Raw genomic sequence first — 60,948 nt, forward strand, 5'->3', positions numbered from 1 at the left:
GTTGTGACATTCTGTTTCCACCCCTGTGCACACACATACTCACACACAGTTACCACAGCTTGCTGAGACACCATTGCCTTCCATACTACTTTGCAAGTCTCTCTCCTAGTGGCCCAGGAGAGCTGACAGCAGGAAGAAAGCAGCATATACTTGAGATACAGGCAAGCTACTCCTATAGTATGTAGCATACACATGAGTCGCACCTTGGTTTTGCTTCCTTCCAAGGATAAAGTTTGGCTAAGAATTTCAGGAGCATAATATGGTTTAACAAGTCCCACAGTCTAATGAACTTGGATTTTTTCAGGCAGGAAACAAAACCTGCCAGGTGGTTTCACCATGCAGTAAGTGAACCAGAAATCTAGCACTGTTCTGTTGCCAGAGGGAAGGATTCCTCCCCAGCAGTCTGATCACCAATATGGCAATGAACTTTCAATCTGACCCAAGCTCTGCCACTGGGGAAACAGGCCACCAGACAACCTTGGACTGCCCAGATGATCAGGTTCTCTCTCTTGTCCTCTCCTTGAAGTCTGAAGATCTATGTAGCCTTCCTTGGCAGATGATATCTGAACACCATTAGGCTTCCACTCCGCATGTACAATTTTGTAATTCTGACCCTCATTATTGTCCCAGAAGGTATGTTCTCCACTTTGGTAAGAAATGCAAAACTCTATCTTCTCCTCAGAGGAAATGGCAGGAGGAAAATCAATGGCAAATGAGAAGGTATCATTTTCAAAATCACTGTAAACATTGTTCATGTACACACACTCAACATCTTTGTAGGTCTTCCATGTATCAAAAGTAATACGAACCTGAACCTTTTTTTCAAAGCTGACATTTTTTACTTTCACAGTGCCTGACAGGACCTTCTCTTGCAGGGTGCAGGTCTCCAGGCAGACCAGGCTCCTCTGCAGACGGTTCCTGAAGTCCAGGTAGTCAGCTGAGGGCTGAGGGAAACCCAGAATCAAGTTTTTCTCCTCATGGAGTTTTAAGTCAGATGTTATGTCCTCAATGCCCAAGAGGTCAAACTGCAGATCCCACACAGGGGGCTCCTGGAACTCAGAGAAGGTGTGGATCACTGTCAGGGACAGCCCCTTGGAGTCTGCAAACACAACGCGCTTCTTGGCTCGGGCTGGCGAGTGGTTCCAGTCGCTCTTCTGGTCTTCAGAGTCACATTTCACATGAAGGCACGGCCTGAGAGGTTTGAGTCTGTTCACAAAGCTGTTTCTTTGGCAGTCCTCGAGGGGGCTGAGAAAGCTCTTCAGTGGTGGAGAATGGGCTATGCAAATTCGCATGGCCATGTCCACAGGCATGCTGGAGCTGGGCAAGGGTCTCGGGTCCAAGATCTGGATCATTCTGAACGGAGAAGAAACACAGGATGTCATCATTTATTACATCAGATAAGAAGCTTCTCAAAAATGCAGGTTTTCTTCATCATTCTCTTAATTATGCATGGCCTCATCTCTGCACAGTTTTAAACAATGCAGCCTAAATCAAAATTGACTGTTCTACCTAAGGAACCAGGGTGAAACTAGTCAGTCATTTCTTGCCATTCAAATCTACTCTCCTTTCTTATCCAAACCTCTGAAAAACAAATTTTAGTGAAAGCTAATTGAACACATTTTCTTGAAAATAAGAAAAGAACATTCTACTAGCAAGTAAAACAGATCCAGTTAAAGTAGAAGTGCTCATCCATTTGAACTTCCCTCTTAGAGGCCCTGAGTGAGGTCTTAAAATTCCAATAAGCTGGATCAGCTGCTTCATCTTTGAGCACAGACAGCACTATATTAAGCAAGTTGCCTATCCCATCAGAGCATCAGATGGGATTCTGTATCAGATGGGATTCTACATATCTTTATGCAGAACCATCATTCTGTGGATCTGAACAACTGTCAGTTGATCTTTTTAGGAACTTGTTTCGTTGAATACAAATACTAAAGCACCTTCAGAAATATTTTTATAAGCTGTGAACCCAGGTCTAAGTAATAGGGCTCTTTGCACTGTTAATGTTAACTGCTGAGTGAAGCAGGGGGAAAAAGTGGGAGAAGGACATACTATTTTTCTGCCTGATTAGGCTTCAAGAATTGACTTTAAAACAACTTTTGATAATCCCTAAAGACTATGCTAAAAGTCTACTGCAAGGATTCAATAAGAATGCTACAGGTTTTTCTGTAAAGAGTTACTCATAACCCTCCCTCTCAGATGATGGATATCAAAATTACTGTGCAAGACCACGGCCCATGCAATACCAGATAGCTTGAATATTTCTAAAAGGGGGCTTCAACTGTAGCACATCCCTGAGATGGATGCAGTCCTTGCAGGAAACACATAGTTTTGTTGAGTCACGGAAAGGCATTTACTTTGTCACTTAAATAAATGGCTTTCTGCTTCCCAGAGTTCTCACTGGTATTCCAGAGCTCTGCCAAAACTAAAGCAGAAGCTGCGCTGGCCTGTTCTTGCTTTGGCTTTTTTTTTTTTTTTTTTTTTTTTTTTTCAATTGCGGAATATTTACCATAATAAGCAGTAGGAGGATAGTACCCGAATCAAATTAATCAACCTTTGCTTTGCTTTATTAGGAATAGAACTAAAGCGTCAGAAATACTCTCTCTGCAACTTTGGCGTCCCGAGCTTTTGCAGTGTCAGGTAAAAAAAAAAAAAGCCCACGCAACACCGAAATAGCAAAGAAGCGCCAAGCATGCAAAGCCCACGGCACCGCCGGAGCAGCCGCGGGCTGCCGGAGGGGCGGCGGGGGCAGCGCCCGGCGGGACCCGCGGAGCGCAGCGAGGGGGCTGCCGGCCGCGCACAGCCCCGGTGCCCCTGCCCTGCCCTGGCCGTGCCCGGAGCTGCCCCCGCTCCCTCGTGCTCCGGGAAGGGCGGCAGCAGCTGCGGGCTCGCTGCAGCACGCGGCTGTGCCGCGGGGCGGACGGGGATCCTCGGGACAGGGCACGCGTGCCCGGCTGCGGCGGCTTCGGGGCGCTGCTAAAGGACCTTGCCCAGGGGAACGAAAGTTAAATTATAGACTTCCCTGCTTCCTTGGAAAGGAGATGGGACACTAAGTTGTAAGGTGATGTTCCCAGGGCCAGAAATCCATCATCCTGGAACATAGCTGCCTTTGTCCTCAGTAAAAAATTATTTTTGAACTTTTAATGTGAATGGTACTGATAGCTCTTCACCTCGCACACCTGGTGATCTGTGCGCTGTCTGAGGATGACAGGCCCTGCTAGAGGTCCCACATTTATCTATTGCCTTTTTCCAGAGGAAAGGGACAGAAACTGGTGGAAGGCAGCCCCTGCAGCATTAGCCACAGCAATCCTGTGGCACTGCTGGTGTCCTGCCTCCCAGAGGCCCCGTGGCAGACAAGCCCTTGCAGAGGCTGTGGACAGCCGACAAGCAGCATGCTGTCTGCTGCAGGCTAGAGAAGGTTCATGTCTTCAGAGATGAAGGCTCTGCTCTTCAGGGACCATGTCCTTGTTGCTTTCTCCCTGGTTGTTCTGTGGATCAACAGTTCCACTGCCACCTTCTTGTGCAGTTGCAGTCAACCTACAAGATGTGATAGGGAGTCTGTGAACTGTGACCTGCCCAGCTGCTCTTCCCAAAGGGTGGTAGATGACTTGCAGTCAGCCTACAAGATGTGATAGGGAGTCTGTGAACTGTGACCTTCTGAGTTCACAGCTTTTACCAGTAGATGAGATCACATACAGATGAACAGCAGGGAGTCCTATGTTCTACATGAAGCAAAGGGGGCTTACAGTGATAAACCAACAGTAAAGGATTTTTCTGTTCTTGATTTGTGAGCAAAAGCTCTACTGCTTATTTGTAAGAATTTATTAGAAGATAGGGTGTGAGCATACCAGATGATGACAAGGACACTTCCATCTTGGATGCAAGCTACATATAAGCAGAGGGAGCAAACAGGAAAGGCTAGAGGCTTCTGCTGACAGATGCATGGCACATGGATCACTATCTGCCTCTGTACAAATAATGAGAGTATTCATAAGACAGTAACACTTCAGTTTCTTAGTTCTGCCCCTCGGTGACTGAAGTTCCTGCCTTTTGTGACAGTATATGACGTTAAGTGTCACCCAGATGAAGCCTGAAGCAGTAACTGGCAATGCAGACAAGGCTTTGGAAGATCCTGCTCTGTTCCCTGGAGCCAGTTACTCAGGACAACCTTCCCTGGTCCTCCATTTCTCAAGTTGCATCCCTGTTGCTCACACTGCTCCTCTTCTCCTTTCCCTTTTTTTATTTTTTCGTGACTGCTGGCTCCCTGTCAAAGGCAGATGATATTTTCTCATTGTTTGTCTACAGAAAGCGAGAGAAAACAGCATCGGTGTGTTGGAAGCCTTGCTAGTAGCCTTATTGGTCACAAGTTTATCTTTGTTTTGGAGGAGCTACAAAGACTTTCAGCCCCAGCCAATAAACTTGCAATAAACCAGGCCAAACATCCCCATGCGTATAAGGGAGGACTGGACACATGGCTGGCACTTACCAAATCTCTTAAACTTACCCATTACAAAAAATGAGTAAATAACTCTGGAGTTTGTTTGCCTGTGCTACTTGAATCTTTGTCCGTGGATCTTCCCCCACACACGGCTTAGCTGTGCTGCTGTGTTATCAGGGATCACGTGCAGCAGCTGGGGCTGCTCTATCACGCTATCTGCAGACACCGAATAAGAGCTGCTTGAATCCTGTAAAAAAGGAATTGCCTCAAGGCTTTCCTACACATATTTCTGTTGCTATGTGGTAGCTCATTGCACTGTTGGTGCTATAAAATATTTTGCTCTTACTGTGTAAAATACCTGTTTTGCCCAACTTGGCAAACATCTTGAAAGATTGTGTAAAGTGATATGTTTAGCAAAAAGCCAGTAGTGAGATCCAGAGCACATCATTGCCCAAGTCAGTAAATACAGATTGGATGCAGTAACTTTGTGCCTAATTGGTAATCTGGAGCACATTCATGGCCGTGGACTGGTGTCCCAGTTCCTGGTTGCCAATACAAGCAGAGAGCATTTTGCAGAGCCAGGGTAACTCTTTCCTCACCCAGGGAGGTGTCCCTGCATTGAGGCAAACTGACAGGGTTATCTGAGTTAGCACACCAGTTTGTCCTGTCAGTGATGGTTCCCTAGCTGTGCTTTTTATAGAGGACTCAGGTTTCCAGATACTTTGGTGTGGCATCTTAAAATGTAGATCTGTCTGTCTGTCTTACCTTTCAAATAGTGCTGCTAAAATGGGAGCACCAGAGGAAAAAAACTACTGTCTTACTGTGCATTTGACAGCACTTTGTGGCATATCAGCTTTTCTGACATTTGTAGGAGCATAATGGCAGAAATCTGTAACTGGAAAAAGCACAGCTGCTTATAAAATCAAGCTCCATCATAGGGGGTTGTACTTCCAACCACTTTTGTAAGAAGGAAACCCAAACTGATCACCCAGACTAGTTCTCTGTCTTTTCCTGGAAAAGCGGCACATCAGATCTAATAGATTAATTGCAACACACTAGCTATAGAAAACACAGTTTTATTATAGATACCATAGCTTCACTAAATCTTAAATGTACATTTTTACAATGGTTTGCAGCCTAGATGGTCCAGATGCAATGGAAGGCATAGGCTTGCTTTCAAGGAGTTCATTGAGGTTGCTCAAGGACAAACTGGCAATTGGGCTCACGCTGTTCTGTTCAAAGACAAATATATGGTATTAGCTCCACAGTGAATGCTTTTATATGCAGATGGTCCTCTGGGTCTTGCCATTCTTCACCTCACCTGAACTACCCACGACCTTTCAATCAGCAGTTCTGGGAACAGATAATGAGTGATTGTGCCTTCTGTCAGCTATCACACCGCAATGGGCTGCTCTGGTCATCTCTTTGCTGGCTCTTGTCATTTTATAAGAATGAAAGAACTGCTTTTTTTTCAGCCTCTGTTCTGAGACTGAGTAATTAAGCAAGGATTTTATGTTTACTCTGACTTTATTAATTTCAGGTCGCTCTGCTTCTTTGCTATCCTCCCCCACAACTTTAGGAGGGAAGAAAGGAAATACATTGCAGTGGAGGATATAGAAATAGTAGAGGAGCTATTAGCATTTAATTAAAGCCTTTTGAAGCAAAGATAGGCAAATATTTCCTCAGAGAAAAGTAAAGTCATGACCACATTTGTAGGTAAAAAAGTCCAGATAGAAAAACATATGTCCATTTCACTTGCATAGTAATGCATCTCTTGAGAAATCCTTTGTTTGCAAGGGAGAGCAATGCTAGCTTAATGCAGTTACAGTATGCAATTGAGCAGGGAAGCTTTTGATTTGGTTTTGGGCTTGAAACTAAAACCAATTGCTAGGCCAGGTGGCACTGTACTGCTGTTATTAGAAAACAGAGTATGTCCACCTTATTTTGGCTGGCACATTCCTGCAGTATCACACAACACCTGTGAAAGAGACAGAGCTTTAATAACTTTAAAGAACACCTGTGGTAATAGCCAGGGACAATTCTGTCACACAAGGTTGATAGCAGCCTTTTTTTTCCTTGTCTTGAGCTTTTCTGTTCAATATTTGTTCTCTGCTACTAAGGCTAATCTTTGTAAATGTGTATTATCTGTGAAGTTGGGTTGCTGTTTTCTATGAATGTGACTGTGAGGCAAATAGTGATTTTTCAGATACATAGAAAGTCAGTTGAGCCTGTAAGCATTTGAAAATTTAGAATTACTTTTAATGGTTTATCTGATGAAATACAGTAAGCAGTCTTAATAGAGGGCTATATTCTTTATTTGCTTCTCAGAAGCCTTTGGTGAACTTTGAAAATTACTAATGGTTGCAAATATATACTAAGGAAACTAGTCCTGGAAACTCTGTTATTGTTTTAGGAATTTCTTCAGCACTGGTACAGTCCATACAAGGAAGAAATAATTTTTTTTTTTTTTTTTCCCCCTAAAATTTTTTTTAGCCCATTTATAGTCCTGGAAACTCTGTTATTGTTTTAGGAATTTCTTCAGCACTGGTACAGTCCATACAAGGAAGAAATAATAAATAATTTTTTTTTTTTTTTTTTTTCCCCCTAGAATTTTTATTAGCCCATTTCTCATGGTTGGTGGAGGGGTGGTTTCAACCTTCAACCAGATCCAACATGCTACAGCTGTTGGGAAGGCCTCACTGAAATACCTGTAAATTGTCATCACTTGTTAATAGGCAAATCAGAGAAAGTCTGGGGAAAAATATTGCACTGCCGTGACTACAGTAGTGCCACAACCATCCCCTAGAAAGGAGGGCAAGCAACATGCAGCCAAATGCACATGCAAATATGGATGGGGTTTATGTTTCCTTACAGCAACAGGACATGGGTCTAATTATTAATATAATAATATCAATTGTTTGGGAATTCATAGGGGTTCTAGGTCTCATTCTATTTCAGTCAATAGTGCAAGTTCTTGCTACTCTTGGAACTTTCTAAGGTTAAATTCAAAGACATTTAAATTCCTTGAAACTGAAAGCCTTGGACTGAATTAGAAGCTAGAAATTGATTTTAAATGTCTAATCTTGTTGAAGCTGATTAATGATAAATTAGTCAATTGTAGATGAGGCATCACTTTGAAAATGTATAGTGGCAAAATTCCTTAAACTGATTTTATGCAAAATGCAGTCTTTTAGAAGTCTTTACTAGTACGTAGTAAGATGAAATAAAGACAATGCCACATTATTTATAGATTGCTGCAGTATAGAATGAAAAAGGAAAGAAAACCGAAAGGAGGAAGAGCATAAATGTAGGTATTCATTCTTGGAATAACCTGAACTTTCCATGAGGTGTTTTACAAGAGTGCAGAAAACAAAACACATACAAATCTTTTATACATGAGTATAAATCTGACTTATAAATACAGATCAGATTCATTTTTGAGAATGCAAAGGCTCTCCTAGGTGTTTGAAATAAATGCAGTATTTCAATATTACAACATTCTTTTTCTCCAGTTTTTGTGGGTTTTATTTTTAACCACGCATCTGAACAGTTGAACTTTGATAACCTGTGGCCGAATATTTTATAAATATAAATCATGTTGTTGTGTATGGATAATCAGTGTTCATTCTCTCTTTTTTTTCTCCTAGGCTCAGGTGAAGGAATTACCTCTGCTGATGAATAGTCTTTTCCAAAGAAAACAGTAAGTGAAATGCTGCTTTGTGCAATTTGGTTTATGCTTAATGTTGTGTGAAGAAGCAAATGTTGGTTCAGCAGACACTTCCTTCAGCTATGTGGGCAGTATTCTTCTTCTTTGCAATCTCTCAAGGAAAAAAGTGATTTTTAATGCACATGTGCACAATTCCCTACAGACTTGCAGGAGCCATGTGATTATTCAATATGATTACCATTCCCATAAAATTTATGTTGAATAAAACCTTCATCCTGAATAAGCGTTGCTATATCTGACATTGCCCAACTAAGAGCTGCAAGATGTTCACACAGAGTGTTTAGAAGCCCTTGAAGGGTCTGAGTAACACTCATTCTCTTGTTCTGCCACCCAAGAGACATGATCCATTTCTCTATTTTAGGTTCTCTTACAAGGTCCTTTTTGTCTTATGTATCACAAGGGAAGAATGGGGCTTGGAAATCAGTACAGTGAAATTCTGTGCCAAGTTTTTCTTGGATTTTCTGTGTGGGGAAAAAACTCCCCTATGGCATACTAAGAGATGAATGAATGAATCTTTTCTCTTCCAAATTTAGTTTAATTTCTAACCACTTCAGACAAAAAATTTGAGTTTCCCTGGATCTGACCTAGTTATGCCTCTTTGGGTGCAGCATACATATGTATATGAATGTATATTTCCCCAGTTTCATGGGGGTCAAATTTCATGCAGACATTCACTTGATTTTTAGATTTGCTGGAAAGAATGAAGCTCTTCAATCCAAGTGCTGTAATGTCATCAGTCCTCTTTCATCCTGCAGTGGAAGGGGAACTAGGTATGGTCCTGACTGTAGAAAGATTGTGGCCTAAATAATATATTTGCAATGAATTGGTTTCTTTGGGTTATTCTTAGATGCTGCTTCGCAGAACACAGATGGTTTACTGTCAAAATGTGCTGCTTCATATATGCAATAATGCTTACAGTAAGTTTTGCAAGACTTAAAATGGTTTTAACCAGTGAGAATGATCTTGCGTGCTTCTCTGGAGAATTGCAGTCACAGAATAGCAGAGGTTGCAAGAGGCCTTTTGAGGTCACATAATCCAGTCTCCTCCAAGCAGGAATAGCTTCAAAGTTAGATCTGGCTGCTCAGGTTGCTCATCCAGCTGAGCTTTTAACAACTTCAAGGACGCAGCCTCTCTAGACAACCTGTGCCAGTGCTAACAACTCTATTAATATTTTCTATTTATCTGTCTGGAATTCGTTTTCTGCAATGTGTGACTGCTCCCTCTTTTCCTTTTGCTGTAGTTCTCAAGGCTGGCTCCATCTTCTCTTGATTTTCTCTCAGTACTGGCAGGCTGCAGTCTGACCCACTCTAACTTAGCTTTTCTTCTGCAAGTCAAGTAAAGTCAGCTCTCTCAGTCTCACCTTCTGTAGCACATTCAGGCCACTAACTATGCTGGTGACCTTCCACTGCTCTTAATGCAAACTTAACCCCCCGCATCCTTCCTGGCTAGCTCTTTTTATCCACTTTGGCACCAGGATGGACTCAGCTCATGCCCTAACTTCATCAACCCCTCACTCTGCTGCAAAGGCATGGATCTCCCCTTGGTGACAATGACATGTATTTATTTCCTAGTCATAATGTACACTTTAAGGGTGTGAGGATTGAGGGCTTTCATCTGAAGAGAAATCACTGAGTGTGTTGGGGGGGAAAAGGAATTCTGTTTTTATTCCCAGACTAGGTGAAAGCAAAAAGCTTCTCTTAACCCAGAGGTAGTTAGAAATTATTCTTTTTAACATACTTATGATATTTAAAGGAATAAATATACAACAGAGTCCTTCTTGGAAGCATAATATGTAAAAAACAAAACTCAACAAAGCTAACCTTTCTCTTTGCCTTCAGCAACGATTTCTATCAAGGATCCCTTCACGGAGAATGAGATGGGAGACAAAATATCACATGGCAGTGGTGGCATGGCATCATGTCCTTCTCCTAGGTTAGGGAAAACACATCCTGAAATACTTGATCCTTTTTTATACACCCATATATTTCTCTGCAGCATATTTATGCATGGAAAGATGCATTGCTCTAACAGGAGAGGCTCAGAGGGATGGAGTCCAGCCAAGGCATTTTTCAGCCTATTCATAGGACAGGAGCTGGCTGACACCAGGCCAGGGCCAGGCCATATCAACTGGCTGCTATGGGAGAGGAAGTTGTGGTTCTGTCCTTTGGGAGCAAGTGAGGGAATGGAGAGAAGTATTTACACAATAAATCTTTTTCCATCCCATTTAAATTACTAACTTTTTAAATTTCTCTGTACCCCAAGAGAAAGAGAAGTTGCTCTCTTGGTAGCTTTTTTTTTCTCAGGGAAGTAATAAAGACAGTGAGCATGAAAGAATATAAACTCTAGTTCTATATAAAAAAAGGTAGCACAGAAATTATGCATTGATTTTATACTGCCATCATATAATATACATTTGGCTTCTCAAGATAATAGCATATTCATAATTTATGCAGTCTGTGTTTGAATATCCCACAAAGAAGGTATTTAAGGAGAAACTTCTCTGCTAGTCATAGCACAACAATGTTGAAAGCAGGATGGGGTGTTGGTCAATGGAATGTCTCTGTTTTAGAAATTACACCCTTTTATCAGGGCTGTTAGTTTCAAAATCAGGTTATGCATGCCCTGCAGGTATAATACCAGAAAATAAAATAGTATACCTGGCCCTTTTATGTAACACAGTGTAAGTACAGATAGAGGAAGAGAAGTGATTCATTATCTGTTCATCCAAATACCAAGAATGCTGATTCACATACTACATCCTAAATCTTCACAAGTCTAAACACATTCTTGACTATTGTCAAATCATCTTTCTGGATGCTGTGCAAAGGAGATGGGCTATGCTTTCCGTCACTGATCTTGTTCTAAATCAAAAGGTCTAGATCAGCCTTAGAGTCAGGAGAATTTAATGTCTCTTCTAGTATATCCCACTTCTACCACCCCTTGTTATAAGTTTTGCAAGTGATATAGTACTTGTTTTCTCCTCTATGTTTTCAAACAGCATATGGAACTTTAAAAATACATAATATAGTTGATAGCACACTATGGCTTTTTATTCCAGGCTTATGCTTATGCCCTGTTTTTATGATAGCCATATACAAAAAGAAAGGTAAATTAATCCTTCTTGCAGGGAAAAGTAATTCTGTCCAAGACAGGGGGCTTCCTGGACTCTGACATTTATGGTTTTTACTTTTACATCACTTTGCTGAATTTATTCCAGGCTTATGCTTGTGCCCTGTTTTTATGATAGCCATTTACAAAAATAAAGGTAAATTAATCCTTCTTGCAGGAAAAAGTAATTCTGTCCAAGACGGGGCTTCCTGGACTCTGAAATTTATGGTTTTTACTTTTACATCACTTTGCTGAAGCTAGCAAAATCTTCTTTCTACCATTTTTTCAAAAGAAGACATTCATCTCAATTTCATTTAAACTGTATAAACTATTAGATTTGGATGCAAAGTTCATAAAAAACAGCTGTTCCTAATGAAGCTGCATGAGACCTACTCCAGTGTAAGCACATCAGACTGGTGTGAAGTATGAATAACATCTCCCATGTAAGTATAAAAAGTCCCTGCCCTGATTCTCTGGCTGACATTTCTAATGACACCTTCTCAGCTAAGTCAACAGAGGTACAGTCTCTTGCTTTCGGGGGTATTTGAGGTTCTCAGAATCATTTCCTTTCTTTATCCATATGAATTTGAAAGAGTAATTATACTCCTGAAGATCTTTCCCTGAGCAATGTTACCACGCACAGTGTGCAACCCTTACAGTGCAACTAATAACAAGGGTGGGAACCCCCACTTGAAACTCCCGCCAGGCTTTTCTTCATGGGGCAAGATAATGCTTAGAAACGCATTCAGTGGGGTGTGTTCTGAGTTTAGGGACAATTACACTTTTACTGTGCATCATTCCCACAGCCACAGTCGTTTGCAGAAATTTAACAGAGCATGGGGTTCCTTTGAATCTGTGGGTTTCTGTACTTCAGTACCAATACACTATAAACAGATCTAATGGCAAAAAACAACTCTAATCTGTTGTAATGCTGCAAAGAAATACCATAAAAAACTTACAGTTTCATGAAGTGTTGCCCAACATTTATTTCATCTGTCTACATTGTCTGTGTATGGAAGAAGGAGTGGTTCAGCAGACCAGCTGAGCAAACCTTTCCCTGCAGATTCATATTGGTGTAAGTTTAACAGTGGAATGATGTTTCCATGCCTTATCAAAAGAGTTAGATAGTCAAAGATCTGAATTACAGCAAGACTTTATAGCAGGAAGGAAACATGACTTACAAATAAACCAGACACTCCAACAACCTGCAGCCAAAGTACCATAGAACTCTTTGAGCTGCTGCTATGTCACACAGTATTTTAACTACTACCAAAATGTATTGTGACTCCATTGTTGATATACAGTATCAAATCTAAATCCAGTGTTCTTCCTTTCTAAGTCTTTTGAGTAGATGAGCTCAATTACCCACTGAGATTTTACTCCTGCAGATAATTGACTATTCAACCACCTTAAATTTGCCTTTGGTAGCCAGGCTCAGGGGGCTGATGATAGGATGGCTGATGCAAAAAGTGCATGCATGGATTTAGAGTGGGTGAGAGAGACAATAGCATACATCCTGAGAAAATGCTTAGTTTGCTTGCTCTTTTTTAATCTGAAAAACAGGGCACTGCTTTCCTGCCAGGGGACACTTTTGAATAGGAATATCTGGAATTGCTTACTGATTTGGTTTAACTTGGAGTAGGCGGCAGAGAGCAGGAGGAAATCATGATGGAAAAAAAAGGATATCAGCTGAGGAAAAAATTGGGCTAGAGGCCCTGTATCTAGAGGCTTTCTTCTGTCTCTAAGCAGATGCTATGACGGAGGCCTATTTTTATGGGGTCATGCATTTTCTTCAAAGAGGACCCAGAAGGGAGCACTGTCAGTTCATGTCAGTCATTTTCTTCCATCACAAATGTCATAATTTAAATGTAATATGTGTCAAGAAAGACCCAAGCAAAAATAATTTAGATACATTGTCTAAATATGAAGGGAAATTTTAAGCCTTCATAAATTCTGTATTTACACTACAGGTAAGGGTTTTATAGGCACATTTGAGTTTATCTGAACATCATTACTCTGACAGAAATTTAGTCTTGGATGTTACTTTTAAAAAAAAATCTTTTAGTGTCTTTGAGCAGTGCTAAGCACAAGGTCTCTAATTCAGAGGAGATTATGGCCACTGCCTTCCCTTTGCTCTGTTTCCTTCACCTTGTGCCTCAAGTGATGCAGCACAAGATTTAGGAAAAGGTGACAGCTAAAATGACACGTGACATTTTAAGAAGCATGTTTTCCTGACATCCAGTTTGTCCTCCTACCTAATTTTTTTTTTTTTTTTTTTTTTTTTGTCCCTGCAGTTAGAGGAGCTGTGCTAGTCACGAGTGTCTAACAGCTCTGTGTGCCAGTCTTGGGGCTGGGCTCACATATCTGCACAACAAATTCTCCACAGTGGAAAATTCATCCCTGGACTGGGGCAAAGCAGGTTACTGGAGGGATTAGAACAGGGACTCCGTGTGTCATTCTTGCCCAGAGGACACAAGGGGAAGGGATCAGATCCATCCTTGCCTCCTCCCACTTGTAGCTCACAGAAAACAGTCAATAATTGATCCAGTGAGTCTTTCTAAGGAATTTAAGGTCATGTCAGGTGTTTGCTGAAGACAGAGCAGGACTTGAGATGAACTCCTTTGTCCTGAAAAATGACTAAGAGCAGTCTTGTTCTCAGTTGCAGCTGAGGCAGCTTCCAAGGTGCACAGCCTGTGAGCTCCAAAGTGGTGCCTCACAGAATCAGTGAATTAATCTCACCATATGCTAACACACCAGGTGCAAAAACAAGGTTAGCGTGTCAGTGGGTCTGCTGCAAACACGTGCCAATTTGGTAGCACAAAAGCACAACTATTCACATATATTTTAAAGGAAAGGCTCAACGCCATATTCAGAAGCAATTTAAAAATAGGAGAGTGTGAGTTTCACATAGATAAACTTGGAGGACTGACATAAGATAATAAAAGGTACACAGCAAAGGAAAAGAACATTCAAATAAATCCCTGCAGGTCACTGTGGCCCTGCTTTGAATTCCTTCCAAATTTAGCCTGGAGTGTCCATGCCCATGTGAAGTTGTTTCTGTACACAGCACAACAGAACTGGTCCAAGCTAATGTTCAAACAGAAAAACAAATTCCACTATCTTTTTCATATTTTTCCTTCTTAATCACTTGATAACTTAAAACCTTCCAATAGCTGACAGAAAATTTGCTAGTTAAGAAGTTGTTTAGAGATCCCTGAATTGAAAGACAGAATGTGAAGTGAACACCAATCAAGGTACCAAGGCACTATGAAAGATCTAAGATCTTCTCTGGGACTAGTCCCTGGAAAGGTTGTTACTGTTTGGGGCTTTTTTTGTAAACATACTTTTTCCTATAAGAGAAAGAATATAATTTTTCCTATGAAGTAGTCACAAAGAGCAGATAATTGTCAGTCACTGGTGAAAATGTTTCCCCCTCACCTCCCAAAATTCAAAAAATTCTTAGATTTTTTTTATATTGAGTTTTTTTATTGTTTGGGATTCTTGATTAACATTTATGTAAATAATTCCATTTAGTAATTTTAAGTGCTGTGGTGTTTTGCAAAAGAACGGGGTGCAAAATATCCTGTGTGCAGAATTACAATTTAATTTGTTAGCCATATTACTGAGTCAGTTTTTAGCATAATAAAAGTACCATTTCGGCCAAAAAAATCAAGGTTTTTTTACTGATTTTAAATTTCTGGTTTTAAACTTTTTGACACATAATTCACATTATGTTTATGGTGGTTTCTCTTCATTCAACTTATTTTTCCCTAAACGATGGACAGAAGGCAGAGTTTCCAAATGGCACCATGTTCTAAGATTTATCAGGGTGCTTGGCATCAGAATTAAAAAGACCATCAGACTTTGTCATTACTCACAGTAACCACATACCCAGCTGCTTTGCACAATTCCTCCCGATATAGACACAGAGGGGCTATATTGAGCTTGTCACAATTTGAATTTGGAACCCCTGTCCAAAGACTGTAATGTCACCTAAGCTTTCACATTTGTGCTGGGAACAGCTAGAGCAGAAGCAGGGTTTAAACTAGGACACTGGCAGTTTGCCTGAAAAAAACCCAAATGGCCAATAAATCTTCTGTCTAAAGTATTTGGACAAAGTGTAGCTTAGAAATTAAAAGGAATCAGTAACCAGGCAATTTCAAAATACAAACACACAATCTTGGATTCCTTGTTTCTTTGTCAAGAAAAAGTATATTTCCAAAGTCAGTAACTAAAGGTTAAATCTGATTCCTTAGGCTGCTTTCCTAAAGGAGGAGCTTCAGTGCTGTGCCAAGCTGACTTCTGTCCATACATACAGATCTCAATCTTGAGTAACTCTGAGAGCTTGGCCTGTGTGGAAGCATAGCTTGAATTTCATCCTTTCTGATCAGACTAATAATAATAGCAAGGCTATGACTACTCCGTTCTGCCAACAGAACTATTTAGGTAGTTTTAATATCACTTTGCAGAACATCTGCTTTTACTTCATTCCTTTTTCATTCTTGAATTAATTCTTAGTGCACCTAGAGTGAACTCTTGTACCATCTCAACTGGGTGATTACCTCAATAAAAAAGACAGGATAGCTGTACAAATGCTGCTTTGCAAGTGCAAAGTGGTGCACACTTCACACAGCAGCACTGCACTCCCTGTCCATCCTCCATCCATCCTGCTGCCTCACACGTTCCTTGCAGCCTGCAGTCTCAGTGGCCCCGTGCAGTGCAAGGCACCAGCTCACACCATGTCTTAACCCGAGCTTCCAAGTCAGCATCTGCTGCACAAGGATGTTGCTTTAGAGAGTGGTCTCAGGGCAGCCATTAATGCATAATTTAGATCTAACCACTATGGTTTCCCATAGCATTTTTGAACAATGTAAGTAGCATGAGTACTTGTTTCATTTCTTATTATACTGAAGCATAATGTTCTGATTTCTGGTTCTTCTCTTCAGGGATTTATTAAATATTCCTTTTAAGAATGTTATGAGCTCAGCATCAAAGTACATTATAAATCTGTCCAAAAATAAATAACACAGTGCTAAGGAATGTTAGCTAAGGGAATCTGTGGTAGATTTATTTCTTTCTCTCCCACTCTTCTGCCAGTGCAGAGGCAAAGCCTTCAGATTCTTCTCCTATCCTAAAGGGACTGGCAGTTGACCAGCTTAATTATCAAAGCTCTCTATGCAAGTCAACATGACTACTCCAAATATTCCAATATTTTGCTAGACAGAACTAGGCCACATGGGGAAAAAAAAACTAATTCAGCTGTTAGCCAAGGTGGGCTATACCTACAGGACTCTGTGAGATCTCTGCTAAAAGCAGACCAGTTCTCCCCCAGAAGATGGTGTTACTGAGCTGTTAGATGCAAAAGGCAGTTTCTACTTCACACTGTCTATGAGGTAAATCCAACTTCCCAGAACTTTCCTCTGTGTTACCTGAGTAGGTGCCAAGTGAGAATTGTTCAGAAAAAGTACAATTTTATTCCAAGTTTGTTTTGCTAAAAGTTTTGGCTAAATTGGAGGATTCCCAATACATCCTGATGTTTCCTTACTGTGATTTCTCTGTCTGGGATAATGAACACAGGCATGTATCAGTCATTGTGGTAAATCCGCACTGTGGCTTCTCAGATCTTTGCTACAGCATAGACTGCTTTTGGGTCTCTCAATGTAGCTATAAAAAGGGAAACAGATATTTCTAATAGCATTAGCAACTACTGTTACGATGTAAAGTGTCTGAATGGAGAAGAAAACCCCTGAGCCATTTGTGCATGTGCTCTTATCAGTTCCACAGTTCTCTGCACCCTTCTGAATGCACAGCTGACTTTGCTGGTTGTGTCAAACTGACTCAGATGATAATTTGTTTGCCTACCATTTAAGACCCCTAGTAACTAGCAAGCATTCAATATTTTTTTCCAGGAATACCATTTATCTTGGATCAAATACAAATTAGGCCAACTTGTATCCAGTGTTTATCTGTTGTAGAGGACTTCTGTTTACAAGCTAAGAGGGCCACAAGAACATCTGGGTCCTGTCATCTAGATTGCAAGGGCTATTCTGGTCCACAATGAATAGTTTCCATGCAAGGACAGTACTGAGGAAGACAGCAGTAGCTCTGCTCCATGAGCTGTCCAGACAGCAGAGAAAGGATCATCAGCAAAATTATTTCTGAAGAAAACCAGTTGGTAACCTAACATGAAAAATGCTATTTCACTGTTAGATGCTTATGGGACCTTGGTTTGTGTGCACACATATTGTGTGCAGAGGTAACATTTCAAATGTCTTAAAGGTTTTAAGATCTCCATCATGCCCACTTCTCCACACCAGTCTAACTTTCCATTCTGTTCTGTTTCCAGTCTTGAAGCTGTTCATGTCATGAGGCAGATCTGGAAGTAAAATAGGCTCCCCCTGGGCATTTTCTGGAAGAGTTAGATAGGAGACTCAGTTCAGTATTTCTCATCTTGAAGACCAAAAAGCCTGGCCAGATGAGGCAAAGAATTGAAAAGGAAAGAGAGAAGGATGACCATTCATGCTCCTGGAACCATTCCAGAGAGTTAGAACCTAAGATATATTTAGTAACCTCACTGTTGAAATGAAATCTTGTGTAACTTCACCTTAGCTGCAACATTTAGCATTTATGTAATCATGTAAAGTAAAAATGACCTACTTTTTAATTATAAAGAAATGTATTCAGTAACCTCTAAAACATAAAAAGGAAAACTTTAATATATACTTCCCAGATAACTAAAATTCTCATTGCACAGCATTACCCTATATACTAAAAAGCATTGCCATTTAAAGAGGAATTTATCAGGTATTAGGCACTGGCTGTACTGGCCAAGTACACAGTGCCATGCCAAATAATCACATTCCCGGGTGAAATTTAGCACCATTTACTAATTTTAGGCAGTCAAATTACATCACTATGTACCTATAATCTTGAGAGTCACCATAAGGCAACATTTCAACAATCAAGACATGTTTGATAAAAGAAGAAAATCAGTAAATTTCTAGCCTTAATGGAAAATTATTTTCCATGGATAAATAAAGACATAAATTACTGCTATAAATCTTCATACAAACTATATAGAAGAAATCACTGTTGCTTATAATAATAAGAGAATTTAAAAAGTAGATCACAGAAATAATCCTAGAATAAACTGCTTAAAATTTTCTCTCTTGATAAAAAAAATAATCCAGACAAAGGCTGTGTATACACATAAATGAATGGTATGTTGCCAAGCATTTATGTCCCTGAACTGTGATAACAATGGTTAATTTGCTAATATTTTCCCATCCTTTAAATGTATAATACTGAAATAAACAAAGCTAACAAATTTACTATTCTACCTAAAAATCACTTTACTCATGGGTTTTGTGTGTTTGTGAGAGAGAATGATGCCAAAGACATTTTACTTTTAAAATGTTTTCATAAACTCCAGTGTAAAATCCAGTCAGCCTTTTGTAAAGTATCAGTGAAACCAGGGCAAGATTCTTTATCTTGCACATATTTAATCAGGTAATATATACAAAAATAAAGACCTGTGAAATAGAGTCTTAAAGTGTTGCCAGATTAAGGGCTTTTAACTTATTTTTGCAATTTAATTTGCTTTCAACACTGTTGAAGTGTACAGTTATTTTAGATCTTTCTGATTATCAATATTTTCTAACTTTTGTTAGACTCAAGCCCTCAATAAGTTTAAGGTGTAACCAGCAGTTCTGTTGCTTCTTTTGATCTCAGAGGTGTGATAAAGGGATTCTGTCTTCAATTGACTTACAGAACAAATAAATGAAATAGATATCCCTTAAATGAGGATTAGCCACTTATTTGCAGAGTGGCTGTCTACTCTGCATTCAGGTAGGAAAGCAAATATCATTATCTGGTAAGTATCTGAGTATTATGAGATTTTTCTGTTAAAGACAAAAATATCTGTGGATTAAGATTTTAAACCTTGCTTGCAGGAACATAAGAATTATCTTAATGGAGCATTTTTTCCTCAAAGAATATTCCTCACAAAATGTACTCTACCCTTTTTGAGACATTACTGGTTATGATGGATTTTAAGGTGTGGGAACAATCCTCCCAGAGTAAAGTTTCTAGTTGTAATGTTGGTTTAGCTCCATGATAATTTATGCTTAGTAGGACATATACATAATTGTGTTCACTTATCATAATCCTCCTTTTAAAAATAAAAAAGTATTGATTTTCATAGGCTTTTACTGAAGATTTCTGACCATTAGAGTGTGACACCAATAACCATTTGAACACTTCCTACTTTCTGTCACTCAGTTAAAAATCTACATAAATATATTCTTCACAGTAAGTCTTAGGATTTTAATGGTTTAATGTCTGATTTCAATATCACTGTAATGACATTCCTTCTTCTCATCACAATTCCTCTTCTGAATCACTGCCGTGGACTACTTTTCAGCAGGAGCCTTCCATCAGAAATACTGAAATTCACTGGATTTGACAATTATTACTTCGTGGTGAAACTATAAAAACTTCTTAAACTAAGTAACTTTTTCTTACGCTGAAGTCAAGAATAGCCTGTTCATTTTCCTATTTTTTTCCCTGAACTAGCTGTTCCAAGAAGCCATCATTTGAATTGTTGAGAAATTGCCTCTCAAAGATCTGGCCTGAAATAACAACTTGACAATCTATGTGCAAGTGTTTGGAGTGGTACACTACTATTTCCTTAAAAAACATTATATTTAGTTTCTTGTTTGCTTTCCTTCACACTGCCTGCTCTGGATGGTATTTAGATACTATAGGCAACCAATTTAGGTATCCAAATGAAAACTATAGGCTTCTTATGCCATCAGTGGAAAGAGGAACAGTACTTCAGAGGGCAATTAAGAGTAAAACACTGAGAAACCTGCCTGCTTTGTCAATTTCTTGGAGGAGCAGGACACTTCTGTTAAAGGCCCAGGGCAGATGCAGATTGTGAGATTGTGAAGATGTCAAACAAATACCGAAATCTGTTAATAAGATGTCACTTGAATTGCCATTTAAATGCCTGGAGACTCTCTCACTACTTGTTGGTTGCTCCTTCTAAATATTCTCCCTTAGGATGATTTTTCAAGAAAATTGCTCTTTTGCTATTACTATCTCAGTTCTATGCAGATTTTAACCTAATTAACCACTTTTTTTTTTCTTTTGAATGGCCTCAGAAAAAATTAATTTCATGGTTGGACAGATATTCTGGTTTGCCTTTAATTGCTTTTAGCATTTTCATATTATGAGGTACAGATGTACATTGAGGTACAGAGGAATTGTTTTGCTGGCATCCCCAGTCAAAGCTGATCTTTGGCCCTACTGCTCCTCTGCTGCTTGTGGTTTCTTCCCAATAAAAGGTAAAAACTTCCCAGGCCTCTGCCATGTTCTCATGCTGGCACCCTGTGTAATTCTGCTTTGCATGCAAGGAGCCTACGCTTTTAAAAAAGCTCTCTGTCATCCCAGAATGTTCCAGGCACTACAGAAAAACAAACAAGAACTCCATTTAAGCCCTCTAGACATGTTTCTGTCTAGAAGTTTTAGACAGAAAACTGGAACAATTTTAAATAAATCACAGGCATCCTAGACCAAAGGCTTTTTTTCTGTGTAATCTAGTTTCCATGAACTCTTATACACTTATCTGTGTTGCTGCTGTCTGGATCACAACCTTCTCCCTAGCACTATAAAGGATCTTCTCTAACTGCTGTCCCCACAGCTGGTCATGAAGCTGCTGAACAATTATCCTGGTTCTGCATACACAGACACAGTATTTTGATAACTAAATGGCCTACCATTACAGCTTGTCAACAACTGAGAGTGTATCCCCATCTCCTGGAGGGACCACTTGGCTTTGTGCCTGCTCCTCTCTGAAAAGCTGTCTCTCAACATTTCTCCATCTCCATGTCTCCTTTCTTTTTTCTTTTTTTTTTTTAATCCCTTTGTTATTCCAGAACAACATTTTATAATTATTACGCTTTACCCCCAACTGCTGGTAAAATAAAGGTGTTGCATATAAAACACCACAAACTACTCATGGGAAACTGGCAGGGAAAAAGAATCTGTTCCTGCTTGTCTAAGAGACATAGCCAAAGTACTTGATGGATGAAATAGGAAGGGGAAGGGAGAAAGTTTCTTTCAAAATCCAGTATTACACATATTCACTGATGTACAGCCTGTACTGCTTTGATTTTGCAGTGAGCCTGTATTTCTTAAATTGATCTTTTTATTTAGAAAAAGAAGCTTGCTTTGAGAAAGTTTCTATTTATAGTTATAAAAATATAGTAATAAACAACAGACCACTTCTGTTTCTCTCCAAAATAAAGCCTTTTCTTTATAGGAATGTTTTATTATTTCCTGATGTACACATTAATTATCCCTGGTTTGGGCTTTTTTTTCCAAGTCTCATCTGAAAATATTTTAAATGGAATGAATTTTAAAACATTCTCCTTTTGGAATAAGCTAAATTTCTGAACTCATGAAATGTTCTATTTATTGCAGCATTTTACTTTGCTTCCAAGAGGAAGGCAAAGAACTGCAGGGACCAATTAGAAAGAACTGGAAAATCCTCATAACATGAAGGACTGACAGCCGAAAATCCTAAATCTGATGGACTGCCTTGTAGATTGGCATGAACAATGTCTCTCCCCATAAGTAAACCTTAATCTCCTAAGCAGAAAGGAAAAGCATTTCTTTTTAAGGCTGCTTTAGTCTTTCCATGCCCAACAGTCCCTCTTTTTCTTTATTTTTCTATATCTTCCTCTATTTATTTTTATTTTACTTTTTTTTTTCCCCGTCTTTTTTTCCATTTTTTTCTTTCCTTTTTATCTCCTTTCCTTTCCTGCCCTCTAGTGACCAACCAAGCATGTTTCTAAACAAACTCAGCACACTTCCAAAATACTTCATGTTTCTGTTTTATGAGGTTATGCCACCAGAATAAATACACTTCAAAGGTAGAGGCCATTGTTATATCCCAAATTACACTAAAAGGAATAAGAATGAAATGTTTCTGAGCTGTTCATGGCTGAGCCTCTCAGGTTGGGTTAGTAACAGGTGGGTTACAAACCCCCTGCTGCCTCTAGAAAAGTCCCTACCACCTGTATTGGATGGGATTTGGCATATATTTCAGCTATGGTTTTATAACCATGCTATTGTACAGAAGAATGAAGAAAAATATTAAATTTTACAGATTATTTTCTCATAAAATAAATAAACATATAAACAACATACAAAAGGGGGGGTATATATGGTGAATCTCAAAAGTCACTGTGAAGGCTATTAGCACATCCATCCTAAAATATGCTGAGAGTCTTTCCCTCCTAGCATTCAAGACTAATTGAATCCTGCTCTTACAGTGTAATTTTTAAAATTGTTTCCATCCCTAAAGACCTGCTGTACTTTCACAGTCAAGCTATCATGAAAACATGGCTGGAAAAGGAAATCAGGCTGCAGACAATTGAGAATAATAGTACCTTTTGGGTATAGTGATGTGGAGAGAATGTAGAGTTTATTTCAGGCCACGTTGTTTATAATCATGCTCCAGCGGAACAGTAAAATATTGTTCTGGATTTAAAATTACTTAGAAGACTGAGGAGCAGGATGTGTTTGTGTTTACACAGGTATTTGCACTTCCACAGATTTCTAGATTCAAAGTCCCTTCTTTAACTTTGCAATGAAAGCAGTCAAGTTAATGCATTTGCTGCTTCTGCTGTAGGCCCAGAGAACTCAAAAGCTTGTATAGTTTTCCAAACTATGCTAATGGTGATAATGAAAGATACAAATGGCAGCATTGCAGGTCTTGTTTTCAGTCTGTGGTGCCTGCAGGCAGGAAGGGAAGCTCTCATCATGCACACTTTGGAGGAGCTGGGAAGGTCTGAGAGGGCCTATGAGCCACAGCTGATGACAGTTTCTTTGGGAACATTGTGGCCCCATGCAAAGCAGTGGATGAATTATGTATGTGTGGGACTCTGGCTGTTCCCTGCCTGCTGAGCACAGCTTGAAATTTCAATGGAGGCACAGAGAAAAGCCAGTGGGATTACAGAAAACACACATGACCGAGGCATCACGTTTGTCAAAGCACGTGGTTTCTGCCCTGTGCTGGCTGCATTCTTCTGTCACTCTGCTGCTGTGGCTGTGTGTAAATCACCAAACTGAACACACACGGACACGAGCAGCAGTCCCTGATCTGTCACTAGCATGGTGACAGCCTGGTACAGCTTGTAGTCTCCCCCCAAAAACCTCCTGGGTGCAGTTTAGCCATTAGCATGGACCAGGGAGAGAAAATTTGGATGTAATTGCCTTGTTTCAAGGATGGGGATGTTTGACAGAATGGAAGTGACTAGACTGCACAAATGTGCTAGATCTGTTTCCTTGTACTTAAGTCATTTAATTTCCTAATGTGACAGAAGTCTGCAAGGTGAATTGATTTTGCAGGTACTCATCTGTGCATTTGCAACAGGAAGGTACTGACTCTATTCAACTACTTTTTCCAAAATAACTGTTTTAATGTGGTGTGAGTGGAAAAAAAAAAAAAAAAAAAGAATTATCAAATGAATTCTCTAGGCTCAGGGTTCCGTAACTGTTTTAATGTGGTGTGAGTGAAAAAAAACCCCACAGTTCAGAATTATCAAATGAATTCTCTAGGCTCAGGGTTCCCCACCAAACCGATGAGGCTTACTGCACGGGCAGGGAGGAACAGGACACTTCCCGTTCTCTTCCAAAACCTTGAACTGGCAAAGTCAACTAACAGGTTCTTTAATATCTGTTTTTTTCGAAATTAATAAAGAGAACCATGCCATTTATGTTGTACAATTTCCATTTCATAGTTATTATGCAAGCTCTGAACTTCCTCGGAGTCACAGTATTTTCCTATATAAGCAACTGTGCAGGGAGCATGGATCCACTGGCACCAAAACGCCGTCTTAAGACACTTCGCACAGGGAAAAAAATCCCTGAACAGAAAAATCCCAGCATTAATTACTGAATGCACCAAAGGCACATTTGTTCTGGGACGGATCGGCGGTGCAGTATTTTCCTTCTGCCCCTCACCATCCCTCCCGAGGGAGCGGGGTCCCGCCGCGGCTGAGGCGCCGCTGGGGCCGGGCCCGCCGCCGGCCGGGCCGCAGCACCGGGCTGCGGCGCGGCGGCGGCCGAGCCGGCCCGGGAGCTGTTCGAGGCCTGCAGGAACGGGGACGTGGAGCGGGTCAAGCGGCTGGTGCGGCCCGAGAACGTGAACAGCCGGGACACGGCGGGCAGGAAGTCCAGCCCGCTGCACTTCGCCGCAGGTACCGGGGCAGGGGTAGCCGGGCGGCAGCGCCGCCTCCCCGGGGCGCCGGGCCGGGCCGGGCCGCGGGGCAGCGCCGGNCCGGGCGCAGCGCCGGGGTCCGAGCGCTCCGCCGGCCCCTGAGCATCGCCCGCGGGCCGGGCCCGGCACCGAGCCGGCGGCACCCGCACGGAGGGGTCACCGAGCGGCACAGCTGCGTCTGCTCGCCTGTTTCCTTCTTCCTTTTTTTTTCCTTTTTTTTTTTTTTAAATAAACCTCATCTGGCTTTGAGGACACATCTGGAGTGGGGTTTGTGCTGTTCGTGTTGTGACACGTGAGCTCTGACAGGGACGCGTCCCACGTTCATGGATTTCAGCGGGCCTGGGCAGTTTTAGAATTGAACGCGTGAAGGTGTTTGTGAGATAACGCCGTTTCTGAGCTTTTTGAGTTCTTATCTTTGACAAATGGACTTTGTTAATTCAGGACGTAAGTAAGCACAACTGACGTCACAGTACAACTGCTTTCACTGGTAATTGGCCAGAAGATTGTATCCCACCTTTTCAGACAAAGACCTGACTGTGACTGTTGTTTTCATGTTGGTTGTTTTGGTTTAATTACAGCCTTAGATCTTGGACTCCAAGGCTGACAGGCTGCAGAAAACAGTAGCTTCTTTCCAGCTAATCAGTATGGATAGTAACAAAGATGCTTATTTCTTTATTAGATTGTCTTGGTAAAGGTTTCTGCTTCAGGTGTCCTTTCCTCATGTTAAGAGAACTTGACTCAGACTTAGGTCTAAGTTCTTGAATACCTCCTCAGGACAGCAGTATTTAATAAAATCAAGAAGCTTAATCAGCAAGAGAGCTACGGAGACAACTTTCCTGTCAGGGGAAAACAATTTTTGTAGCTATTTTTTTATATGCAGCAATCCTGCCTGTCCACTTATAAACTCTGAACTTCTAAACAACTGTATGTTTTAGAGCATTTTGGAGAAGTGAGGGGTAGTTTTTATTTATTTGCTTTTGGTTATTGTAGGGCTTTTTTGCCTAAGATGTTTCTCATTCACTATAATGATCTGGTTTATCTCTCTGAACAGGGATGATCTGTCTTGGCTTTAAATAACTCCTGATCTCTAGAAAGATTTTTCTTTAAAAAATGCATAGCCATAAGTTCATGTAGTTGTTAAATTTCTACGGTTAAACAGGTTGGTGTGTAAATGGGAGACGCTGTTGTCATCTTGAGTCTTCTTCCCACCTGGCACAGAGAAGTTATTTGCTCCTATCAGTGGCTGTAGGAGATTCTGAGAGTTTCTGGTAACGTGGGACAGAAAACACTTGTGTGATTGCTCCATGCAACTCTCTTTACTCCCTCAGGTTGAACTCTGCTGTTGTCAGCCCACCTGCAATAGGCTCTGTGTGAAAGGTGGACAAAAGTAGCTCTTGGATTTGGGCCTGACTGGCTTTGGTTTTGCCTTTCCCCTGTTATTCACAGTTGGAATAATACTCGCTTCTTTTGTCTCTGCCTCTGAAGGAGTCACATTCCAGGAAGTAAAAGCAAAAATCTGTTGTATTCCGGCTTTGTTTATGGGTGTTCTTAGAAAATACATTACAAAACTTCTCTGACTAGTTTCATTCAGTTTCAAGACTTCTTTTAGGGAGGAGTTGGAGCTGAAATACACCACGTCACCATGTTTTGTATTGCCCTTTCTTCCTTTTTTAGTGGCATTCTGGGTCTGAACTTGGGTTCTGTTTTTTATGTCTTTTCCCAGATCTTACTTAACAATTTTTTTAATAATAAACCCTATTCCTCTTTTTCCATATGTCAGTTTGTAAAGGTGGATTTTGAAGTAAAATATGTAAAAAAAAAGCTTCAAGCTTACCCTAGAAATGTCATTACAGAAGTAATACATATTGGAGTTTTGCTGGAGGTTGCTCTTTGGATTTTGTAGTGCACAACTGTGTGTGTGATAGTTAAGTTATCCTGAAGTTTTAGTCAAGAGCTCATCATCGTTCACAATGAAAGAGGCTCCATCCTCTCCCATCATAAACTGCATACACTTCCTCAAGTCAGTCTTTTTCAGTGTGTGTCAAAGTTCAAACTATCCCAAGGTTTTAAGGACTTGGCAGGTACCAAAATGCCCTTCCTGCAATCTCAATTTCATTAAAAATATGAACACCCAGCGTAGGGGAGAAGAATTTGAGTTCTTTTTGTTAGCTTTTTATCCCATCAGAAGTAGCTGAATGTCAATTATGACCCACAGTGATTGTAAATAAATATGTTTTCTAAATTATACACAGTTGTACATTTCTGCTATGATTAATAATTGTGAATTGTCAGCTAAAAATTGTGAGTTTCCAGGAAAGAAGTGCAGTGAGCTGCTCAGCTGTCACAGATGGTAGAAGAGTATCAGCTCAGGGTCCTGAGTAGCCAGCCTTTCTTTGTGGCAATAAAAAACAAAGAGTTCATGATGATAAGACCATTACCTTGCACATTTGAAAGGTGTGATCCCATTTAGGTGGTCTCTTGATAAAAGCCCAAGAGCTAAAGAAAACACTTCATCTTAAAAATTACAATGTTGGGGTTTTTTAAAGTGTTGAAATAGTTTTTACTGGAGCCAACTAATGGTAAAGAGGAACTTAGAGTAGGCAGTGACTGCCCTCCCGTGATAGCAAAGGCTGCCCCTGCTTTCCACTCAGGAAAAACAGCAGAGGCAGAGACCATTGTGCAGTTTGGCCACTTCCTCTGTACTCGTGCATCCTTCAGAAAGTAATGGGAAAATAACTCCCCTTCCATATATGGTGCCCTGTTGTACAGATGCTTCCCCAAGGAAGTAAGGAATCCCTGCTGTGCACTCAGTGCTGGAGAGAAGTTACAAAAATTGGTGTGATACAAAAGAGTTCATTTCATCCACTTTAAATTAGCTACAGGGGTGTTGCTGTACTGAAGGTACTGTACAGATGCAGGCTTTGCTGAGAGAGAAACTGTGGATTGCTCATGAATTGTATCTGATTGAACCTCTATATTAAATAGAGGGATCTGAGGGAATTCTCTATGCCTATAATGTTTACTAGAGCTGATTTTCAATTATGATGTTGATTCCTGATGAGGAATTTTACCTGTAAAAAAGAGGCTTTACATCAATACTTTGAGGGGTAGGAATGCCTTCTGTACGAAAATGAGTGGTTTAGCTACCAGTTATGTAACAAAGAATTTGATCAGAGTCTTTTGTAACATAATTGCAGCAGTCCTGGAGAACATTTTTTGGTACTCAGAAGAAAATACCAAGCAGTCTGTCATCAAATAACAGTTTTGATTATGTGTTTGTGGGACTCCAGCACATGTGAATGTCTTCTTTGAGTACTTTCTCAAAATAATTTAGTGTGTTTTGAGTATGTATTCAAACTATGAACAGAATTTTTGAAAGCTTGAAGAAAGTATCAAAACACATTTAAGAAAAATAACAGCATTTATAAAACTTAGAATAACTGAACATATTTAATAATGAGAAACATTATGCATATAATGTAATATAGACAATAAGGCTGCATGGGGTTACCTGTTAATATTTTTTTTTGGCAGCAGAAATATGCTTGCATGTGCAGTGAATATGAGTTACTGTGCCTGTGCAGATAAATTGCTTTTGCATGGACCATGTGTCTGATCCAGTTCTTATCTGAAGTATGCTGAGCTTCTTTCTCTGTTATGACAGGCAAGGTGGGTAAGTGGCATGGTGAGACTCAAAAGTGAATTTGCTGTAGGGTCTGTGGTTCTATCATAGGCAAGGTGCTAGTAAGCTAAGATTTGTATCAGTAGTGTTTCATGGAACCTTTGAGGTGGCCTTTGGAACATAACCAGATGGGTATAATGATTACAGGCAGAAATCCTAAAGCATTCTGGCCTCATGGAGATAGTAAAGCAAATATAAATACAGTCTGATGTCCTAGTTCATTTGCCATTATATAAGTATGCAAGATACAGCTGAAATTTGAGGAAACCCTATCAAGATATTGTTTCTGTAATCTTTAATATTACTTTTCTACTGAATTTAATCAAATTTTTAAGAGTTTCATAAACATCCTTAGTATGTAAATACTTCTTTAGTAAACCATGCCACTTGTGATTGTCTTTAGGAGTGATTACTGTTGTTGAAGTTTGTTGGTTGCACATCTGGGGCAGGAATTTCTCTTCCCCCAACCTGAAGCCTTTTCTCCCTTTTCCTCCTCCAGGTTTTGGTCGGAAGGATGTAGTTGAATATTTACTTCAAAGTGGTGCCAATGTCCACGCTCGAGATGATGGAGGCCTTATTCCTCTTCACAACGCCTGCTCTTTTGGCCATGCTGAAGTTGTCAATCTGCTCTTGCGGCACGGTGCAGATCCTAATGCTCGAGATAATTGGAATTACACTCCCCTTCATGAAGCTGCCATTAAGGGGAAGACAGATGTCTGCATTGGTAATTTTCTCCCACTCTTCCTGTGACTGACTCACTTGTTTTCACTGTGAAAAATTAAGAACCCTTTTAAGACCATTTTCACTCTATGGAGCTATGGCTGATACAAGGGTTAAAAGTAAACATCTTTTATAAACTTCAGTTCATATGTCACTGTTACAAGATACAGGTTTTTGGATCTTTTTTTATAATTGTCTACCTATAAAGGTCCATCATGGGGAAGGTGCTTTAAAGCGACATGGTGGAGCTAAATTCTCTTCTATTTCAGCTTGGACTCTTATGCTGCCTTCTCCTTCTGATTACAGTGCAGTGGGAAGACCAAAAGTGATCTTAATAATGGATTCATTCTATCTTACGTGTAGCAGCTGGGTTAAATTAGTTAAGGATGGGAAAACTTCAATTATATTTACTACCTGTTTTAACTACACAGTTCTTAAGAGGAGCTCTTTAAGGAAGAGGTAGAAAGTTAGACACGTAGTCCAGGAAACATTTTTGATTGTGTAGTTTGCTGCCATTTACTTTAAGAGAGCTGTAAAGCTCTAGAGAGCTGTACAGATAACATTGCCTGTTTGGCTGAGTGCAGCATGCACAGCCTGCCACTGCTGTCTGCAGGTTAGGAGAGCACAGGATTTGGGACAGCATGCTCTGGGGCTGATGGAAAGTAGCTGCTGAGTTTTTGTGGTGGGTCAGTCATAAGCTTTCAGCTAAGATTGGCTCTTGTCAGTCTGTGGTTGTTCTCTTTCTGATCTGCTTTTTTCTCTTAAAATGTGTCTAGATATGTTTCATCAGATACACTGGTCACCTGTGACATTGCTGACATTAAAAATCTGGAAAAGGAAGTTGGAATGTTTCTTTTTTTTGTTTGCAGATTACAGTAATGATATGTCTCATAAACCTTGTCTTATAGAATTGTTTTCTCATGGAAAACTTTGGCATTTTTGTAGTACTGTTGCAGCACGGTGCCGAACCAACCATTCGGAACACAGATGGAAGAACAGCTTTGGATTTAGCAGACCCGTCTGCAAAAGCAGTGCTGACTGGTAAGTGATAATCTTTAGATTTCTTTATGACTAGTAACAGTTGAACTGATGTGACACAGTAGTTTGGAGGTTGTCTTTTTGATACTACTTTAACTTATGTCTGGTTTATAATTCTAAATAGAATTCCCATGTGGCTTTAATCGTCTCAGTCATGGCATGTGTTCTGGATAGTTTATCATACTAGTTCAATAGTGAACTGTCAAATTTTTAGAGCCATAGAATGGCTTAGGTTGGAAGGGACCTAAAGATCACATCATTCCAACCCCCTGTCATGGGCAGGAACATTGACTGGACCAGGTTGCCCAGACCCCATCCAACATGGCCTTAAACACATCCAGGGGCAGGGAATCCACAATTTCTCTGGGCAGCCTGTTCCAGTGCCTCACTGCCCTCTGAGTAAAGAATTTCCTCTTAACATCTAATCTAAATCTCTCCTCTTCTAGTTTGAGCACATTTCCCTTTGTCCTCTCAATACTTGCCTGTGTAACATCTCACCCTCTTTTATAAAAGCTCCCTTTAACAACTGAAAAGAGTAAGTACTTCTAGCACTTATGTTCTCCATAATTTTAGCAGAGGAGGATAAGTTGTGAACTTCACATACACATACTTATTTGACAGCTAAAGAAAACCCTTTTGTCTTCTAGGTGAATACAAGAAAGATGAACTCTTAGAAAGTGCCAGGTATGTATGTTTGGAAAATTACTGGAATTGATTATATTTGCAGAATTTTGTATAATTAATATATAGATATGTAGTCTGTGGACTTTGCATTCCCTCTAGATGCTAAGCTTTGCCTGTTTTCTGTGAATGAAGCTACAAAACTAGTTGCATAAATGCATTTTTGTTTTCTCTTTAATGCTGACAATACAGAGGAAAACGTGTTGCTTCAGATCTGTTGAACATTATACAGTGAAAAATATAAAACCAGAATAAACCACTAAAAATTTGGAAAAGAATATTTCTGCTCATTTCACATCTTGTTTTTCAGGAGTGGAAATGAGGAAAAGATGATGTCTCTTCTTACACCATTAAATGTCAACTGTCATGCAAGTGATGGCAGAAAGGTATTTTTGTTTAAAACTTGATTTAATAGTAGTTCTCTCTTACATGATCCAGTTATTGTTTGACCAGATTTTAAAAATGTTAAACATAAAGTCTATTTTCTTCCCTGTATATGGGAAAAATAAGATTCCCCCTCGAGCAGCCAGCTGAGCGTTTTTTGTTTGTTTTTTAATCTTAAAAGTACTATGCAAGTAATTCTATATAGGAGCAATAAACAAACACCTTCTCAGTTGAAGCTTCTGCTTGACCTTCGTATCTTCAGTGATAAAGAAGCAAGGACTTTTCACAGATTTTTGTCCCTATCAGGAGAAACACACAGACACTTAATTTGACATGCACCCTTAGGCAAGTTACTGCTCATGATTCAGGAGCAAGCTGCTCACTGATGTAAGTAATGGTAAAAAATACATTAAAATGTTCAGAATCTCCATTCTGAAAAATCATGAGTCTTCTGGGTTCAGCCCCTAGCCTACAGAAGGTTCAGGTTATTGAGTATCACTTTTTGGCATCATTGTTCTCATTAAATATTTGTACTCATTCACCCAAGTTTTGATTTAGTTGCTTCCCCTTTGTGGGACTTTGTGGTAAGATACTGGGATCTCCAGACCACTGATGCATCTCTGTTTTCTCATCTGGTTATGAGGCTCATCCTCTAAGAACTGTAAAAATCTGGTTCAGTGGATGGGTTTGAAATGCAGAGGATAAGAGTCCTCCTCACTCATTTGTAGCTCTGCCTTTAGTGCTGCTGATCCTTGAATGCATTTGCTAGAAAAGATCATAGAGCAATTAGTTATCTTGTCTGCTTTCTGAAGGGTGAGAGTTTAGAGGAGATGAGGTTTCCCTCACACTCCATTCACTTACTGCATTCACAAATGTGGATAACAATCCCTCTTGATAATTTTTAAACTTACACTGATTGGCAGAAAGACTTCTTCATAGTTTAACAGTCATTGTTGCTAATGGGCTTCCTACTTCCCCTTTCACAAGGATATAGCTTGTGCTAGCAAAGTATTTATACTATAGTAGGCTAAAAAGCCAAAAATTGGCTTTGTATTAGTGATGGAGTAAATTTGGGATTTGTGTTTATGTTGACTTCAAGAGTAGTTAGTGAACAGTGAACATAGTTATCAAATGTCTGATTCAAGCACTCTGGGATTTTTTTTAAGCTTGTAAGTCCTGAAGGACTTCAGCATTTAGTACTGTTAATAAGTTGTGGAAAAAGAAATAGAAACTCAACCTTGATTTTGTATTACTGATTTATTCTCCATTCTCTTGTTTCAGTCTACTCCATTACATTTAGCAGCTGGGTATAACCGTGTAAAAATAGTCCAGCTCTTACTGCAGCATGGAGCTGATGTACACGCCAAGGATAAAGGGTAGGTTCCTTTTTCCTTTGTTCAGAACAAACAGAATCCATTAAAAATTGAGGTGCAGTAAAGAGCAGTAATACTGTTTTAATCACAAAGAATTTCCAACTTTAGTCTGTTCTGTCACCTTTAACCTTTCTGTTAGGACAAAAATGCAAGTTGATTAGTTTTCACAGGAGAACATATTGCAGCATTATTTTTGTGAAAAAGGATATAATTAGGGTCACTCCTGAACATCCCCTGCAGATAGTTCTTCCTGCTTAGGGTTCCAATTCTGAATGGAACCACCTCATCTACAGTGAGACAATGCAATTCGCTTCTCATCTTCTGATTATTGTAGATGTTTACTGTTCTGATGAATCCTGATGGGATTTTCTGGCATCTTCTTGAGCTTCTTATTTCCCCATACTTTCATCTGAACATTTGTTATATTATGTAAAATATTCAACATGAAGCATAGTACCAGTTGCAGTGTATGCATTTGAAATTAATACATGTGTACCAAAATAATCATCCTACTCCTTTTTCTTCTATGTAGAGATCTGGTGCCACTTCACAATGCCTGTTCCTATGGTCATTATGAAGTAACAGAGCTTCTAGTAAAGGTTGGTCTTTGAAGAGATCAGATTGCATATTATTAAAAAAGAACAGTTTATAATAGACTAAGACAAGTTGCATGGTTTTTTTATTTTGTATGTAGATTTACAAAACTTAATGATAAATTGCTTTTGCTATACATGTTAGTGATCATTAAGCTGGAGCTACAGAATCTTCTGCTTGCGAGGGAGCTTTTTCTTTATAAATGTGCTTTCTGTTTTTAATTCTCTCTGCTCCAAAGTTGATTGTTTTCATACCACCAAGTACTAAGTACTGCTTATCTCAATCTTTCTACACTCACAAAAAAAAAAAGAAGCTCTGAAAAACCCCCTACAAGCTGAGTGATGGTTTGAGTTTGACAGCAGAAGAATATTTTAGAAGACAAAGCAATAAGAGGTGTTTAAAAATAATACCGGTAAAGATAGTAAATGTTTTAAAATTAAAGAGCAGTCAGTCTTTTGAGGAAATGAACTTTACAGCATCAGTTCTGGCCCTGAATTGTGGGCTTTACACCAAAGAAAGAGAAACCTGTCAGTTTTCCTAACAAAGGGGAGCTCTTGGAACTGGAGCAGTGTGTCTGGATTATATTAGTCTTGAAGATAAGTATGATACACATTAAACTAGTGGCTTGAAGATGTGGGCTGCAACATTGTATGTGTACTCCACCAAAGGAGTTTTGAGCTGTGCCTGTTCTCAGCTGCCACAGCAAATCAAGTTTGTTATAACAACTGAGAGTGTTCTGTTATCTAACTCCAGACATTTGGCTGCTCAGAGAAAAGCTCTTGTTCTGCTATGTGTGTTTCAGCCCCCCACTAATTCCATGCATCTTTCTACTTGTTTAGCAAAAAATGTTGTAAAAAACTTATTGACATAAGCTTACATTGCAGTAAATATAAATAGTCATAATTTTTTTTTTTACTTAAGGAGCTAGTTGTAAAGTGAATTTTTACACTGGTGGTACTAGACACAACCGCACAAATGAGCTTTTGCCTAAACACTACTGCGTGTCTTAACAATTTAGCTGGAGTTGTATTCTGCTTTGGATTTGAGCTCTAGAGAATTCTGAATTATTTTGCAAAGCTGTACAGCTTTAAGAGGAGCAATGGTAAAGAGCATATACTTGCTTACAGACTGAACTTGAAGTGCAATCAAAATGTTTCTGGAGAAGAATTACACATGCATTACTCATTCAGGAGTGTTACTTGTAGGGTCTTGTACCTAAATGTTTTGAATTAAAACTGAGTGCCCATCTCAGTTGAGATACTGTGGCACTCACATCTTGGGGGTTATTCACAGAACATGTATTTATCTTAGCGCAGCTGGTCACTCCAGACATTTTCTAGAGCTGAAAAGAACCAGAGCTTGTTCACAGGTGATTTGGAGAATGTGAATATTTCTCTTTCTCTGATTTGACCTGTAGCAGAGCTCCTTTCCTTTCTGAAAAAGCCTGAAAAGACTAGCTAGTCTTTGGCTTCTTTGAATATACCTGTGGGACACCAGGTGATTAAAAACCACAATGTGCTGAAATGTTGTGTTAGATTGAAAATTAGTGTCTTGGTAACAGTTTGCATATAAGCATTGATTTTTATTTTAACAGTCTACTGTTTTAAAACTAAAAACATAATCTTTTTCTGACATCCTGGTTTTGATTGCATCTTTTTTTACCCCTTTCCATTTCAAGCATGGAGCATGTGTGAATGCAATGGATCTGTGGCAATTCACCCCTCTGCATGAAGCAGCTTCTAAGAACAGGGTGGAAGTATGTTCTCTTTTGTTAAGTTATGGTGCTGACCCAACACTGTTGAACTGTCACAACAAAAGCACCATTGATTTGGCTCCAACACCCCAATTAAAAGAACGATTAGCATGTGAGTATCAAGTGGGATCAGTTCTGTAGTTACAGCTTGTAATGTGTAATTAGATTCCCTAGACAGTGACCTGCCAGAAAGCAGATTTGGAAAATGCTTACACTTTAACAGTAATTGTGCAGTGTTACACAGTATATTTCACTGTTTATAATTTGAAACTGCTATATTTTCCAAATGAAAGCGTTTAAAATAATTTTACTGTCAGTTTTGTAGTAGAGTGGTTGTGATGGACTTTGTAGCTTTTCCCCTATTAAATGCTTTCCTTCATGACCATGTAGTTTGCTTCCTGTCATTGCATCAAGACTGTTGAAATATTAATTTTAATTCTACAGTTTTTTCTTTGAAGAAAAGAGTAACTGTTTGGAATGCTGAATACATTAGAGTATGCCACAATCACTGAAAGTTCAAAAAAACTGATGAAGGACATTGATTTTTGTCCAGCGAATTTAAAGAGTGAAAAGAGTGACCTCAGATTCTGTCCTTGAGTGGGGAATCAATATTATGAAATTTGTCAGTAAATACTACACCAGGCTTCATGAAAGCATCTAGAAATGGTTTTCCAAAAATAGGTCAGAAGTAGAGATTTTTATATGCCTGAGTTAGTACCTATGTGAACAGTACAACCTACAGAATGGTGAGTGGAATAGATCTTGTGCAGCCAGTTTGGATGTGTCTGGCTTTGGTTTAGAAACAAAGCAAAATTTGTGTGGTGTTTTGACTTAACTAACAAGTTCTGTCAATTGATGTAATAGCTTGAGTCAGACTTGGAAATGTATGCTCCATGGTCTGCTGAATACAATGAATTTCTTCTTTTTAACTGAAAGAAGCAATTCTCTTGATCCTTCTTGAGCCAAGAAGTGTAACCCTCTGCTATATATTTCTTTGTTTTTTAAGATGAATTCAAAGGTCACTCACTGCTGCAGGCTGCAAGAGAATCGGATGTAGCTCGTATAAAGAAACATCTTTCTTTGGAAACAGTGAACTTCAAGCATCCTCAGACACATGAGACAGCATTGGTAATATCTCAGGATTTATTAATGGTTTTTTATATATTTTGGCTAACTTAAGGAGACTAGATAATAGTTTAGCAATAAATATTGCAGTGTCAAGTGCTGTAATTCAGACCAACCTGGAATACCCAGTGTCTAGCTAAGCAAATAACATTGATTGATATTTTGTTCTTAAAGTTAACATTAAGACTAACATTAATTATTTAGGCCTGTTTAGATTGTCTAAATGACTGGGTTTTTTAGAATAGTCTCATTTTAAACAACAACAGGCTATGTGTGTTAGTTTTGTTTTGGTGGTTTTCAGCAGTTACTAGAAAGGGGAGTTGAAAATATCAGAGTTGAAAATATAAAAAGCCCGTGTGGAATCTTCCAAATTAATAAGCCTCTACACGTTTGGGGTTTTTTTTTCTGTTGTCTTTGTACGCCACCAGCTCTTAACTGCCAGTTGATCAGCAGGAAGTAAAACCTGGATATTGCTAGCTGGTTGTTAATTATAAACTTTTTAATGTTTACAGCACTGTGCTGCTGCATCTCCATATCCTAAGAGGAAACAAGTATGTGAATTGCTACTGAGGAAAGGAGCCAATATCAATGAAAAAACAAAAGAGTGAGTGGTTAGAAATGAATGCTCTTATGTTTGTTTAGAAAGTTTTGCAAAATACGTTTTGAATTATTCTTTTTTTTTTTTAAGCTTCTTGACTCCTCTGCATGTGGCATCAGAAAAAGCTCATAACGATGTTGTTGAAGTAGTTGTGAAACATGAAGCTAAGGTATGAGTATCATACTTTTGTTGACATTCATGTACTGTACAGATTTTCACACTGCAAGAGTGGAAGTTTTTGTAAAAAAATTCATTTTGGAAGGTTTCTAGATTTGTAGACTTAAGCTACAGACCATCAATCCATCAGTACAGCCCTCTACATTACAGAATCATTGTTGGTTTGTTTTTAAGAAGTGCAGACATGGTTCTCTCTGGGAGTGGAAAACTTTTCAAAGTGTCTTACTCAGTGCTTCGTTGCCCAGCAGGAATAATGGAATACATAAGGAAAAAAAGTGGGGGGTGTATATGAACAGCAAGAAGCTAAACTGAACTGTGTGACAGATAGACTTTACATGATGTTGTATGCAGTAAAAAGTAAAACTAAGGCAAAATGTTAATTCATAACACAATGTTTAGTTCAAACTTGCACAAAAAGAAAATGTGGAGAGACCCTGTAGTGCTTGAACCCTCCAAGACTGACAGTTGAATCTCTCTCCTAGAAATTTGATTACAGCCTTACTGCTAAGTTTCCAAAACCAGAGGAAGAGTAGGGAATGAAAGTAAGGTTTGGGTGCAGAGTTTTAAATTGTTGAATCCACTGTGGCTGAGCCAACAGATAGGAAGTCCTCGGTCTGAGAAAGCACAATAAGCTAATGCAAGGTAGAAGCTGTTCCACCTGTTAGCACTGAAGATCTGTACTGTGAGGAGCAAAATAGTGAATTACTCCTGTTTGTGGTAAAAATGCACTGGATTATTCCAATGCTTCTTAAAAGGGTCTACTTTATGAACTGTTTTTGTTTGAAATGTCATCACCTTTGGAAATAGAGTAAATATCTTCTTTTTATTAGAGTAAGGATACTACTTGTGAAATGTTCCCAGTCAGCAATGAAAACATCTTAATATTAACTTGATGGTGGTATTTCTTGTCTGTGTTATTTTTAGGTTAATGCATTAGATAATCTTGGCCAGACCTCTCTTCATAGAGCAGCACATTGTGGTCATCTTCAGACATGCAGGTTGCTGCTGAGTTCTGGATGTGATCCTTCCATCGTGTCTCTGCAGGGCTTTACAGCCTTACAAATGGGGACTGAAAGTGTGCAACAGCTGCTACAAGGTATGCTGAGTTACTCAACATCCACTGTGGTGCTTCATTTTACTTGCTGTTCCAAGTGCTGCCAAATAATAGTGGAGACTAGTCAGCAAAAAAAAAAGTGTGAAATACAGTACTAGGTGATGTTTTACTCTTTACTTAACAATATCATTTACTCTCTGGATAATCAGATTTGAAGATTTTGGTGTATGCTCACCTGGAATAATTTTATGAAAATCCTGACATAGGGTGGGGGGAATCTTGAAAGTAGAAAATGAGTTCTAAAACAAAAAATGCTTGATTTGCATTTGTGAGTGGAGGCAACCGTGTAGGTGAATTTTTCAAGAGTAAGGTTTGGACATTATAATACATACATAAACTTGATCTGGTCTAATTGTGAAATTGAAATAAGAATGCTGTGTTGGTTCCACAATATTCCAAAACATACTGGAAGCACATTGCTGAAGTCAACTTCCCAAACACCATTAGCTCTAGCAGCTATAGTTGTAGATAGTAAACAGAGACAAAACTTGTTGGTAATTGGTGAACTTTTTCTATTCTTTCCCTTTAAAAATCTTGAGTTATTTCCTGCATTAACAAATTTCTTCCACTGCCTACACTTACCTGTCATGCATTTCATTCATTTTGCAGAAGGTATCCCATTAGGTAATTCTGATGCAGATCGACAGTTGCTGGAGGCTGCCAAGGCTGGAGATGTGGATACTGTAAAAGTAAGCTTAAACCTCTCCTTAAAATAAGAGGGAATTTGTCATGATTTATCCTGAGCCAGCAACCAAGCCCCACACAGATGCTTGGTCAATTTCCCCCCAGCAGCGTTAGGAGAGAATCAGAAGGGTAAAAGCTGGAAAACTCGTGGGCTGAGATAAAGGCAGTTTAATAGAGAAAGCAAAAGCCACACACACAAGCAAAGTAGAGCAAGGAGTTCTTTCACACCATGGGCAGGCAGATGTCCAGCCATCCCCAGGAGTGCAGGGCCCCATCTTGGATAACAGTGACTTGGGAAGACAAACTCCATCCCTACAAGTGTTGCCCCCTTCCTCCTTGTTCCCCCACTTTATGTACTGAGCAGGATGCCATCTGGTCTGGAACAGCCCTTTGGTCAGTTGGGGTCACCTGTCCTGGCTGTGTCTCCCCCCAGCCTCCTCACCAGCGTGGCAGCACAAAAAGGCCTTGGCTCTGTGTGAGCCCTGCTCAGCAATGACAACAACATGTCTGTATTATCAGCCCTGTGTGCAGCACAAATCCAAAACACAGCCCCATACCAGCCACTGTGAAGAAAATTAACTCCACCCCAGCCAAAGTAGCACAGAATTATATGTCAGTGTGTAATTTCTCAAAGCAAGCAATCAAACAATTCTTCACTGCCTGCTTTGGACTTATGATCAGTCCTAAAACCTTTGTATTGCACAATTATTACAGATTGCAGAGTACAGTATTCATCACCTCCAGATGTTTGCCTTATATAAAAAGCATTAATTAAAGTCAGAGGTGTGGATATGGGAGCAGGTGGATTTTTTCCTCAGAACAAAATCTGTAAAAAGTAAAGACTGTAAAAATAATGGTTTTTTATTGAAAATAGTTATGCAAAATTAGATGTGTATAACACTATTCTATGACTAAATTGGAGGTGTCAACAGTATATGTAGTGACATGTTTTGTTTGGGGAAATTCACAGAAGCTGTGTACAGTCCAGAGTGTGAACTGCAGAGATATTGAAGGACGTCAGTCTACACCACTTCATTTTGCAGCTGGATACAACAGAGTATCTGTTGTGGAGTATCTTCTTCAGCATGGAGCTGATGTACATGCAAAAGATAAGGGGTAAATGCTTGAATATATATTTTCTTGGCAATTGAAATTGGTTAAATCTATCAGCTTTTGAATGTTGCTAGCTGATAAGCATCCCATTTTTCTAATACATTTTTTTATTTTCATGGAAACTTCTGTTAGAATGAAGATGCTAAGAATATCCAAAAGCATTCTGCAGTACTTAAGATTAGAGCATCAAAAATTTCTCTGGCCCTGTGCTTTTACTTCTCTTTAGTGCCCCACTGATTAAGTTTTTACTGCAATAAGTACTTTCGTATTAAAGTCTCCTTCTGCAATCCAGCCTTTGAGTGAATTTGTGTCATTTCTGGCTCAATGGTGACACTCCTGCTATATTAGACTGTTGGGGGAGTAGAGAAATATTTTGTCATGGTTTGATATGGTCAAAGATGCATTGTGTTTTAAGTTTCTATCGTTGTTGAAAAAATACCCTGTTTTTAAAGAGAGTTTTTCTCTTCTTTTAATTGTTTCCAGGGGACTTGTCCCTTTGCATAATGCCTGCTCATATGGTCACTATGAAGTTGCAGAGCTGTTGGTTAAACATGGTGCTGTTGTCAATGTAGCTGACTTGTGGAAATTCACTCCCTTGCATGAAGCTGCAGCAAAAGGAAAATACGAGATTTGCAAACTCCTGTTACAGGTATTACATATGCTGGAGGGATGTAAATTTATTTTCTTTCTTAATTACTTACAAAGTCCATTTACGTTTCAAACATTGATTTGTGGTTTCTAAATTATTGTAGTTAAATGTTTGCAGTAAAAGGGATACTGTTAGTACCTGTGTTGTCCTTTTTCACTGTAAATGGAAGGCGCTCTGCAGGATTCCAGTATGTGTCAGAATATTTGCTCATTAAGGCATATGATGCCTAAGATGAGCATGTTTATTCTGCTGACATACTTACCACCTGTTTTTGGTGTGCACAGCATGGAGCTGACCCTACAAAGAAAAACAGGGATGGAAATACTCCTCTAGACCTTGTTAAAGATGGTGATACTGATATTCAAGACCTGCTAAGAGGAGATGCAGCTCTCCTAGATGCTGCAAAGAAAGGTTGTTTGGCCCGAGTGAAAAAGCTCTGTTCACCTGACAATGTCAACTGTCGGGACACACAAGGACGGCATTCAACACCTCTACATTTAGCAGGTCAGTGTTCTAATTAACTAGTCTGATCAGTTACTAATTACTATGGCTGAACTTTCTATGTCTACACAAGTTTATAGTGTAGCCTCAAGCTGGAGGATTCAGTACCTTTTCTTTAAAAAAATTAGGTTCTTATACATACTATTTTTAGGTTGCTTTTCAAACTGTTTAATTGTTTGCCTGCTCTGTCTACCCAAAGAGGATCTTGGATTGTTATTGACACGTTTTAAAACCAAATACTCTTAAGGTAATGCTGTCCTTCATAATAGGTATTGCACTGTCTTCAGTGGGACTGACAATTTCATTTTCTTTCAAGTAATTTAAGTTAAAAATTAACTTCTCCATAGCCTGTTGGGAGTGGTGTTTTAAGTCTGTTCATTCTGTCCTTCTGCAATTCCAGCTGGTTACAATAATTTGGAGGTTGCAGAATACCTGTTGCAGCATGGAGCAGATGTGAATGCACAGGATAAAGGAGGCTTGATTCCTCTGCATAATGCAGCATCTTATGGGGTAAATATCTCAAACTTTCCGAGACTTTATTTATTTTTTTTTAATTTTACATTTCATTGACAGCATTTTGAGCCTCTGTAGAATGCTTTTGCTATTGAGTTATAGTGTAATCTTATTTGTAAGGCACAGAATGAATAATTAGATCACAGGTTATGTTGTAGGTAAAGTCTCTTATGAATTTATAAAGTCACGAATGGAGTTTTCTGACCATGAATGCCTAAAAAGCCAGCAGGCTGAAAGGTGTTCTGTAAAATGCCTTTCCTTACCTGTGCCAGTCAAATTTTATCAGGAAGCTCTCACTTACATGAATGCTGTTGAGACAGCAATTGTTTTTGTGAACTTGCTGAATCTTTGTCCTTGAATCAAGTCTTTAACCAAAACAGTTGGAGAACTTTACAGTTCCAAACTGGAAGTTCAGAATCAGGCTTTTTTCCTTCAGATTCCTCTGGATTTGGAATTTTGTTTTACCCTATCCTTTTTTCACAAGAGAACAAATCTTGCTTAACTTTTTGCTGATATGTCATAGGTGAGGAAGAAAACACCTTGTTTTAATACTTTCTAAAATCATAGTTAAATGCATTCCAAGAAAAGTCAGAATTACTCTGATTACAGAGAAATAGCAGTAATAGTTCTGAAATATTTTAGTACACTGTGGTACCTTGGAATTTAACAGGTGTTTTTTACTTTTCCAGCATGTTGATGTAGCAGCTTTACTTATAAAATACAATGCATGTGTGAATGCTACAGACAAATGGGCTTTCACACCACTTCATGAAGCAGCCCAGAAAGGAAGGACTCAGCTTTGTGCCTTGTTACTGGCACATGGGGCTGATCCCACTCTGAAAAACCAAGAAGGACAAACACCACTGGACCTGGTCACTGTAAGTGATGAGGCTCCTCTTGGGAAATCTGTGCTTATCTGTGTGTGACACCTCATTTAAAACTATCCTGTAAAAAACAGTAATACAGCCACTTCACCACTTCTGCAAAATTAAAAGTGCTGTGGTGTCTGTGGGGTTTGTATGTGCCTGGCAGAGGAAGTCAGTAGAGCTTTATAAACTGTCTTTAAATAATATCTTCCTTTAGGCATCTTATTTCAGTATGGACAGGAGGTGAAAAAACCTCAGAATGCTAACAAAATGAATTAATGCTTGTAATTTGATGCTTTGAATTCAGTGCTTATAGTTGGACTAATACAAAAATTGTGACAATAAAATATAAGCAAACCTTGTAGCAGCATAGATGTAGGAAACTATCTGTCTTTTTCGTTCTTGGAGTGTTCTTTCTAAGTGTTATAATGTAATCCAAAACTACTCTCAGAGTAACTGTTTTGTTTCATAAATTCTGCCTGCCGGTAGAAGCTTCTGTTCCTTTTTCATAGCAAATTAATTCTGTTTAACTGCCCTTACATTTTTTTAGAAATACTGAAGTCTTTGCTTTTTACTTTTTTTACAGCTGTTATGTATAGACATTTTACAGTTTCATGTATGCTCTTGGCAGAAAAGGCCATTTGTAAGCTGCACTGTAAAATGCATATTTTTCCTATATTATTTTGCAGTGTACTTAAGAAATCTGATGTAATGATAGTGCATTCTAGGAAAAAACATTGTACAAAAGTGTTCCTCTGTTCTAATGAGTTGTTTTCTGCTCTTCAGGCAGACGATGTCAGTGCGTTACTGACTGCAGCAATGCCTCCTTCTGCCTTACCGACTTGCTACAAACCTCAGGTTATAAGTGTGTCTCAGACTACAGGTTCTGCAGCTGATTCCCTCTCTTCTGTTCCATCCAGTCCATCCAGTCTGTCTGCTGCAAGTAGTCTTGACAATTTGTCTGGTAGTTTTTCTGAACTTCCCTCTGTTGTTGGTACAAACTGTGCAGAGGGAGCTACTGTTCTGGAGAAAAAAGAAGGTGAGGCTTTCTTAGGAGTGAATAACATTTTTTAACAAAAAGTGTGAAGTTTACCATACATTCATAGAGGTATTATAGCATATGCAATATTTAGATTCCTTATGATGTCATTAATGAGGAACAGAAGTCTGAAAGTCTTGCAGTATAAGATTTTACTGTTTCCCCCTTACAGAGCCTTTAAAATTTTTTTGTTGAACCAATATGATGAATTGTGTTTTAAAAGAGAAGTCAAATGAAATTTGGCTGCATACCAAGCAGTATTTTATTGCAAACTTTATCTAGGTTTTAAGAGGCTGTTCTTAGATCAGGTATCTTGAAAAGGTTTTTTCTATGACATTTTACTTGTAAATACGTTTTCTGTAGTAACTTGCATTTCTGGTAGCTGGTTGCCTTGTTCTCTGGCAAAGACTGTTCTTAGGGAGGTAGAAGAGCAGATTACTTGCTCCTGGTTAGTGATATTTAATATTTAATCTACATCTGCAAAAGACCAGGAATTTCTGCCTCTCTCATTGTTGCCACAGACACATGTGCATGCCTTATTTTACAGTACAGGAATGAAAGTACATTGTGTTTTTCTTCTTACCCAGTTTCAGGTGTAGATTTTAGCATTAATCAGTTTGTGCGGAACCTTGGCCTTGAACATCTAATTGACATATTTGAGAGAGAGCAGGTAAGTGGTTATATTTATTTGCAGATAGTCTGGGCTAGAAAGCAATGGAATAAATAGTGACTGGTTAGTACGATGTAATAAGACAGATTTTCAATGAGTCACAGAATGAGTTGGATGAAGAAAAGGACTGTAACTGGATTTTTAATTGATATATTAAAAAGGTATCTTAAAATATATGTGTATATATTAACATATACATAACACTTGCAAGCAATGCAAGTTACAATTTATGGTTTGTAGTGTGTTTACTTAAGACAAAAAGTTAGTTACAAGAAGGCAGTTGAATAAAAATAAAATACGAAAATAATACACTGAAGCCTCTAATGTTCCTGTTCTTTTTGCACTTGCTTTTTCTCACAGCTATTGTGAGGTATATTTTCACTGTCATTGGCATTTGTTGTAGTACAAAAAACATGGTCTTACTTTCATTATAGATAACATTGGACGTATTGGTTGAAATGGGACACAAAGAATTGAAGGAGATTGGCATTAATGCTTATGGCCATAGGCATAAAATCATCAAAGGAGTTGAAAGACTTATTTCTGGACAACAAGGTATATGCTTATTTTAAATTATCACATAATACTGCCTTTACATGATCAATTTTTATTAATTACTTATGTTATTCCAAATTGTATCTCATTAAAAAAATTGGTAATAAATGGTAAGAATGTCTTCTGACTTGAAACTTGGGTACTTTTATTATGCTGTGAATTACTGTGAATCTTGTCTTTCAGTTCTCTAATTTATATTTTTTCTCTGTGGTCACTATTTTTTGTTTACCTAGGTAAAGTGTTGACTTAGTACAAAATGCTCATAAGCTCCAGTACAAAATGCTCATAAGCTCCTTGAGATAGGGAGCATTTATCTTCTCAAAGCACTCCGAAGAGTAGAGCACATTCTGTTGACGAGTTGAGGCCTGTTATGTCCTGTTTGTTGGGTCCTGCCACAGAATGCTGTCTGCTCACTCAGAAAGCCAGCTGAAATTCTTATTTACACTCTTCTTTAAAAATAGAGTTGGTGTGCTTTCAGTGAGCCAAAATGAACCTAATTCCTTTGTTCAACAGCTTTAGCTGACATTGAAATTACTGCTGAAGCCTGTTTACTTGTGCAGGACTGTTGATACCAGCACAGTCCCAGCAGTTGTGAATTCATTATCATTCAGTATATTTCATTTAACTATGGCTGCAGAGAAAGCAAATAAAACCCTCCAAATCTTTTCTTTTTCTTCTTTGACTCATTGAAATATCACTTACTGCTGTTTTTCTGTGTTTCATAGAAATGAAATAAATTAGAATTGGTAGGATTTTCTCCCTTCCTGATTCACCATTTGTGAAATCTCATTCTAAAATTTCCACTCTATAGTAATGAGTCACTATTCAAGGTCTAAATTACTTTTTGCTCCTTAAAACAGTAAAAAGTAACCTGAAGATAATTCTTTTTCTGGTAATGAAGTATTTAAGTAAATCTGCATAATTTTCTCATAATTGTCAGGTCTTTCTGGACAGACTTATTGAGTAATTTGGATGAAAGTTAGTTTTAAGGTGTGATTTTGGCCTCATGTCTTGTTTGAGTTTGAAGTTTACATAGCCACTAACTGTATACTTTGCCTTTTAAGTAGGTCTGATGTATTTTTGAATATATGTGTATTTGTACATATGGCATCTCTTCCTGAAGTATAGCCATTGTTTTGAGGTTAGTAGTGGATGAGCTTTATTTTGGTTCTTGCCACTTTGATTCTCCTGAGCACTATTCTAGTTGCACACTGCTAACCTGAGGCTCCAGACTGTGCATGAATCTGTAATTTCCACTTTCCCCAGATTATTCCTTTTAAAGAGCTCATGGCAGACCCACTCTTTAATTCTGGTCACCCGTTAGTTGTCTGGAAAGGCCATGGCCAGAAAAGACACTTGATACACACTGTCTTCATATTCTTATATCCAGTAATTATACTCCTGTTACTTGCCAGTTGTGATTGCAGTCTGTCCAATGCAAACTGACATTGGATTCTGTGTAAAATTCCTTTTTTTTTTTTTTTGCTTATTTGGAAAGATAGAGAAGTTTCCTTTAAACATTTCCTTTAAGCTTTCAATACCAGGCTCAAGCATTTAGGATTGACATACTTAGTTCTTTGTCAGTTCTTTCTGCATGACCATGGGGAAAATACTCCTAATAATTAGAGCTTCAAGTTGCTCTTCCCATTCATGATGCCTTTGCCACCAGTAGTTGTGGACTCTGTACAGAGACTGGTTGCTTGCTGTGTCGCAGCCTAGAGTTGAACTGAACTCTGAAGTAAGCAAAGTGTTTACAAGTCTTTCCCCTGTTGTGTGTGTCAGTATAGTGAGCTAAGCACTGATAAATGGGTTAGTGCATCTGAAATGATGATTCTTGCTGAGAAGAATCAACGGGTACCCACAGATCAGAGAAAACAATTGTGGTTTCTGAGACTGTGTTTTATTGCATTCACATACATTTTGCTGTGTTTTATTGCATTCACAGGACTTAACCCATACCTGACTCTGAATACTTCTGCTAGTGGAACTATTCTCATAGACCTTTCCACTGAAGACAAGGAATTTCAGTCTGTAGAAGAAGAGGTGAATGACATTCTTTTTAGTCTCTCAGTATTTTTGCTATTGCTGCTAAAGGAGCAGATAAGGAAGTATTGCTAGACAGTTTAACAGTGCAGTAAACATCACTAAGTTTAAGTAAAACTTGCACAAGGATACTTCAGACTCCCAACTGTGACTGCACCACTTACAATCTGTGGTCATGATGTCTGTACCTTTTTTCTTTCTTACATTATTATTGCTTGCATTTTTAAAACCTCTACTATATATCAAATCTCTTCAATATAACATAAATTCTATGCTACCAATTGATTGCTTGTTTGTCATAGACAGTTTTACAGTTTTGCATCACTTCCTTTCAAAGTGCCATAATCACACAAGGCAAAATTCTTAACAAAGACAATTTCAAAGAGATTAGTGACAATCTCCTCCAGTTTGAAAACTAGACCATGGAGTCAAAATACGTTGTTTTTTGGGTTTTTTTTTTAATCATTAAACCTATTCATGTGCATTCACAAAATCTGGCATTACTTAACAACCAGTCACCTAAACATTTGTCTTATGATTTTTAATTGTATTAATACATAATTAGTTCTTTCTGTTATTTGACTTGTGTAAAGGAAACATGTGTTGAATGTCTTCTGAAAGAATGTCATCCTCTTCAAATTCTCAATTTTCAGATGCAGAGTACTGTCCGAGAGCACAGAGATGGAGGACATGCTGGTGGAGTCTTCAATAGATACAACATCTTAAAGGTGCCTGGGTTTTTTTTGTGGCCAGTGGTTTTACACGTTTGGAGTTTTGTCTAAAAGTAACATATCTGTAAAATGTTCTACACTTGTTTGAGTTCCATAAGGTGACAAGATGTGCCATTCTGAGACATGCACAGGATGAAGATTGCTTTCCAGGGAAATTCAAAGACTTATACAGAAAAGCTATTTATGGGTTAATAATCAGGAAGAAATTGACATAGAAAGATGTCACTGGAGAATTATTGAAGAAACTGGAGAATTTTTGAAGAAAAAGGCAGGCTTTTAAGAAGCAGAAGAGGGTGTCTTTTGAGGGAGAATGGTAGGAAAGAAACAGATGAAGGAAAAGCAAAACTTTTCAACTCTTGTTTTGGCTTGATTTAACATCAAACAAGTATAAAAAAAAGGCAGTAGATGAGTTTAAATAATCTAATGGAATTTTGGTTTGTATTTATGTGGTTTTTCCTTTAAAGTAATGGTAATTTTCATTAATACCATAAATATTTTGATTTGTAAGTAAGTACTACTGAGTTCTATTCTGAGCTGAAGTTACAGTGGAATTGCTATGCTATATCTACATGCACAAGACTTTGCAATGCCCAGCATAGCTCTGCAGGGGGTATGTAATTTATTTTCTTTTAGAAGTGCTTCTATCTTCACAGAAGGCATTTCTTAATTTATTGATTGATCTTTTTACTAGTGATTTGGCATCAAGAAAAATTGTGACTGAACCTGCTAAATTTAAATTAGAGCTTATTTAATTTAAGGATTATGAACAAGGAGCTCTGTAAAATTAATTGATTCCTAAGAATATAGTTATGACTTAGGCTGATTTTTGTTTTATGACAAGTCAGTTTGTGTTTCGTGGAGTCCCAAGGAAAGTGTTACCATTCCAGTGGTGGTGTAACTGTACTGTAGTATAGTGGCTATGGGTTATACATCTGTCCAGTAAAGTGAACTGAGTTTTTTGGAAATTTTGACTGTTTCAGATTCAGAAAGTGTGCAACAAAAAACTATGGGAAAGATACACGCACAGAAGGAAAGAGGTCTCTGAAGAGAATCATAACCATGCCAATGAAAGGATGCTGTTTCATGGTGAGAATTCGAAATGCACTTTATGATCTTATTAGCAGCACTCTTTATTGGAAGGTTTCTACTGACTGAAAGTAAATTTCCTCAGTGGAAGTAGGTTCCAGGTTTTACATGAGTTTTTTTTTTTTGAGCTAGTGTTTGTATGTCATCACAAGGGATGATACAATGTATTGTATTATTCTTCTGAAATTTGCATCTCCTTGTCTCTCCCCGAAGGAGACTCCAAAGATCTAAGTGAAAACATTTCAAGCAATTATGAATGAAAATTAAGTAGTGTGCCTCCTCAAGTCTGTTTTATCAGCTGTATGACCAAAATGATTAAAGGTCAAACTTCATTCTGTTAAGGATTGCTTTGGGGTGGGATTTTTTTTGTTTGTTTTCTTGGTTTTATAAGTTGATAAGTTAGTTTTATTAAGCATTCCAGAAAAGATAGCTTATCATTATCAAGGTAAAGCCAGTTGAAATCTTTCCTGTACAAAAATACAGAGTTTGTCCTGGTGAGCAAAGTTCACAGTGCATGTTCCTAAGGAGGGCTTATATAGTTCCCAACACAATGGGAATGTGTTATTGAATTGTGACACATACAAAAATCTGTGTACTGTATTTTCAATATTTCACTTCCTTTCTCTTAGGCTCCCCATTTGTGAATGCAATCATTCACAAAGGCTTTGATGAGAGACATGCCTATATAGGCGGCATGTTTGGAGCTGGGATTTATTTTGCTGAAAATTCTTCCAAAAGCAATCAGTATGTGTATGGAATTGGAGGTGGCACTGGATGTCCAATTCACAAAGATAGATCTTGCTATGTTTGCCACAGGTAAGTCCCTTGAAGGAATCTGATTTGCTTTTGTATATTGTGACCTAGACTGTCAATGCAGCAGTCTCTCTCTGAAGAAAGATTTGCTTGCCAAACAGACTTTCTCTGTACTCTCTGTGTGCTGGGCCTAATAGAAACTTTCAGAAAACTTTGACATTTCAAAGTCCTAAAAAATCTTCAGCCATCTTAAGTGCATTTAACTACATCTTTGCCTTTAACTTAGTATAAAAATCAGACTTAGGAAACCAGAGAATGAAGAGGATCTGCTAGATGCTTATGTGAAAGATGCAATATGAGAGTTTAGTTCATTGTCTGTTACAGAGAAAGGAGAAATTCAGAGATATTCAGATGCAGTATTTCTTTGAGGATAATGTACGTTGTAACAGTCAGCCCTCACATTGCTGCTTTTTCACACACTGAAATAGAGATGTGGGTTTGTGGATTCTGCTACTAACGCAGTTCTTGAATCCACTTTTCAACAGGAACACCTGTTACCAACACCATCAGTTCAGAATAAACTCTTAGGTCATGGAGTCAGCTTTGGTGGTGACAGTCTTTTTAACCAGATGAATATTTAGTGTTTGTGTTCATCCTGTTTTACATTGGTAGACAAGGATAAAGTCATCCTTCCAGAATCGTTCTTTGAGAATCCCCCTTTTCATGTTGCTTACTCTTTTCTGGGACTCTCAAATAATGAGGATGATCTTCCAGAGTTGCAGAGGATGTCAGAGTCTCTTCATGCTTTTTAAAGTTTTGAATAAGAAGGAGTTTTTAGTTTGTCTTCTGCAAAGAATGAGAAAAGCAGAAGCTTGGGCAAAGTGAGGTGATACATAACCTTGGTCTATAAAAATGCCAGGATTCCATTGTCATTGCAGTAAGTGCATGTATACAGAAATAAGAGCCCTTGTTGAGTCTTTTAGTAGTGAGAACAGCATAACAAACTGACAAATGCTAGTCTGAGGTAATTTGCATTGACCTAGAGTTTGCTTTGGCCTTGATGTTGGGTTACAAATCTACCATTAGAACACTTGTGAATTACCTTGTCAGGATGAGTAATAGGGGGAGGGGATAAAAAACTTTTTCCTAAAAAGCCCAAAAAAATTAAAATAAGTAAGTAACAGACCAAAAAAAAGGTGGTAGCAGTCTCTCAGTACATTGTTAAGTATGCTGTTTCCAGTAACTAAGATAAACATTTTTCCATATTACTACCAACCCTTTCCTTGGGCTAGAACTTTCCAAAGTGAGTACAACTTCTGTTAGCAAAACAGAACCTGAGAAATTTATGAACTATGAAAGCTGACTGAAGTGACTTCAAGGTTCAAGGTCATAAGCATTGTGTATTCATGGTGCTTTTTCCCTTTCAACACAGGCAGTTGCTCTTCTGTCGTGTAACATTGGGCAAGTCCTTCCTGCAGTTCAGTGCCATGAAAATGGCTCATTCTCCCCCAGGACATCACTCAGTGACTGGGCGGCCCAGTGTAAATGGATTGGCATTGGCAGAATATGTCATTTACAGAGGAGAGCAGGTAAAGAGCTTTTGGGCAGGTTTTACAGACTCTCTTTTGTCTTTGTCAAAGGCATGTCATGCATTGGGGGGTTTTTCCCTAGGTTTGTGGTGCTAGGGTTTGCTTTTGCTTAGAACAAACTCCAGCTGCGGTTGCAGGTGAAAGGATGTCTGTTTCCTGAATGATGCAGGGATTTTTACCTTAGATGTTTTGCCCTTTTTTCCCTTTATTAATTAATTTTAAAATAATTTTAATTGTTACATTAATTTTTTCTCCTCCTTAAAAAATATTATTAATTCATCCAGAGAATCAAATAATAAACAATGTGTTTGTCACTTTTCCAGGCTTATCCAGAATACTTGATTACTTACCAGATTATGAAACCTGAAGCCACCACTGAAGCTTAAGACAAGTTACTTGTGGGAAACCATCAGACTTTGGATGCGAAGATATCAATGGCTGCCATTCCAATAATAAGTTTTTTTTTAAAAAAAAGTCCCATTCCCAGGAGGTGTGGTAGCAAATGTGAACAAAATATACCAGTTTTGACTTGATAAAGCTTTAATAATGTACAGTATGTTTTTCTAAAATTTCAGAAATGTCCTCTTTTTCAGCACTTTAACAGATACCATTCCAGGCATAAACTGGGGTTTGGCTGTACTAAATTATAAACAAAAATTAACTTGAAACAATGGTTTTATACATTACTGCATTCAAACCTAGCAGAAATTGTAATGGTCTATACAGGAACTCATTTTACTAATATTGTGTTCTTTAAAACACTGCATTTACACTGAAAACGTTTTCATTTGTAAAACTGTAAATAAGAGCTTTTGTACTAGCCTGGTATTTATTTACATTGCTTTGTAATATAAGTGTTTTAGAACTGCAATCTTGTACAAAATGTTCTTTCCAGATGTGGGTTTGTTCATCTGTGTTTTCTCGTGCGAGATAGATTTGAAAAGTCAATTTTTTTCAGGTTTTATCACTTAATTGTGAGGGAGAAAGCAAATTTTATCTGAAGAGATTTAGAAATATCCAACTTTAGATTGAATACGCAAATTTTTGTTCTGTATTTTTATTTATGAATATACATTCCTGAGAATGGTGGGCTGTGAAAATAGAATGTTCCAGACAAGTACTAAAGTGATTTTCCACCTACTTCCTAGAGTTGCATATTTTATTTCTGTAAAATGCCTTTTGAAGTTTTTTATTTAACTGTAGGTATAGTTAACCTGTATCCTCACTTCAAGGCTAGTAGACCTTGCAAGTTACAGTTTTAGTAAATTATTTTCTTTGAATGTAGATGGAAAATTAACCTCAAGAAGTTCTTTCTTGAGTTTCTCTTGCTTACATTTAAGCCAGGAAGGTAAATAGTTTATTCCTAATACGAGAGCAAAACAACTTGGCCTTTTTTGTATGCTTTTTTTGGTAGATTAATCTACTTGTTGGTGCCCTCAGAATATGAGCATTGCAAGGTGGAAATGTTAAAAGCCATCCTCTCTCATCTCCTGTGTCTCGTCCATGTTAACATTCAAGCTGTGGTTGAAGCAGGTGTGTAGGAGTGTGTTTGTCTGCTTACAGCTGCGTGGAACTGCTGGGGCTGCACCTTCTGCTCCAGCTCAGCCAGCTGGGAGAGGAGGAGCAGCTCTGCCCCAGCAGCAGCTGCCTTTGGTAGCCCTGGTGAGGCCCCTTGGGCAGAGGAGGAGTGCAGGAGGCACAGCCCCTGCCCGGGTGTCACTGGGGGCTCCTGGCTGCGCCCACCCGCTCCACCAGCACTGCCACAGCTCTCGTGTGTATTCTGCTTCTCTGCCATCTGCAGTTTGTACCTACATATTTCAGAGATATGTATATAGAAATTATGAGTTACTTGGGGTTAAAGTGGGTAGGAGTATATTTTAGTTGTTTAATATTTCTACATACAGAACACTGTCCCAGAAGACAATTTGTTTGCAGGGCATGTTATCTTACCATGGTTTTAAATGTAGTAACTGATCAGGATAATTAAATCCTCTTGCTGATGTGGTGGTTATGTGATTATGCTCTATGTAAAAATGTATTGAACCTTACCCAGTTATGTGAGGAAACTGAATAAGATTGCAGAATTCTTGCAGACAGTAATATTGGCTATGAATAAAAAAGGCTTTGATTTTTAGGTACTTTCTCCCAGCATGTTGCCTGTTCCTTAGGTATAGTAATGCTGGAATTTGTGTTCATGCAAATCTGTTAATTATGTTTAAAACTTTTTTGTTATTGCTAAAATGCTTCATTCTATATGAATGATCACCTAATGTCTTGTAAAATATTGTGGTATGATAGCATTTTAAGTGGTACCACAATGTTGGTTTTGTCTGTTTGGGGATTTTTTGAGCTGTTTTTTTGCATGACATACCTTGCACTCTGAAGATGGAAGCTGTAATGATTTGATAATACTGACTGTTGAGGTGAACCTTTAATCCCTTGTGCAATTAGTTCTGCTTTACTCATCTTGAAGTGTCTTTACATGTACTGTATGACATTCCATATCCATTTAACACTAAATAAATTTAATTCACTGTTTTTCTGGTAGCTTGGGAGTAATTACAGATGTATGTAGTATGTTAATCCATTGTTTTAAATGTAAGCATGCACAATGCTGTAACAAACTGCATCACTGGAGGCAAATTAATTACATGAAGTAGAAGAGCTTTTAATGTGGATGAAAACCTGTAAATACTGTGAAAACTTGTAGTTTGATATATGGCAAACTCCTAGCTTTAGCTAGGAGTGAAAGTGTTTTAGTAATAAACCCAGAAGTCAGCTAGAATTTATGCACTTAAAACTCCATTATATGATGCAGAGCTGAGAAAGAAAACTTGCTTATATTGGTTTGGTAAAATGAAAAGTAACCTGAAGAGTCTTACCTTTCAGATAACTGCATGGGTGTGATACATACCTGAGCAACAACAGAAGGAACTGTTTAGGTCACTGGTAATATTGCAATAAGTAAGTAATTTTACTTAAGTAGGACCATTTATATGGTGGTAGGTTTCCAAAACCAGGTTTGTATAGAAGAAGACTTAAATAGACATGAGCACTAGAGGGCAGGAAAGCAAATGTTTTCTAAGATTAGTGGTAATGAAAATTTTTTAAGGGTCTTGGGAACACAACTTCTGATAAAATTGCTCCTAAAAATTCCACCTATCTAGCTTGTAAAAAATTACCTTCCCATTCTTCATTAGATTTGGTTTTATTTAATTAAATAATTAATAAAAAAGAAGTGATACAGGTAAGCAAATTGAAAATATTAGGATCTTTTCTTAAAAGATTTACCTATAAGTTAAACTTTAGTTCTTAGAACTAAAAAAAAACAATTCAGCCACTCTCCTCTATCTTACATAAATTAAAAAGTTGATTATCCATACAGTGCTTGTTACAGAGGTATGTTGGCACTCATTTTGAATGCAAATGACTGTGTATAAAGGAATTGTCGCTGTCCTTTCTACCCTGAATTTGCTCATTAGCCATGTGTGTGTATCTGTAAGTACACACACACTTTGTCACTCTCTGAAAAAATCATTTAAAAGAACTTTTAAAGGTGTATTTTCCTGCAGAACATCGTTGTCAGTGAGAGTGCTGCAGCCTAGGAGCCATGCCTTCTTCGGCCCATCTCCTGAATGTAATATAATAAAATGGATTTTCTCTTTCACTGGAAACAGCCCCATGGGTGGCTTTCCTTCTGCCTTGCATTTAAAAAGAATAGAGACTCGATTGGTATTGAGCTGAAGGCTGCTTTCTTGCCTCAGTGACCTGGCAGTGAGACTGACTGCGGGCTGCCCCTCTCTGGTTCCTGGAGCTGTGCTTAAGTTGCTGTAGGAGGTGGAGGTGGTGCCAGCGAGGAGGGCATAAGGGGAGGTGTGTCCCTCTCGTCCACATGGAGCAAGCATAAGCAGTGCTGCTTCTGAGAGTATCCAGGGGTTTCTTCCTCTCCCTGTGGCTCAGAGAAAGCGACAGGCACCAGAACAGAACACAAAAGAAAAATCATGTAGGTGACTGGTTTGAAGGTAACAAGTTCTGCCCTAAAATGGGCAAGGTTGGCAACTGAGAGAAGACAGACAGGAGGGAGAGAATAGAAGAAATAACTTGCAAAAAATGAAGGGCAAATTCTACATGGAATAGAATGCTAGGAATGCTAGGAATAGAAAATATAATTGTTAGGAATGGCCGAAGTAATCATGGTACATCAGCTTCTCAATTTCCATTTGACACTAAACAGCAAACAAACACTGATGTGTGGACATTACTTCTCTCCTTTTGAGAACAGTGTTGAACACGTGTTTTAGAAGGGGAAAGTTGCAGCCAGCTCAAAACATTAATGTTAGACTTGGGGAAAAGTGTGTGCAAGAAAATAATAGGGTTTAAATACCAAAGGCAAATGCCCTGCACAATAGATCTTCAAAAGTTTGGTTTTGGAGCATTGATTATAAGAGATAAGCTGAAAACCCCCTGCAGACAGCATAAGAGCAAAGTGTGTCACATCAAATTATGCACCTGGATTCTCTGTAGTGGTAGGATGTGTATGGGAAAGTGGGGATTTTAATGCAGCCAGGAAATCCGAAGGAAGTGAAGGAAAGATCCATCTCTCCACCTTGATAAAGGTGGTTTCAGCTGGGGTCTTCCTGGGTGGCACCAAAGGTGATTGGGGTAGCTCCTGACATGTGCAGTGACACAGCCAAGGGAACACTTCCTTGCAGAGTTTTTAAGCTAGGACCATCCACAGTTTTCAAAAGACCACAGCAGAAGTATTTGCACACCTTAACAAGTAAAGCAAATGTGAATTGTTTAAGGAGCAAAAGATACACCAGTGCCTAAGAATGTTTGATTGAGGCCTTTTGTAGTTGGAAAAGCAGCTTCATGTCACCTGCTAATGACATGTACAGATCTGGAGTCGTACATGTGGGGAAGGATTAATATTGAATAGTGTAGCTGATAGAAGTAGCCTGTGAGATGGACTGGGAACTTGTTTTTTTCAGGCCCAGAGGTTTCTGGCTTTGTGTTGTTCAGCTGCTTTTCAAAAAGGTAACCTTTGCCAGCATTTGGTAAACTCTTATTTATCTCACAATAAATTTATTCATTTGCACTTACTTACTTCACAAGAAATCTATTCAATTTTGTGGGGCTGTGGACATCATAGATCAATAGATGTGTACAGAAATAGAATTTCTTACTAGCCTGATAAAGAAGCTGGTAAGTAAATTAAGTAGGTATTGTTTTAATTAATGATAGAGTAAGCTACTTAGCAGTCCAAAAGTGTAATCTTTAAATAAATAAACCTGTATATGATAACCAATGTCTGATCATGGTTCCCTATTTGAAAGTATTTTACTGAAGCATTGCAAACATGAAATTAACTAATTAGATTTGAAATTAAAGAGGTTTACTTTGAATAATAGGTATTCATTAGAGCACTTGTTTTCATCAAAGTCTAATTTAGTATTTAGGGAAAAAACCTACTTAGCAGTTGGGTACTAAAACTTCAAGATTTATAAATAATAAAAAAATACATAAATAAGTGCAATTTTTACAGACAGCAGCATAGTTCCAGTAAAAACATGAGGCCCCTGAAGCACATTGTGTCAAAGATGTTATTTAATGCAAAGATTCTAAACCAAGTAATCAGACAGTGAAAAAATCAGACAGAAAAAAATCTGACTTCAAACTAAATGGGCTAATGTTAAAGCTTATTTCAAAATATTAGGAATGTGAAAATACAGTAGAAACTGCAAAATGATAGGTTTTAAGAAAACATTCTCCTATTGGGAGTAAATCTCTGAATGGAGAACCATTTAGCACATTACTAGAGAGATGGATTTCTGAAGATGCAGAACAGACCTTGAGAAAAAATGAGATTTAAAAAAAAGGAAGGGAGCAGAGGTGTGGGTGTAATTAGCTGAGCATCTCAGAGTGGTGGCAACTACATTAACAGAGAAAATCAGGTCAGTGGTACACCACAAGGTCAAGAAAACAGTCCACACTAAATTATAGTGAAAGGCACCAAGTGTCTTGATAAGGAGGAAAAATTAGAGAAACATGCTGCTCTTTTTTGTCAGTGTGTCAGATTGCTGCATTTCTGAAATAAAAAATTTACAGCGACCCTTCTGTCCAACATCCTACATATATATGCCATGTAAGCATTTTGGGCAGCTTTAAAAGCCTCTTGGCATTTGTATAATCAGACTCAAAATGAGGTGGAGAGGCAGAATGATGAGCTAGCTCATTTCAAGCAATTCTCAATAGTAGCTCAGAGCAGATAAGTCCCGGGGGGAATTCTAATGGGAATAACCCATTATGGATAGGACTGGACAAATATGGAAACCTGCTTTTTTATGTAATTGTATATTAAACCATATTCCAAAGCACTTCTGAAATACCACCTGCTATTAAAAATGTTCTTAGTCAATTATAAATTTGGAAACACTAATAAAAACAAATATTTATAAAATGCAGAAAGAAATAATAGTAATTTCAGACCTGGAGCAGTTAAGTGGAATATTTCAGTTAAAAGGCAGATTTCACACTTAGTGTAAATAGATTTATTCAGGGATGTGCTTTAAAGTTTTGAATAGTTTTATTCATGTGAGTACCATGTGTCAGTTGTGGGGACATGGTCCACCACATAAACTGAAACCATGACAATACTTTGCAAGAGATACAAGAACCTTGTGGCAAATTTTAAAAGCCAAGGACTCATATAAAATAGTCCATAAACTCTTGAGTTTAGATATGCCTCCTCCAGGTCTTCTGAGACTTCCCTCCCCTTTCTCAGAAATACCAGCTGTTCAGTAAAGCAGTTTAACAAAATGTATGAGTTAAATATTTCATATATCAAGTTTCAGCTGGACTTAGTTTTTTGTAAAGAAGAAAGAATAATGGTGTGACTTTGTACAATTAATAGCTTAGATATTATTGTGTGATAGGGTGCATTGTAATGTATTACAGATGTTTTACTGCAATATCAATAAATAACATGTTTTCCTTTAAAAAAAGAAACAAACAAACTACAAAATAGTGTTTAATATGTCTCCTCCACTGGATGGAATTTACAGTACTTATTTTGTGGAGTTGGTGGTTCAGCATCTTTAACCTACTTAAAATAGTGTGTTTGGACTCACTGACCTACTAGTTTTAGCATAATGAATTATCTCATATCTGTAAACACACATTTGCCTCTTAATTCTGTTAGTCTCCAGAAAATTAATCAGAACTATATTTATAGCATAATTTAGCAATGGTGATTTAAGATTATTGAGTTGGAATAGTTAGCATCTCATCATCAGACACAATGCAGTCTCCCCTGTCATATCTAATTCTAATGGTAAAATGCAACCAGGATTTCCCAAGCAAATTCATTATGTCCTTAAGTTTTAAAACTGACTTCATGCGGGTTTCTTCTTTGCAGCATTCTGTCTCTTTAGACCCATCTGAATTATGTAACTGTGGCTGCCTTTTGCACCTTCTCCCTTGTTGCAGAGAATAGGGATTTGCCAACATTTAAGCAGCTCAGCTTCTCGGATCAGAGCCTGCCCCTCTCTAGACCCTCAGAACAAGCATGAGAAATCTGTTCTGTGGGGCTGCAGCTTTATGATTTAAAATGAAGTGATGTGGGTGGCTTGTGACAGGAATGCACACATCCTAAACGAACAGCAGTTTCCATGGGGATGTCTGCACCTGTAATAGCAGACAGTCACATGTCATTTTTATTGCTGGAAAATCCTATTTCTCTATAGCATTCTTGATAATTTTGTCTTGTTTCTTTTTTCAGCCCAATGCTGTAATAAAGTGATTTGACATGGAGTTCTGTGATAGTCACAATATCCACTGAGAAGCTGAAAGACATTTCAGTTCATAAAAGTGAGGTTCATCCACCTTGCTCCCAGGTAACTTCATACAAAAAGATCTGCTGTGGTGCTTTCAATATATACCTTTTTAAAGAAATATACACCTTTTAAAAGCAATTTAAAAGACTTGCTTTAAAAGCAATTCTTTTTAGAATCTTGGAATGGCTTGGGTAGGAGGGAACACTTAAAGCTTATCTAGTCCAAACCCCTGCAATGAGCAGGGACATCTTCAACTACGTCATCAGGTTGCTCAGAGCTCTGTCCAACTTGAATATTTCCAGGGATGGGTGATCTACCACCCCTCTGAGCAACCTGTGCCACCATCTTACCATCCTCATTGTAAAATTTAGATTAATTCTGGCTCATATTAAAGAAACTATATTGCAACTGGTCATTTTAAAGCTTGTATTTGAGAAGGATAAAATGAGTATATCGTTCTAGAGGTATTTTATTTACAGACCTTGCTTTGAAATAGAATATTTCTATTCTAGATGTTAAATCTTAGGAGTAAGATCACATCATAATAAAGCTGTTTGCTCTTTTAAGTAGTTTGAAGTAAATAAGGAGTATCTGCTTGAGAGAAAAGGAACTATGTCCACCTTGTATTTATAGTTTAGGATTCAAAAACTTAAGTTGGGGAACACACCACTAACTGTGTGAGAACAAGGTAGACTAATCTGCTTGCTGCTGATGAAAAATGCATGTGAAATCTGTAGCTCCGTGTGTGGAAAGCAGGACAACCAAGACCACCAGTTCTGCCAATCAGTCATTCACATTTCCCACTGTTTTCCTCTATTGTAGCAAAATGTGAGAAGCTGCCCTCAGGCCACACAAACAATGCTCTTTATTGGTCTTTACTGAGGCATGATGGGCATCTATGCAGAGACTGCCAGCCTCAAAGTAGTGCTAGTGGATGACATCTGCCAGCCTGGCTTTGCTACAGATAGATTTATGAGCTGTGAAAGATGGCCAAATTAACATCTTCTGCATTCTTGATAGGATTAGGGTTTCTGGGACATGCAGCCATTTGCATATTGCCCTGACTTACCACATCAGCATTGTGTTTGTGGCTCATTTTAATAGATTGGGAGGCAGTGGGGGCTTTCTCCCTTTGCATCCTACTGCTCTTCCAGCCAGTCTTGGCAGTGGCATAGCTGTGTTGGTTTAACAGACCTAACAGAAATCACACTTCTTGTTCTGGCTTCTTCCAGCTAGAACCTTAATGCAACTCAAGAGCAGCAGCAGCTGTAAAAGCAGTTTTGCTCAGGGAAGGATTCTCCTCACTGTGGTGAGCTCATGCAGACACACACATGAAGTTGGATGATAATGCATTTCTATGACAGACAACAAAAGTTGTCCATAGGAGTTAAAGAGAGAAGATCTGACAGAAGCTACCTTTCTATGGCCTCGAGCAATTATTGAAGGTCTTGGAAAGGTTAATTTACCAATAGAAATGTAGCTGAAAACTCTGTTAGCCTTAAATCTCTGTCCCTTCACCCCCTCTCCACACAAGACTTAGACCACATTTTTTTTAATATGTATTTTTATTTTATTTTCTATATATTTATAAATGGTGATCATCCAGTGTTGGTAAAATGTAGTTTGTGCTTGTCTAGACTGGAGATAGCTGCTGTTTGCTGTGTGTGTTGAGTGACAATGACCACACACCCCTCACAATGTTCCCCAGCCTTGGGGGCCCTGTGTGGGATAACTGGGTTAACAGCAGAAGCCTGTGCTGAACAGGATCCCTAAGGTGCCTAGAAAAGAGAGGGTATCCAACAAACGACTGCTTTAAATTTACAAAGAATATTTATATATACTTACTCCTTACCCAGACTGTAATAATAAAAAAACAAATGAGCTATCATTTTTCAGGAAAGTACGACTTTTCCAGCCTTATCTTCTGAGTTACCTATGCCAATTTTTTACTCTCATTTTCACTGATTTAAAATTAGCTGGTACTTCCTCCCAAGTGTGAATGACTTCTACTGCAACTGATGTGTGATGGAAATATTTTCATTAACCTCATTCAAGGGTTAGCTCCAAATTTCCCACAAGAAGTCTACTCCACACTGGCACCTTAGTTTGAATAATTTGAAAGGAAGTAGAACTGTTGAGAGTCCCACCACTCCATCAGGTTGTGGGCAGAGGAATTACAGAGGTGGAAGCATACCTGAGCACCAGAGTCTGATCTCCTGAGGCAGCAAAGAGCGTGAAGAAGGCAATGAAACATCTGCACAGCCACTGCAGGTGAGGAGGACCTGTGTAAAAGGCAGACCAGGCTGTGGCTGATTATACTGGGGTATCATTAGGCACATACATGTCATTTTGTGATGTTATTTCATTACTGAGCCACGTTTACCACATGGGCACATTAAAAGGAAGAAAGCAACCAAAGCCAGGTGATTTGGGCCCTTGCCGCCAGCCTGGTGCTGGCAGAAAGGGCCAGCGGGCTCCTCTTGGTGTCCCAGACTGTGTTTTCCCCATAGGTGCCCCCTGC

At 38.6% G+C, this 60,948-nt stretch overlaps 2 protein-coding genes across 6 annotated transcripts in view; one reads left to right on the top strand and one right to left on the bottom strand.

Annotated features, from left to right (window-relative positions):
- Positions 1-1,400, bottom strand: part of PPP1R3C (protein phosphatase 1 regulatory subunit 3C) — a 2,566-nt gene extending 1,166 nt beyond the window's left edge. Inside the window, exon 1 of the mRNA XM_039709163.1 lies at positions 1-1,400. This exon is cut by the window's left edge and continues 1,166 nt beyond it. Coding sequence (XP_039565097.1) covers positions 408-1,385 — 978 coding nt within the window. The 5' untranslated portion in view covers positions 1,386-1,400 and the 3' untranslated portion in view covers positions 1-407.
- A 23,452-nt stretch (positions 1,401-24,852) lies between these two features.
- TNKS2 (tankyrase 2) lies at positions 24,853-58,600 on the top strand. 5 transcript variants are annotated; one of them, XR_005627427.1, is made up of 30 exons: positions 24,853-25,005; positions 28,743-28,967; positions 29,909-30,004; positions 30,649-30,685; positions 30,993-31,068; positions 32,348-32,442; positions 32,972-33,038; positions 34,712-34,898; positions 35,793-35,914; positions 36,424-36,515; positions 36,600-36,678; positions 37,611-37,782; positions 38,410-38,489; positions 39,455-39,600; positions 40,081-40,246; positions 40,531-40,750; positions 41,148-41,257; positions 41,950-42,138; positions 42,913-43,165; positions 43,753-43,835; positions 44,270-44,390; positions 46,336-46,433; positions 47,087-47,161; positions 48,145-48,250; positions 48,880-49,066; positions 50,436-50,592; positions 50,916-51,082; positions 52,007-52,125; positions 53,482-53,556; positions 58,373-58,487. XR_005627427.1 is itself a non-coding variant. In XM_039708938.1 (27 exons), exons 1-27 carry the CDS (start codon positions 24,984-24,986, stop codon positions 50,976-50,978), a joined length of 3,324 nt encoding a protein of 1,107 aa, XP_039564872.1. In that variant the 5' UTR covers positions 24,853-24,983; the 3' UTR covers positions 50,979-53,268. The 5 variants fall into 5 exon arrangements, 1 of the variants encoding a protein (XP_039564872.1); XR_005627425.1 differs by having other exon boundaries at positions 50,916-52,125; positions 58,373-58,600; XR_005627424.1 differs by lacking the exon at positions 58,373-58,487 and adding an exon at positions 55,584-57,604 and having other exon boundaries at positions 50,916-52,125.
- The last annotated feature ends 2,348 nt before the right edge of the window (positions 58,601-60,948 follow it).

The sequence above is a fragment of the Passer montanus genome, unplaced genomic scaffold (assembly GCF_014805655.1).
Source record: "Passer montanus isolate IOZ18808 unplaced genomic scaffold, ASM1480565v1 scaffold21, whole genome shotgun sequence".
Lineage (NCBI taxonomy): Eukaryota > Metazoa > Chordata > Aves > Passeriformes > Passeridae > Passer > Passer montanus.

Bases quoted from the DNA above. Each gene is read 5' to 3' on its own strand.
- TNKS2 (XM_039708938.1), top strand. From the start codon at position 24,984: ATGGACTTTGTTAATTCAGGAC. The intron at 25,006-28,742 runs GTAAGTAAGCAC...TTCCTCCTCCAG, and splicing joins GGACTTTGTTAATTCAGGAC to GTTTTGGTCGGAAGGATGTA. The intron at 40,247-40,530 runs GTATTACATATG...TGGTGTGCACAG, and splicing joins TTTGCAAACTCCTGTTACAG to CATGGAGCTGACCCTACAAA.